General features: G+C 39.9%; 1 protein-coding gene across 1 annotated transcript; it reads left to right on the top strand.

Annotated features, from left to right (window-relative positions):
• On the top strand, nucleotides 18,164–54,563 carry TMEM64 (transmembrane protein 64). Its single transcript, XM_013969329.2, has 3 exons — nucleotides 18,164–19,214; nucleotides 34,930–35,085; nucleotides 50,588–54,563. The coding sequence occupies exons 1-3, from the start codon at nucleotides 18,408–18,410 to the stop codon at nucleotides 50,774–50,776; spliced, it is 1,152 nt and encodes a 383-aa protein (XP_013824783.2). The 5' UTR covers nucleotides 18,164–18,407; the 3' UTR covers nucleotides 50,777–54,563.

The raw sequence follows: 72,089 nt of genomic DNA, 5'->3' as shown, positions 1-72,089 counted from the left end.
TTTCTTGATGAGTCTGGCTAATGGTTTGTCAATTTTATTTATCCTTTCAAAGAATTAGTTTTGGGCTTTGCTGATTTTTCCCATGGTCTCTTTTGTTTCTTTTGCATTTATTTCTGCCCTAATTTTTAAGATTTCTTTTCTTCTACTAACCCTGGGGTTCTTCATTTCTTCCTTTTCTAGTTGCTTTAGGTATAGAGTTAGGTTATTTATTTGACTTTTTTCTTGTTTCTTGAGGTATGCCTGTATTGCTATGACAGTGTCCCACAGGATTGGGGTTGTTGTGTTTTCATTTTCATTCGTTTCTATGCATATTTTGATTTCTTTTTTGATTTTTTCTGTGATTTGTTGGTTATGCAGCAGCGTGTTATTTAGCCTCCATATGTTGGAATTTTTAATAGTTTTTCTCCTGTAATTGAGATCTAATCTTACTGTATTGTGGTCAGAAAAGATGCTTGGAATGATTTCAATTTTTTGTAATTTACCAAGGCTAGATTTATGGCCCAGGATGTGATCTATGCTAGAGAAGGTTCCATGTGTACTTGAGCAAAAGGTGAAATTCATTGTTAGCAGGTGAAATGTCCTGTAGATATCAGTTAGGTCTATCTGGTCTATTATATCATTTAAAGTTCGTGTTTCCTTGTTAATTTTCTGTTTAGTTGACCTATCCACAGGTGTGAATGAGGTATTAAAGTCTCCCGCCATCATTGTGTTATTGTTAGTTTCCCCTTTCATACTTGTTAGCATTTGTCTTACATATTGTGGTGGTCCTATGTTAGGTACATATATATTTATAATTGTTATATCTTCTTGTATTGATCCTTTGATCATTATGTAGTGGCCTTCTTTGTCTCTTTTCACAGCCTTTGTTTTAAATTCTATTTTATCTGATATGAGTATTACTACTCCTGCTTTCTTTTGGTCTCTATTTGCATGAAATATCTTTTTCCAGCCCTTCACTTTCAGTCTGTATGTGTCCTCTGTTTTGAGGTTGGTCTATTGTAGACAACATATATTTTTGCATATGTACAAAACATATGTTTTTTTATCCATTCAGCCAGACTGTCTTTTGGTTGGGGCATTCAACCCATTTATATTTAAGGTAATTATTGATAAGTATGATCCCATTGCCATTTACTTTATTGTTTTGGGTTCGAGTTTATACACCCTTTTTGTGTTTCCTGTCTAGAGAATATCCTTTAGGATTTGTTGGAGAGCTGGTTTGGTGGTGCTGAATTCTCTCAGCTTTTGCTCGTCTGTAAAGCTTTTGATTTCTCCTTCATATTTGAATGAGATCCTTGCTGGGTACAGGAATCTGGGCTGTAGGTTATTTTCTTTCATCACCTTAAGTATGTCCTGCCATTCCCTCCTGGCCTGAAGAGTTTCTATTGAAAGATCAGCTTTTATCCTTATGGGAATTCCCTTGTGTGTTATTTGTTGTTTTTCCCTTGCTGATTTTAATATATGTTCTTTGTGTTTGACCTTTGTTAATTTGATTAATATGTGTCTTGGGGTGTTGTGCCTTGGGTTTATCCTGTTTGGGACTCTCCGGGTTTCTTGGACTTGGGTGATTATTTCCTTCCCCATTTTAGGGAAGTTTTCAACTATTATCTCCTCAAGTATTTTCTCATGGTCTTTCTTTTTCTCTTCTTCTTCTGAGATTCCTATGGTTCGAATGTTGGGGCATTTAACGCTGTCTTGGAGGTCTCTGAACTTGTCCTCATTTCTTTTAATTCGTTTTTCTTTTTTCCTCTCTGATTCATTTATTTCTACCAGTCTATCTACTTCACTAATCCTATCTTCAGCCTTCATTATTCTACTATTTGTTCCCTCCAGAGTGTTTTTTATCTCATTTATTGCATTATTCATTATATACTGACTCTTTTTTATTCCTTCTAGGTCCTTGTTAAACCTTTCTTGCACCTTCTCAATCCTTGTCTCCAGGCTATTTATCTGTGATTCCATTTTGATTTCAAGATTTTGGATCATTTTCACTATCAATATTCAGAATTCTTTATCCAGTAGATTCCCTATCTCTTCCTCTTTTGTTTGGTTTGGTGGGGATTTATCCTGTTCCTTTACCTGCTGGGTATTCCTCTGTCTCTTCATCCTGTTTATATTGCTGTGTTTGGGGTGGCCTTTCTGTATCCTGGCAGTTTGTGGAGTTCTCTTTATTGTAGAGTTTCCTTGCTGTGGGTGGGGTCATACGGGTGGCTTGTCAAGGTTTCCTGGTTAGGGAAGCTTGTGTCGGTGTTCTGGTGGGTGGAGTTGGATTTCTTCTCTCTGGAGTGCAATGAAGTGTCCAGTAATGAGTTATAAGATGTCAGTGCGTTTGGAGTGACTTAGGGCAGCCTGTATATTGAAGCTCAGGGCTGTGTTCCTGTGTTGCTGGAGAATTTGCATGGTATGTCTTGCTCTGGAACTTGGCCCTTGGGTGGTGCTTGGTTTCAGTGTAGGTATGGAGGCATTTGACGAGCTCCTGTTGATTAATGTTCCCTGGAGTCAGGAGTTCTCTGGTGTTCTCAGGATTTGAACTTAAGCCTCCTGCTTCTGGTTTTCAGTTTTATTTTTACAGTAGCCTCAAGACTTCTACATCTATACAGCACTGTTGATAAAACATCTAGGTTAAAGATGAAAAGTTTCTGCACAGTGAGGGACGCCCAGAGAGGTTCACAGAGTTACATGGAGAAGAGAAGAGGGAGGAGGGAGTTAGAGGTGACCCGAATGAGATGATGTGGAATCAAAAGAGGAGATAGCAAGCTAGCCAGTAATCACTTCCTTATGTGTGCTCCACAGTCTGGACTGCTCAGAGATGTTCACGGAGTTACACAGAGAAGAGAAGAGGGAGGAAGGAGACAGAGGTGGCCAGGAGGATAAAGGGGGGAATCAAAAGAAGAGAGACAGATCCAGCCAGTAATCATTTCCATAAGTGTTCTCTACCGTCCAGAACACACAGAGAGATTCACAGAGTTGGGTAGAGAAGAGAAGGGGGAGGGAGGAGATAGAGGTGACCTGATGGAGAAAAAGGAGAGTCCAAAGGGGGAGAGAGCAGTCAAGCCAGTAATCTCGCTCCCAAGTAAAAATGGATACTGAAGATTGGGTCCTTAAAGGTACAAAATGGATAACAAATGCCAAAAAGCAAAGATTAAAAATCTAGAGTACAGGTTGGATTTTCAAAAATACAATATTAAAGAAAAGAAAAAAAGTCACAAAAATTATAAAAAATATATATATATGAAGTTTGCTTTAAAAAATAGGGTCTCTTTTTTTGCAAAGTAATAGTAGGTTATAAAAATGAAAATTAAAGGAGTAATAGAGAACTTAAAAATTTTTTTTATTAAAAAAATGACAGTAAAAATAGTAAAAATATATCTAGGACTTTCTCTGGTGATATTGTGGGCAGTGTGGGGTCAGTTCATTTTCGGATAGTTCCTTGGTCTGGCTTATATTTCTCAAGATCTATAGGCCCCTTGAAGAAGGCAATGGCACCCAACTCCAGTAATCTTGCCTGGAAAATCCCATGGACAGAGGACCCTGGTGGGCTGCAGACCATGGGGTCGCTGGGAGTCGGACATGACTGAGCGACTTCACTTTCACTTTTCACTTTCATGCATTGGAGAAGGAAATGGCAACCCACTCCAGTGTTCTTGCCTGGAGAATCCCAGGGACGGGGGAGCCTGGTGGGCTGCCATCTATGGGGTCACACAGAGTCAGACACTACTGAAGCAACTTAGCAGCAGCAGCATAAGCCCCTTACTATGTAGTCGATACAAACTACAGGGTTTTAATGTATTACACCTGTCACTTCCAAGGCAGTTCCCTCTGTTTTAGCTTCTTCTGTTTGCTGGTCTCTTCAGTGTCTGATTTCCGCCCTGACAAAAGGGGGCGGTGGTGGACACTTTTTTAGGCTCACTTGTTCAGTTGTGCTGTGGGGAGAGAGGGACGCTGCAAACAAATACCGCTGGCGTGTGCTCGCAGTGTCTCAGCCACACTGGGCCTGCCCCCCGCTCACAGCACGTGTGCCCTCTCTGCACACACTGCTCAGGCTCTACTTTGCTCTTCCAGGAACCGTCCGAAGCCGGCCCTGGGCTGCATGCACCTCCCAGGTCTAAGACGCTCAGGTTCAGGCACTCGGGTAGTCCTCAGAGGCGCAGACTCAGTTGGGCCTGCGTTTTGTGCCCTTCCCAGGTCCAAGCAGCTCAGGTGATGAGGTGTTTGGTGAGCGTGGTCACTGGGACTTATTGCCTCCCCCGTCCCTGCCGCTCGATTTTATAAGTGTACAACTGACGCACCTTCTCTGGCAGATGTTGACCATCCAGAACTCCAAGAAGTGTTAGCAAAGAAGCCTGCTTGCAGTTTGGTAGATAATGCCTCTCTGGGGCTGTGATTGCCCACTTCCGGCTCTGGCTGCCTTTCACCAGACGGGGTTGGTCTGCAGCCAGCTGGCTCTGTTCAGCCCTTCATTCTGTAAGCGGGCCTGACAGTGTCTTAGGTTAGGGCATTTCACGTAGTTCTAGTCAGTCCTTTGTCTGTGAGCAGGTTTGGTGATGTCTTAGGTTAGGGCTTTTTGCATGGTAGCTATCCCACAGTCTGGTTTACTAGCCGAAGTTATTTCCCTCAGATTGCCCTCAGGGCATTCAGGCCCAGTCCTTACTCTAAGCAATGCAGCCCACGTCTCCCTGCCCAGCCCTCACTTGCTAGTGGTGCAGGCGTCTGCACTGCTTCTCTGCTGGTGGAGTTACTGTTAGGCACATAATCTGTGGGTTTGAATTATTTATTTATTTTTCCTCCTGGTTATGTTGCCCTCTGTGGTTCCAAGGCTCACCACAGACTCAACAGTGAGAGTGTTTCCTGGTGTTTGGAAACTTCTTTTTAAGACTTCCTTCCCCAGATAAAGATGCCACACAAAAAAGAAAACTACAGGCCAATATCACTGATGAACATAGATGCAAAAATCCTCAACAAAATTCTAGCAATCAGAATCCAACAACACATTAAAAAGATCATACACCATGACCAAGTGGGCTTTATCCCAGGGATACAAGGATCCTTTAATATCTGCAATTCAATCAATGTAATACACCACATTAACAAATGGAAAAATAAAAGCCATATGATTATCCCACTAGATGCAGAGAAAGCCTTTGACAAAATTCAACATCCATTTATGATAAAAACTCTCCAGAAAGCAGGTATAGAAGGAACATACCTCAACATAATAAAAGCTATATACGACAAACCCACAGCAAACATTATCCTCAATGGTGAAAAACTGAAAGCATTTCCCCTTAAGTCAGGAACAAGACAAGGGTGCCCACTTTCACCATTACTATTCAAGATAGTTTTGGAAGTTTTGGCCACAGCAATCCGAGCAGAAAAAGAAATAAAAGGAATCCAAATTGGAAAAGAAGAAGTAAAACTCTCACTGTTTGCAGATGACATGATCCTCTACATAGAAAACCCTAAAGATGCCACCAGAAAATTACTAGACCTAATCAATGAATATAGTAAAGTTGCAGGATATAATTCAACACACAGAAATCCCTTGCATTCCTATACACTAATAGTGAGAAAATAGAAAGAGAAATTAAGGAAACAATTCCATTCACCATTGCAACGAAAAGAATAAAATACTTAGGAATATATCTACCTAAAGAAACTAAAGACCTATATATAGGAAACTATAAAACACTGGTGAAAGAAATCAGAGAGGACACTAATAGATGAAGAAATATACCATGTTCATGGATCGGAAGAATCAATATAGTGAAAATGAGTACACTACCCAAAGCAATTTATAGATTCAATGCAATCCTTATCAAGCTACCAATGGTATTTTTCACAGAAGTAGAACAAAAAATTTCACAATTTGTATGGAAATACAAAAAAACCTCGAATAGCCAAAGCAATCTTGAGAAAGAAGAATGGAACTGGAGGAATCAACCTGCCTGACTTCAGGCTCTGCTACAAAGCCACAGTCATCAAGACAGTATGGTACTGGCACAAAGACAGAAATATAGATCAATGGAACAAAATAGAAAGCCCAGAGATAAATCCACGCACCTATGGACACCTTATCTTTGACAAAGGAGGCAAGAATACACAATGGATTAAAGACAATCTCTTTAAGAAGTGTTGCTGGGAAAACTGGTCAACCACTTGTAAAAGAATGAAACTAGAACACTTTCTAACACCATGCACAAAAATAAACTCAAAATGGGTTAAAGGTCTAAACATAAGACCAGAAACTATAGAACTCCTAGAGGAGAACATAGGCAAAACACTCTCCGACATACATCACAGCAGGATCCTCTATGACCCACCTCCCAGAACACTAGAAATAAAAGCAAAAATAAACAAATGGGACCTAATTAAACTTAAAAGCTTCTGCACAACAAAAGAAACTATAAGCAAGGTGAAAAGACAGCCTTCAGAATGGGAGAAAATAATAGCAAGTGAAGCAACTGACAAAGAATCTCAAAAATATACAAGTAACTCCTGAAGCTCAATTCCAGAAAAATAAATGACCCAATCAAAAATGGGGCAAAGAACTAAATAGATATTTCTCCAAAAAAGACATACAGATGGCTAACAAACACGTGAGAAGATGCTCAACATCACTCATTATCAGAGAAATGCAAATCAAAACCACAATGAGGTACCATTTCACGCCACTTAGAATGGCTGCAATCCAAAAGTCTAGAAGCAATAAATGCTTGGAGAGGGTGTGGAGAAAAGGGTACCCTCTTATACTGTTGGTGGGAATGAAAACTAGTACAGCCACTTTGGAGACCAGTGTGGAGATTCTTTAAAAAACTGGAAATAGAACTGCCTTATGACCCAGCAATCCCTCTGCTGGATGTACACACAGAGGAAAACAGAATTGAAAGAGACACGTGCATCCCAATGTTCATTGCAGCACGGTTTACAATAGGCAGGACATGGAAGCAACCTAGATGTCCATCAGCAGATGAATGGAAAAGAAAACTGTGGTACATATACACAATGGAGTATTACTCAGCCATTAAAAAAATACATTTGAATCAGTTCTAATGAGGTGGGTGAAACTGCAACCTGTTATACAGAGTGAAGTAAGCCAGAAAGAAAAACACCAATACAGTATACTAATGCATATATATGGAATTTAGAAAGATGGTAACGATAACCCTGTATGTGAGACAGCAAAAGAGACACAGATGTATGGAACAGTCTTTTGGGACTCTGTGGGAGAGGGAGAGGGTGGGATGATTTAGAAGAATGGCACTGAAACATGTATAATATCATATATGAAACGAGTTACCAGTCCAGGTTCAATGCATGATACTGGATGCTTGGGGCTTGTGCACTGAGACGACCCAGAGGGATGGTACGGGGAGGGAGGAGGGAGGGGGGTTCAGGATGGGGAACACGTGTATACCTGTGGCGGATACATGTTGATGTATGGCCAAACCAATACAATATTGTAAAGTAATTAGCCTCCAGTTAAAATAAATAAATTTGTTTGAAAAAAAAAAAGACTCCCTTCCCGGGACAGAGCTCCATCCCTACCTCTTTTGTCTCTCTTTTTGTCTTCTATATTTTTTTTGCTACCCTCTTTCAAAGACAATGGGCTGCTTTTCTGGGTGCCTGATGTCCAAATAGGAAAAGGAGTACGTCAAGGTTATATATTGTAACCCTGCTTATTTAACTTATATGCAGAGTACATCATGAGAAACGCTGGACTGGAAGAAAAACAAGCTGGAATCAAGATTGCCGGGAGAAATCTCAATAACCTCAGATATGCAGATGACACCACCCTATGGCAGAAAGTGAAGAAGAACTAAAATGCCTCTTGACGAAAGTGAAAGAGGAGAGTGAAAATGTTGGCTTAAAGCTCAACATTCAGAAAACGAAGATCATGGCATCTTGTCCCATCACTTCATGGGAAATAGATGGGGACACAGTGGAAACAGTGTCAGACTTTATTTTGGGGGGTTCCAAAATCACTGCAGATGGCGATTGTAGCCATGAGATTAAAAGACGCTTACTCCTTGGAAGGAAAGTTATGACCAACTTAGACAGCATATTCAAAAGCAGAGACGTTACTTTGCCAACAAAGGTCCACATATTTCAAAGCTATAGGTATAATGCTCAAAGCATTCTTCCAGTTGAGACCACAGGACAAATTGTTGCATTGTTTTAACATGAAGAATGGCTCGAGTAAATGTTAGTGTTAGTCGCTTAGTAATGTCCAACTCTGCCACCCCATGGACTGTAGTTCACCAGGCTCCTCTGTACATGGGATTTTCCAGGCAAGAATACTGGAGTGGGTTGCCACTTCCTTCTCCAGGGGATCTTCCTAACCCAGGGATCAAACCCAGCTCTCCTTCATTGCAGGCAGATTCTTTACCATCTGAGGCATGAGGAGAGGCCCAAATATTAAAAGGTGGATTTTATAAACTGGGATGTGAGGAGGAATTATGAGCAATAATTCCTTCACTTAAGAAAAATTCTCTTTGTTAAACAGTTTCAAACCTTAAATTGGAGATTTTCACTGGTTAGAAGGGAATGTTATTTCACCAACTTGTAAGAACAAATATACAAAAACAGGAGTCCAGATCCACAATAATCCTAACTTCTAATCATTTGTATTCCATTTTAAAGGAGATAGGTCAGATTATTTTGTGCAAACCAACAAAAATTTAACCATAGTATTTAAACATCAGTTTTCTTATACATGACAGTATTAGTTCCTGTACTTATTGATAGTGATTAACTAAATTCAAGACCTATTCACCTTTGACCAATTATTGAAGAAATGTTTTCCAAAGAACAGAGGAATTAACAAACATATTTAAAGTGTTCATATGATTTCTTGGTACTTAATATAATAGTTATTGCTAAAACATATAAAATGTTTGACCTTCAAGTTGTTTTCCTCTTGTTATAATTTTTTAAATTGAAGTGTAGTGGATTTACAATGTTGTGCCAATTTCTGTTGTACACCAAAGTTAATGTTAAACACATATATGGATTCTTTTTATGTATATATTTTCCATTATGATCTATCACAGGATATTGAATATAGGTTCCTGTGCTATACAGTAGGACCTTGCTGTTTATCCATCCTATATATAATCGTTTAATCTGCTAATCCCACACTCCCAAGTCCTTTCTTCTCCTACCCCTCTCTCCTTTGGCAACCAAAAGTTTATTCGCTATGAGTCTGTTTGTTTTGTAGATAGGTTCATTTGTGCCAAATTTTAGATTCCATATATAAGTAACATCATACCATATTTGTCCTTCTCTTTGACTTACTTCACTAGTATGATAATCTCTAGTCATCTCTATGTTGCTGCAAATGGCATTATTTCATTCTTCCTGATGGCTGAGTAGTAATTCCCTTGTGTATGTTCATCAAAGATATTGACCTGTAATTTTCCTTTTTGGTGGTGTCTTTTTCTAGTTTTGGTGTCAGAGTGATGATGGCTTCATAGAATGTCATTGGGGGTGTTCCCTCCTCTTCAATTTTTTGGAAGAGTTTGAAAAGTATTGGTATGACTTCCATGTTTGGTAGAATTTGCCTTTGAAGCCATCTGGAACTGGACTTTTGTTTGTAGGTTTTTTTTGTATCATTATTATTGCTACAGATTCTATTTCACTTATAGTGATCAGTCTGCTCAAATCATCTGTTTATTCTTGATTCAGTTTTGATGGGCTTTATCTTTCTAGAAAGTTGTCCATTTTTTCTAGATTGTCAATTTTGTTGGCATATAATTGATCATGGTAATCTCTTAGGGTTTTTTGTTTTTCTGTGGTATCAGTTGAGAGTTCTCCTTTTTAATTTCTTATTTCATTTGGGTTCCCTCTTTTCTTGTTGGTGAGCCTGGTCTGAGGTTTGCCAAATTTATTTACCATTTCAAAGAACCAGGTCTTGGTTTTATTGATTTTTTCTATATTTTTAAATCTGTATTTCATTTATTTCCTCCCTGATCTTTATTACTTCCTTCCTTCTACTGTCTTTAAGTTTTGTTTGTTCTTTTTCTGAATCTTTTAGATGGTAGGTTTGGTTGTTAACTTGAGACTTTTTTTTTTTTTTCATGAAGGCCTGTAGTGTTATGCAAATCCTTCTAAGAATTTTTTTTGCTGCATGCCATAGATTTTTTTGGTTGTGTTTACATTGTAATTTCTCTGAAGGTATTTTTTAATTTCCTTTTTGATTTCTTTGTTGACTCATTGGAATTTTAGTAACATGTTGTTTAGTCTCCAAAATAGGCATTTTTTTTCTCATTTCCTGTGGTTAATTTCTAATTTCATACCATTATGTTCAGAGGGGAGAAGGAAATAGCAACCCACTCCAGTATTCTTACCTGGAGAATCCTGTGGACAGAGGAGCCTGGTGGGCTGCTGTCCATTGGGTCGCACAGTTAGACACGACTGAAGTGACTTAGCATGCATGCATGCATTGGAGAAACAAATGGCAACCCACTCCAATATTCTTGCCTGGACAATCCTGTGGACAGAGGAGCCTGGTGGGCTGCTGTCCATGGGGTCACACAGAGTCAGACATGACTGAAGCGACTTAGCATGCGTGCATGGTCAGAGGAGAGGCTTGAGATTTCTTAAATCTGTTGAGGTTAGTTCTGTATCCAAGTATGTGGTCAATCCCAGAGAATGTTCCATATTTCCTTGAAAAGTATTTGTATTCTGGTTTTTTTTTAATGTAATATCCTGAAAATATCAATTAAATCTAACTATTCTATTGTATCAGTTAATATCTCTGTTACCATATTAATTCTCTGTCTGGAAGATCTGTCCATTAATGTGTTTAGTTCAGTCGCTCCGTCGTATCCGACTCTCTGTGACCCCATGAACCGCAGCACGCCAGGCCTCCCTGTCCATCACCATCTCCAAAGTTCACTCGAACTCACGTCCATCGAGTTGGTGATGCCATCCAGCCATCTCATTCTCTGTCATCCCCTTTTCCTCCTGCCCCCAATCCCTCCCATCATCAGAGTCTTTTCTAATGAGTCAACTCTTCACATCAGGTGGCCAAAATGTTGGAGTTTCAGTTTCAACATCAGCCCTTCTATGAACACCCAGGACTGATCTCCTTTAGGATAGACTGGTTGGATCTCCTTGCAGTCCAAGGGACTCTCAAAGAGTCTTCTCCAACACCACAGTTCAAAAGCAGGAATTCTTCAGCGCTCAGCTTTCTTTATAGTCCAACTCTCACATCCATACATAACTATTGGAAAAAACCACAGCCTTGACTAGACAGAACTTTGTTGACAAAGTAATGTCTCTGCTTTTTAATATGATATCTAGGTTGGTCATAACTTTCATTCCAAGGAGTAAGTGTCTTTTAATTTCATGGATGCAATCACCATCTGCAGTGATTTTGGAGCCCCCAAAAATGAAGTCTGACACTGTTTCCCCATCTATTTCCCATGAAGTGATAGGACAAGATGCCATGATCTTTGTTTTCTAAATGTTGAGTTTTAAGTCAACTTTTTAACTCTCCTCTTTCACTTTCATCAAGAGGCTCTTTAGTTCCTCTTCACTTTCTGCCATAAGGGTGGTGTCATCTGCATATCTGAGGTTACTGATATTTCTCCCAGCAATTTTGATTCCAGCTTGTGCTTCTTCCAGCCCAGCATTTCTCATGATGTACTCTGCATATAAGTTAAATAAGCAGGGTGACAATATACAGCCTTGATGAACTCCTTTTCCTATTTGGAACCAGTCCGTTTTTCCATGTCCAGTTCTAACTGTTGCTTCCTGACCTGCATATAGGTTTCTCAAGAGGCAGATCAGGTGATCTGACATTCCCATCTCCTTCAGAATTTTCCACAGTTTATTGTGATCCACACAGTCAAAGGCTTTGGCATAGTCAATACAGCAGAAATAGATGTTTTCTGGAACTCTCTTGCTTTTTCGATGATCCAGCAAATGTTGGCAATTTGATCTCTGGTTCCTCTGCCTTTTCTAAAGCCAGGTTGAACATCAGGAATTTCACATTTCACGCATTGCTGAAGCCTGGCTTGGAGAATTTTGAGCATTACTTTACTAGTGTGTGAGATGAGTGCAACTGTAGGGGAGTTTGAACATTCTTCAACACTGCCCTTTTTGGGGATTGGAATGAAAACTGACCTTTTCCAGTCCTGTGGCCACTGCTGAGTTTTCTAAATTTGCTGACATATAGTAAAGCACGTTCACAGCGTTATCTTTTAGGATTTAAAATAACTCAATTGGAATTCCATCACCTCCAATAGCTTTGTTCATAGTGATGCTTTCTAAGGCCCACTTGACTTCACATTCCAGGATGTCTGGCTCTAGGTGAGTGATCATACCATCGTGATTATCTTGGTCATGAAGATCTTTTTTGTACAGTTCTTCTGTGTATTCTTGCCACCTCTTCTTAATATCTTCTGCTTCTGTTAGGTCCATACCATTTCTGTTCTTTATTGAGCCCATCTTTGCATTAAATGTTCCCTTGGTATCTCTAGTTTTCTTGAAGAGATCTCTAGTCTTTCCCATTCTGTTGTTTTCCTCTGTTTCTTTGTATTGATCGCTGAAGAAGGCTTTCTTATCTCTCTTTGCTATTCTTTGGAACTCTGCATTCAAACGAGTATATCTTTCCTTTTCTCCTTTGCTTTTCACTTCTCTTCTTTTCACAGCTATTTGTAAGACCTCCTCAGACAGCCATTTTGCTTTTTTGCATTTCTTTTCCATGGGGATGGTCTTGATTCCTGTCTCCTGTACAATGTCACAAACCTCTGTCCATAGTTCATGAGGCACTCTATCAGATCTAGTCCTTTAAATCTATTCCTTACTTCCACTGTATAATTGTAAGGGGTTTGATCTAGGTCATACCTGAATGGTCTAGTGGTTTTCCCCACTTTCTTCAATTTAAGTCTGAATTTGGCAATAAGGAGTTCATGATCTGAGCCACAGTCAGCTCCAAGTCTTGTTTTTCTGACTGTATAGAGCTTCTTCATCTTTGGCTGCAAAGAATATAATCAATCTGATTTTGGTGTTGACCATCTGGTGTTGTCTGTGTGTGGAGTCTTCTCTTGTGTTGTTGGAAGAAGATGTTTGCTATGACCAGTGTGTTCTCTTGGCAGAACTCTATTAGCCTTTTCCCTGTTTCATTCTATACTCCAAGGCCAAATATGTTGTTACTCCAGGTGTTTCTTGACTTCCTACTTTTGCATTCCAGTTCTCTATAATGAAAAGGACATCTCTTTGGGGTGTTAGTTCTAGGAAGTCTTGTAAGTCTTCATAGAACCGTTTATCTTCAGCTTCTTCAGCATTACTGGTCAGGGCATAGAGTTGAATTACTGTGATATTAAATGGTTTGCCTTGGAAACGAACGAGATCATTCTGTCGCTTTTGAGATTGCATCCACATACTGCATTTCAGATTCTTTTGTTGACTATGATCGCTACTCCATTTCTTCTAAGGAATTCTTGCCTGCAGTAGATATAATGGTCACCTGAGTTAAATTCACTGATTTCAGTCCATTTTAGTTCGCTGATTCCTAAAATGTCAGTGTTCACTTTCCTGTCTCGTTTGACCACTTGCAATTTGCCTTCATTCCTGGACCTATGAATCAATATTGGAAGTTCCTATGCAATATTGCTCTTTACAGCATTGGACATTACTTCCATCACCAGTCACATCCACAACTGGGTGTTGTTTTTGCTTTGGCTCTGTCTCTTCATTCTTTCTGGAGTTAGTTCTCCACTGATCTAGCAGCCATAATGAAGTGTCTAATCAAAGGAGTATTACAAGGGATGATGAAGCATCAGGAAACCATTACCAGAGTTGGGAAAGAGCTATAATCTTAAAGGCCACTCAACAAGACCTTTGGACATGGAAGAATTCAGTTACTAAGAAAACACAGTGAAGCTGGGTTGGGCAGAGATAAATACCTTGACCACCTCTCATTCTACTATCTTCCAGTCTTCTGGTGCCTCTCATTGGTCAAACCTAACTGGAAACCCAGAGCACAGTGAAGATTGAATGATGGCAAACTACAGAAGTCAACCCCTGAAATGCACATCAAGGCAGGAAAGAGTAGAGAATGAATCCAGATGGAGGACCAGAGACAAATAACCAGCAGACAAGCACAGTGCCTACCATCTCCTTCATTCACTTAAACAGTATTTTGTATGCCAGGGACTATTCTCAGGATATAGGGGATCATAAGACAGGAAAAGATGCTCATTTTCATGGTGTTTTCATTCTCCTTGGGAAGACAGATGGTAACACAATATCCACACAAGACTATTTCAAATGGTAGATGCAATGAAGGAAAGGAACATTATGACTCTAACATATATGAGGTGACGGCAGAAGAACTTAAAGCGAGTAAGAAGAAAGGAATAACAAGAAAGCTTTTCAAGAGGAAAGGGAAGAATACTGAAACAAGAGAGATCAGCCAAGAAAGACTGTAAGCTTCTGAGGTTGAAACCAGTTTGTTTTATTCAAGAGAGAGATAGGAGGCCATTGTGACTGAAGGAAGGGTCATAGGAGAATAAGTAGGAATGTAGGCAAAGGCTAGATCATAATGGTCTTTGTAGGCCAGGCAAGGAGTTGGGTGTTTTTGCGAAAGCAGCAGAAAGGTTTTAGGCAGAGGGTGGGAAGTTAGGGTGTTTGCAGGTTAAGACATATCTAGTTTCCATTTGTAAACTATAACTTTCATAATTTCACAATTTATTGAAAAATAAATTGTAGTAAGACAAGAATGGAAATGTCCCATTATAGTTTACACTTCCCTGACCAGAGTTCCCATCTTCAGAAGTGGTATTTCCAAAGTGGTGGCACTGTCTGGATTACGATGGGCCCCTGATACAAGAGTGGCTCAACCACAGGCTTGTTGGCAGCCCATGGCATGGCTTACAGCTATGAGCTCTTGCAACTGAATTGTGCTCCTCTGAAATGCAGATTATAGGATAAGAAAAGGGTTAACTAGCACTCAGTAGTGTGAGAAGTGATCAAAGAGGCACAGAAAAACAGAGATACAATGGGAGGACGCTACTGATACTGCTAAGTCACTTCAGTCGTGTCCGACTCTGTGCGACCCCATAGATGGCAGCCCACCAGGCTCCCCCGTCCCTGAGATTCTCCAGGCAAGAACACTGGAGTGGGTTACCATTTCCTTCCCCAATGTATGAAAGGGAAAAGTGAAAGGGAAGTCGCTCAGTCATGTCCGACTCTTGGCGACCCCATGGACTGCAGCCTACCAGGCTCTGCCGTCCATGGGATTTTCCAGGCAAGAGTACTAGAGTGGGGTGCCATTGCCTTCTCCACAATGGGAAGAAAAGAACTGCTTTTCTTTAGAGGTGCCTCAGTTCCTAATAGCTGCTCATGCTGCTGCTGCTGCTGCTGCTAAGTCGCTTCAGTCATGCCCGACTCTGAGCAACCCCATAGATGGCAGCCCACCAGGCTCCCCCGTCCCTGGGATTCTCCAGGCAAGAACACTGGAGTGGGTTGCCATTTCCTTCTCCAATGCATGAAAGTGAAAAGTGAAAATGAAGTTGCTCAGTCAGGTCCGACTCTCAGCGACCCCATGGACTGCAGCTCACCAAGGCTCCTCTGTCCATGGGATTTTCCAGGCAAGAGTACTGGAGTGGGGTGTCATTGCCTTCTCCGAATAGCTGCTCATATATGTATATAAATACTCCTGCTTCCAACCCTTTTAATTAAAGTGGCTTTTTGGTCTCACTTTCTTGCATGCAAAATAATTTAATGAGTACAGTAGTGTCCCCAAGGTTTCACTGTTCTCATTCACTAAGAAGTGACAAAGATTTACTCTGAGACAAACAACAAAACCCCTCAAATCTCAGTTACTTAAAACAACCAAAGTTGCCTTCTCACTCACTCTAAATAGCCCATCACAAGGTGGATGCAACACTATTCTGCATTATCCTTCCAAGACCAAGATTAATACAGCAAATACTCTGGAACATTGTTGATTGCCATGGCAAAGAGAAAAAGAGTTCTGGAAGGTCTTGCATCAACAATTAAATGCTGTGTTCATAATTCATGGGCATAATGAGACATGTATCTCATCCCAATTGCAAGGAGACCGGGAAATGCAATTTTACCATGAACCTGAAAGACAACAGAAGATATTTGGCACATCCACCACCATTCACTCATCCAAACCATGGCTTAACTGCTTTCTACATACCAGTGTCAAAATTTCTAGGAGTGGTGCCCCATTTTCTCTCTTTATCCACATTGTCAACCATCTACCAACATGCCACAACTGGATGATATCCTAGACATTTCCAGTTTCACCTTTCTCACAACTTTCTGTACTTTCACCTTTCTCAGAAACTTTCTGTACTTTTTCTCTTGGTCATTGGCTCCATTATCTATCCACTACCTCAAATAGAAAACCCAGGTATTAGTTTTGACTCTTTCTCTCTCCTAACACCCAATCGGTGGCCAAGCCTATAGCTTCTAATTTATCCCCATCCTACTAATTCCATAACCATTACCTTACTTTAGTCCCTCCTGGATTCTTCCCCAAACAATTGTTAGCCTCCTGTCTGGCTTTCTTATCCTCCCCTGTAAACTGTAACTTATTCAGAAAAACATATAGAGTGCTGTTTCTTTACTTATTAAGATTAAATAAGTAACGGGCCCACGTTAAGGAAATTCAGTCTAAAGAGGGAAACGGTGATGCAAACAAAAAATCTCAACATAATGGACAAATATAATAACTAAGTAGAAGGAAGCGTGAGAATGGGAAAGAAACAACAAACTGGGTGTGACTGGGTGATGGAAAGGTAGTGTTGGAAGTTTCTAGAAAGGAAGTAAAACTTTAGCTAAACAAGGGAGCTGCTCCTCCACGTGAACTACAGGAATTAAAAAAGGTGAGGGAGCTTGTGCCTAATACCTTTGAAAAACTTTAACTGACTCTGGCCAAACCCAATGGCTTGAGAGGAATGAAATGAAAGAGAAAGTAGGTACCTAATCAGTAGGTCTCAAAGTGTCCTGGTGGCTATTTGGCGGGTAAATGGGTGAAAGATCGTCCACTGAGACAAGAAACTCAAAGAGCAAATCTATGGGGAACAACACTTTAGACTATGAGATATCTTCTCACGGCTGAATACTGATTCCAGGCATAGTGCCAAGTATCTTTTTTATTTTATTTAATCCTCACAACAGTTTCATGAGGTAAAATTGTACTATCATCTTCATTTTGCAGTTTAAAAACAAATACTGAGATTCAGGGGTTAATGACTTGACCAGTTACTAAGTCCTTTTTGCACCAGAGTATGCTGCGTTTGAGGTACCTACAGAAATTCCATCTGGGTGTGTCCACAGGCTGGAGTGCAAGGGAAGGACAGGAAGAGATAGACTTGGGGGTTACACCAAGTGGGATCAAGTTTATGAGCTCAGATGAGAGGGCTCGGCGAGCTCTAAACAGAGAGAAGGAAAGAGCGCCTGAGGAACACTAACCTTAGAGTCTAGGCAAAAAGAAGAAAGGAAAGCAGCATGAGGAGTCATCTGTTACGGCTAATCCTTAAGAATGTTCTTCGGTGTATCTTTTTGAGAAGTCTATAGCCTAGGTGTCTGGCGCTCAATTAAAGACTTCTGGGGTCAGAAGTGGTATTCTGTCGAGGTTGGGTTTTAATACCTAATTCCTTAAGTTCCTTAAGTACCAAATGATGACCTGAAACCTGCACGGAGATTTCACTACCTGGGGAGGTAAAAATGAGCAAATCCTCCTTAAAGCAGATGAAGAACTCCTTTTCCTCTAATACCACCACAGTAGCTGTGGATATAAACGATCAGAGGTTACTGCAGAAACAGTCAACAGGTATTGGGCGAGAATCCAAGCGGCTGGCTGACTGGGACGGGGCCTGTCACTGCCCTGACAGGCAGGCACGCATGCGCCTCCTAGGAAGGCCGGGAAGGCCCCTGCAGGGTTCCTCGCGCGCCACCCAACTCTCCACCTCACTGCAGCCCCTCTCCTTCCCTGGCGCCCCCATAGTCTCTGCTGTTTCTCCTCCCAGCGGCTCCCTCAGCGCCTCAGCCCTCCAGACGCCGCCGCCGCTACCCAGCCTCCTCATTACCCTGGCGGGGGCGGGGCCAAATATAGCTCGCGCCAGGCCCCGCCCCCGCGCGCTGACGCCCCGCCCCGCGCTCCCGACGCCCCGCCCCCTCGGCCCCCGGAGAGGCGGCCTCCGCCTGTGTGGCGTCGGGAGTTTTCTCCGTCTTCACGGCGTCATCCTTCCGTCAGCGAGCCCTCAGCCTTTTCTCCCTGAGGCCCTCTCCTGCCCCTCGAGAGAACGCGGCGAGTCGGGCACGCGCGCGGGGCACCATGAAGGCCCGCCGCCTGACGAGCGCGGCCGCCGCGGCGGCGGAGGCGCAAGCCGGTTGAGGAGGGCCCGGCGCTGGGCCGAGGCATGTGGAGCGCCGGCGGCAGCCTGCTCCAGTCGCTGCCCCGGCTCCTGCAGTACGCCGCCGCCTTCCCGGGCCACGCCGAGCCGCCGCCGCCGCCGGCCGGCTGGGCCCTACCGCGGGCGGCCGGCGGGGACGGCCCGGCGGAGCGCCTGCCCCCGCGCGGGGGCGGGGCGAGCGCGGCGGCGGCGGCGGCGGCGGCCGCCCCGGGGACGCTACTCGGCGCCTGTCTGGAGCGCCACGCTCCGCCCGACGCCTCAGAGCTGCCGGGGCCGGGCGGGGCGTTAGCGGGCGGCCCCGGGGGCGGCGGCGTGGTGGTCGACGTGGCCGAGGTGAGAAGCTGGCGCTGCTGCTGCCTCGGCAGCACCTGTTGGTGCCGGAGCCTGGTGCTGGTCTGCGTGCTGGCCGCCGTGTGCTTCGCTTCCCTGGCCCTGGTCCGCCGCTACCTGCAGCACCTCTTGCTCTGGGCTGAGAGCCTCGACTCGCTGCTGGGGGTCCTGCTGTTCGTCGTGGGCTTCATCGTGGTCTCGTTCCCTTGCGGCTGGGGCTACATCGTGCTCAACGTGGCGGCCGGCTACCTGTACGGCTTCGTACTGGGCATGGGGTTGATGGTGGTGGGCGTCCTCATTGGCACCTTCATCGCCCACGTGGTCTGCAAGCGGCTGCTCACCGCCTGGGTAGCCGCCAGGATCCAGAGCAGCGAGAAGCTCAGCGCCGTCATCCGCGTCGTGGAGGGGGGCAGCGGCCTCAAAGTAGTGGCGCTGGCCAGGCTCACCCCCATACCTTTCGGGCTGCAGAACGCAGTGTTCTCGGTAAGTGGCGTGCCGCTGGGCTGTTCTCCCAAGTATTTTTGTTTGTTTGTTTTGAGCGATCTTGGGGCGGCCCTGGGAGGGCGCTCCGTCCTGTGGAATGCTGGCAGAGGAGTGAGATTAACAGAAGTGGAAATTACTTTCTGACGTACCCTGAGAAATTTCAAACAGATAAAGCCAGTCTGTGTCGGGCTCCCTCAGTAGGAGATTTGGTAGAGAAAGAACTACTCCTTTTTTGACGTATGAGTTTGGTTAAAAATGACCCCTCTTAACTATGAAAGGAGAGGAGTAGAAATATCTTTTTTTTTTTTTAAGAAATATCTATTTTAAACATTTGTTATCTTATTCTGTAGCAGCTGTCGCACCCGTCAGGGAATAAATAAAGGCTGGCTTTCCCTCTAACTTGCCAAAATGCATCCAGTATTTTAGCTCAAGTTTTTAACAGTGTGTGACTAAAGGAAGAGTTTGGGTAAATAGAGGAGAAAGGAGACTCTATTTTGGAGTTTCCTAAAATTTTTAATACGATTTTTTTTCCATCAAGTAATTTGCTTTTTTAATACAGTGTAATAAGGAGGGAAGCCTCCTTTTTACCTTTCTTTGGAGGAACTTCATTTTAAAATCACTTGGTAGTAGATAAAACAAAATTGGACAGATAACCTTTTTCCCAATTGTGAATATATTTATCTTTTTATACACCTTGTACACTTTTTTTGGGTCTTGTATTCATATCCTTTGCTTATTCAGTTAAGGTGTTTCTAACTAATGTACATCGCGTTGTAAATGATTGAGTAATGGAAACACTGCTAGTAAATGATTGAAGAATGGAACTCTGCTACGGAGGAAAAAAAGGGGAAAAAAAGATCCAGTATTTACAAACTTAGTGTCTTCAGCGCATGCTGTATGCTAAGTCACCTCAGTCGTGTCCATGGACTGTAGCCTACCAGGTTCCTCTGTCCATGGGATTCTCCAGGCAAAAATGCTAGAGTAGGTTGCCGTTCCCTTCTCCAGGGTATCTTCCTGACCCAGGGATCGAACCTGTGTCTCTCATGTCTCCTGCGTTGACAGGCAGGTTCTTTACCACTGGCTATGTGCCCTTGCTTTCCTCTTTTTTGAGGTGAAGGGGTTAAACTAGTTACTGTGTTCTTCAAATTCAGCGATTCTGAAGTTCAAAGAATTTTCATATAGATGCCCAGAAACTCAACCCTTCAACTAGACCTAAAAAAAACTGAAGAATTTTAGCATTCAAATCCACAGGAATCAATATATATTAGTGAACCTGATAACTTTGTTTCAAAAATATATTGTTATCTCTAGAAACTTTCTCATTTTGTTTTATGTTAAGAATATTTCTAACCAACCTACCCTTTTCTTTTTAAATGCCTTTTGCAAATGTCATGTTGATTCTAGCCAACTGCAGCAATGACTAGAATGAGGCTTGTGGCAACATGGAAATAGATAAGTTTTCTGTACACGGAAAGTTTGATGTTTACAGGTGGTTTAGTATGTTCTCTTCCTTAAATTTTTACCTTTTCACAGCTTCCTATAAGCTTGAATTTTGACCCAGCCTTGGCTAATAATTGATCAAATATCCTTAAACTTTGAAAGAGGGTTGGGACTAAGGAACCTGAATAGTTTCATTCTGTTAGTTTGCATCTTCTCCAGTATATTTCCTTGTGCATTTTCGTGTCTACCAACTGTGTGCCGACTGTCCTGGACTGCTTCCACATATTATTTCTAATCTTTAAACTAGCTCTACAGATAGTGATTATATGTATATTATAGATTATTATCTAATAGTCCAGAACACAGGGCTGATGATCTGAAATTCTGCTGTCCCCACAGAATTCACCATAGAATCTGAATCTGTTGACTCTCGATCAAGTTGCTTATCCTCTTTATGGTTCGCTGTCTTATATGTAAAATGGGAAAGTAATGTTACCTACTTCATAGGATTGTTGAGACGATTGCATAAATAAGTGCTACTAAGCCTAGAATAACAGTCTGGCTTTTGTCATCATTCAGTTCAGTTCAGTCGCGTCCAACTCTTTGTAACCCCATGAACCGCAGCACTCCAGGCCTCCCTGTCCATCACCAACTCCCAGAGTTTACCCAGACTCATGTCCATTGAGTCGGTGATGCCATCCAACCATCTCATCCTCTGTCGTCTCCTCCTCCTCCTGCCTTCAATCTTTCCCAGCATCAGGATCTTTTCAAATGAATCAGCTCTTCGCATCAGATGGCCAAAGATTGGAATTTCAGCTTTAACATTAGTCCTCCCCATGAACACCCAGGACTGATCTCCTTTAGGATGGACTGGGTGGATTTCCTTGCAGTCCAAGGGACTCTCAAGAGTCTTCTCCAACACCACAGTTCAAAAGCAGGAATTCTTCAGCGCTCAGCTTTCTTTATAGTCCAACTCTCACATCCATACATGACTACTGGAAAAACCATAGCCTTGACTAGACGGACCTTTGTTGACAAAGTAATGTCTCTGCTTTTTAATATGCTATCTAGGTTGGTCATAACTTTCCTTCCAAGGAGTAAGTGTCTTTTAATTTCATGGCGTCATTACTGTTGTTATTATCCAGGATCACCTAGGTACTAAATAATGGTTTGCAGATAGAGTTTAACCCATGACTCCATTTCTTCATTTTATATTTTGTCCTGGATATATAATGTGGGCTCATTATAATTTGTTAATTAAAATTAAGTTTTTAAAAATAATCAAATATGTTAAACATATAATTTATACTTTGTACTTGGAAATAATTTAAGGTAATTAATTGAAAACGAACTTGACAAGAGGCAGTTTTCAGTTTGGCCTTGTGGGGGTCAAGAGAAAAGAAGGAAAAAAGAATACTGGCCTCTTGAAATAGGTATTATTGGCATAGTTTAACTGAGGAAGACATGGAGGCATCCAGGAGCTTGTTCAGGATCACCCAGCTACCAAGTAGTGGTGGTGGTGGTTCAGTAGCTAGGTCATATCTGACTCTTTGTGACCCCACGTACTGCAGCATGCCAGGCTCCTCTGTCCTTCACTGTCTCCTGGAGTTTGCTCAAATTCCTGTCCATTGAGTCAGTGATGCTGTCTAACCATATCATTTTCTCCCATCCCCTTCTCCTTTTGCCTTGAATCTTTCCCAGCATCAAGGTCTTTTCCAATGAGTTGGCTTTTCATATCAGGTGGCCAAAGTATAGAAGTTTTCATCTTCAGCATCAGTCCTTCCAATGGATGTTCAAGATTGGTTTCCTTTAGGACTGACTGGTTGATCTCCTTGTAGTCAGAGGATTCTCAAGAGTCTTCTCCAGCACCACAATCCAGGTTCCTATGTAATGCTGTTCTTTACAGCATTGGACTTTACTTTTACCACCAGACACATCCACAGCTGAGTGTCGTTTCCACTTCAACACCTTATTCTTTCTGGAATTACGAGTTATTGCCCTCCTCTCTTCCCAGTAGCTTACTGGACTCCTTAAATGGCAACCCACTCCAGTACTCTTGCCTGGAAAATCCCATGGACAGAAGGAGCTGGTAGGCTACAGTCGGTGGGGTGGCAAAGAGTTGGATACAACTGAGCGACTTCACTTTCTTTCTTCTCTCTCTAACCTGGGGCGCTCATCTTCCATTATCCTGTCTTTCTGCCTTTTCATCCTGTTTATGGGGTTCTCGCAGTAAAAATACGGGAGTGGTTTGCTGTTTCCTCCTTCAGTGAGCCACGTTTTGTCGGAAGTCTTCACTGTGACCCGTCCATCTTGGGTGGCCCTGCACAGCAGGCTCACAGCTTCACTGAGTTACATAGGCCCCTTTGCCTTGACAAGAGTGTGATCCATGAAGAGTGTCGAAGGACCAAGTGGTGGAGCTGAGCTATAAACCCCAGATTATCTAAAAAGGTTCACGATACTGTGTCAAACTGTCACTCTTGGCCTTAAGCAAGGTGGCTTGTGGACCCATTGGATATAGTCTATTACATCTTATTCATTTCTCTTTTTAGCTATCTACATAATAAATAGCTCCTGCAACTGGAACTATTTACTGAATTCACCCGGGGTATGTGAGTGAAAAGAAAGCTTAGTTAATGCTGATTTTTGTTTTAGCTTGGCTTTCACTTCTGCCTTCTAGAACGTCTTTCTGATTCTATCCTTTCTGTCCTCATACCCCTCTGGCTACCCAAAGGTGCCCCCTTTCCAGGCGTATTTCTTTTTCTTCTTCCCTACCTATCTTTTAAAATTATCCTCCCTCCTCTCCATTCCAGTTAAAATTCATCTTCAGTGTCCACGATTGGCCTTTAATCAATGCTCATGAGGAAAGGTAGTGGTCATGAGAGGCACAGGGTTTGGAAATAGACAGTCTTTGACGGTCTATGCTGAGTTATGAGGCTCAAATAAGCTAATGCAGTGAAGGCATTGCGTATTTGCCTGGCATGTACTCATTTCTCAAAAATTAATAGCAGTTATTATGGTGGAGGTAGTTTTTATATTTAAGAGGCAGGAGCTGATTGTAAAAGATGAATATATAGAAGAAGAAAAAAGGCTCTGCCTTGCTTGCTATCTGTTCTTAACTTTCTTTCCTTCTCCCATGTGTGCTAAAAAGGGATGAACAAATTGACACTTCACTTTTGAAATGGAAATTAAGTACATAACACTTTATAGTATGAATTCTTAGATCGTAAGAAATATAATTTCTGAAGTACATTGTAGAATCATTTCTACCTTTTAAAATGTACTCATTTTTCCTGTGGGAAATAAAGGCCCCCACCTACCAACATTTTTGATGTAGTCTTGCATCTGTAGGTATTGTACATTAATCTGGGCGTGTATCTGGAATGACTGTTTCTTACTGCTTCACTCAGGATAGGGTAAATGACACAACAACCCCAAACCTCACTGGGTTGAAAAGCAAAGATTTGTAAAAAGTGCAGCTTATATTATTATTTATAGTGAAGGGAGATAAATTTAATTTTTATTTTGAGTTCCACTTTTATGATTTGGGGGACTATAATATATGCTCCTAGCATTTATGATATATCCTCTTAAAAATGTTTTAATTAAATAAGTAGACTCTATATTGCATATGATGCCATATTTTTCCTCATGATTTCTCATAAATACATGTTCCTTAAGTATTAAAATAAAAAGCAAAGGTTTGTTTCCTTACTTGGCGCTGATCCAGGTTCAGCTTTGTTTGGGGAAGGAGTCGAGAGTCTCTGCTTTATGTTATTTTTACTTTGGGATCCAGGTTGATGGAGCCACCATCTTTCACTTGGTTTATATGACATAGTGAATTCTGTACTGATTTTTAATGCTTTCACCTGGAAGTAATCTCACTCTTTACTAGCCTGAACAAGTGACATGGCCGCAGCTGACTTCACAGGGGCAATATGTGTGCCGGGAAGGAGCAAGAACTTGAGTGCTTGGCAGTAGTCTTTGACTCTGGCCCTTGACTTCTGGATCCTGCCTCCCAGGCCCTTCAGTCCAGTCCACCGCCACTACCCTGGCAGCATTTCAGCCTCCTATCTAGTCTCCTTGCCTCTTAGGCAAGGATTTCCAGTGTTTTCTCCCTCCAGAATGATCTTTGTAGAATGCAAGTCTAATCTTGGTACTCCCTGTAGGGAAACCCTCAAGTGTGTTTTCTTTTCCCCTCAGGACATTTTCCCAACCCTCAGCTTACTCCTAGCCTCTCTCTTATCATTCCACAATTACTAAATACCCCTTAATATGTTAACATATTTCATCCTCAACATTCTAAGAGGTAAACATAATTATTTCTGACTTAAACATAGCAGATCTTTTCTGTAGCCTCAAAACTTGAGGATTTCCTTTTTGTTAATAAAGTTGAAAACTGTTCATAAAAATAACTATTTAGAAAGCATTAATGCATTATTGTAAGGTCTCTTGTAAGATACTCCCGTGGAGATATCTGGACTTCAATAGTTTAAAGCTACCACCTATGAAATATCAACTTTAATCCAAATATGGTGGTTTGGTGGCAGTTTAGTCGCTAAGTTGTGTCTGACTCTTGATCATATGTTGTATACCACTTTACAGTATTCAGAGAAAATTTACATATATACTATGCCTTAATCATTACAAGTCCTTTGAGGAGTTACCAGTGACTTATAGGCAGTTACATAGAGAACAAAAGATCACATACTTGAAGTCAGACTTAATTCTAACCTTTACTCTGACTTCTTGAGCTACTCTTCGAGCCATGCTTTCTGTTGTGAAATGTGTTTGCCATTATCTACTGCATAGCTGTGATAAAATGTATAGCTTGCTCATTACTATTTCCTTCTCTCCATCCTCTGCATTTCAAGATAAGGACATTGAAACTCAGAGAATTTATTTTTCTTTTTAACCATTTTTTTATGTTGTACTTAGTAATTGCCAGGCACTGTTGTTCTAACATGTACACATTACTTAATATTCATATGAACCCTAATTCTCATATTAAGCTAAGGCAGTTGAGGCAGAGTGGTGAAATAACTAGCCTAGGAACATGCAGTTGGTAAATGGTAGAGCCATGAACTTACCTGAGGCTCTATTGTTGATCTGAGATCAGCAGAGAAATTCCTGGTTTCTCAGAGATCTCCTGGTTCTAATTGCAGAGCACCAGCCCTGGGACCTCCCGTGTGTCAGACTCTGGGCCACGTTCTCCACAGTTGAATCAGGCATCATCCTAGGGAGGTAACTGGAAAAAATACCCAAAGAATAATGTTTTGTGTGTGTGAGAGAATTGCATGATATTCAGATTTCAGCATCTGTAAATAATGTTATTGGAATACAGCCATGCTTATTCATGGATGTATAGTTTGTAGCTCTTTTTAAGCTAAAACATCAAGGTCGAGTAGTTGTGACAAAAACCCTATGGCCTGCAAAGCTGAAAATATTTCCTACCTTGGACTTTACAGAAGTTTGCATTAGAGCTGTAACAGTCACTGTAGTAAAATAACCACCAAGTCCAAGCCCCTGAAACTGTAACAAGAGGCCCATAAGCTCCCGTATGTATCTTTTTACCTTTGTATTTAACAAAAGCCTTCAAATATATATATATATAGATATATAAATATATATATCTATATATATATATATATAGAGAGAGAGAGAGAGGTATTGTGGGTAAAAGGGAAAAAAAAAAAAAGAAGAAATGAATAAATTTAAAAGTGGAAGGCCTGACCCATCAGCCTGACTCACTTCTCAGTAGAACTATTTTAAAGAACTTTATGTTATCAAACTGTTACTTACTTTGGCTATTTTTATTAGCCCCGAGTAGGTTAGAAGCAGCAACAGAGAGTGTTTTGCTTGTTTTGGGGGAAGGGCAGGTAGCTGTTAAACTGGTGTACTGACTAAAATAATGATGGCAAAATAAGATAAAAAACAAAGTTGAGGCAAATATAACTAAACTGTATTGTATTTTCCTAGAATTTGCCTTGAGTAATCAAGAAAAAGATAAATTGCTTCTAATAATTTAGTTCACAATTGAACTGAAATTTACTGCAGTTAAATAAAAATATTTTATTGGCTAGTGACTATGAGAACAGAAAAATGGTAAAGTCTTAGTCTCATGGACTGTTTGGGGACATTCAGTTCTGTCTCAGCTCCTGTGTGACTTTGGTGAAGTCATTTAATGATCTGGCCTCCAGTTGTCATTATTTGTAAAATTAAAGAGGTTAGACAGGGCCTCAGAGTTTACTCTTAAAAAGACAAATGTTCTGAGTAACTATTTAACATTACTTTGTATGTAACAGTTTGGTGATGGTGTGTTTTATAAAAATGTTTTTTCATCTTCTTAAATTCTTATTCTGTGTTATAGATAACTCATTCATATACCAAGTATGAGTCATAATACACACTGTGCCCGCTTAACTAATGATTAGTTCTTCTTGCTATTAAAGCATACCGATTCTTCTTACTATTAAAGTATCCTGATTCATTGCCGTTGGTACAGTTCAGATGGAATAGATGACAGAGACACAGCCTGTTTTGAAGGAGCTTGGAGTCATTAAGTCTGAAGGTTGAGATGTAATGACCAAGTTGAAAAATGCCTTGCCACCTCATCCATAGACCTCACAGAACCACGGAGAATGGCTGACTGTTACTTCCTTAAAACTGTGTTCTCTTTGTGCCTCTTCAGTCATCTCACCGGCTCCTGTGGTTTTCATGGTTATGTATGGGGTTAGAATTCACAAACCTGTATATCTAGCCTGTTGTATCATAGTAACAAATAGATTATGTCTTTTTACCCCTTCCTAGATTAAAATGTCTTTAGAGGCAGAGAGTCTTATTAAAACTTACTTTAAAAGTGTTTTTTCTGCCTATGAATAAGTATTCATTGTAAAAACTTTGAAAAGTATAGTAAGTATATGGAGGAAAACATTCAGCATTTTAGTGTTTATTTTCCTAGTCTTTTCACTTATTAGTGCATGTGTTTTCTTTGTATAACATTGTGAATGAATGTTGTAAATGATTTCTGAGACTTTGCTGACTGTAATGAACATTTTGGTCATTAAGTACAGGACAGAATGACTTTCATGACCACACAGTCATTTTGTACTTTGCATGTTGATGAATCTGAACCTCATTCTGATGGCAGTAGGAAAAACTATAAGCGGGATTGGATTTGCCATTTTTAAAAGATTTCTGCAAAATTTAACTTAGGTTGTGAGTGTTGGGTAGATCTAACGGATCAAGACCAGAGAGGAGGAGACTGAACAGGAACAGAAACAGGTGACGGGTAGATTTCTTACGGACGCAGAAGGTAGAATCTATAAGAAAGAGCAGATGATTGGTTGTGGCGGTGAGGGAAGAGTGCTGTCTGTCTAGTTAGGGCAACTGAGATTGGAAACATGAAAAGAAGTATTTTGAGGAGGGAAGAGAATGGTAGTGTTTTTCCTTAAAGCAGTTTTAAAAATTTCATGTTTCTGGAAGTGAAAGCTGGTTGCCATTTGTTAACTCTTTCTCCCTCCTTTCTGTTTCTGAACTACTGATAGTATTTTGAGTATATACATTATAAAATAGAATTTATCAGTAATAAGTAGATGCAAAGATCAAACTGCAGTCACTTTAACTTCTTTTGACCATTCCTTAAAATTATAATGGGGATTCATGATTTTTTCTGTGTAATACTAAATATATGTTTTAATTGAAATTTATACTAATATAACTTTGTCAATAGACAACATTGCTTTTACATAAACTAGGAAACACACCTCTACAGGAAGGTGTGATTTGCCAAAACTAATATCATTTCACAAAACAATGGATAAAATTTGAGGTCTTCCATACACAGATCACCTTTATATTCTTCATTCAATCTGTGTCAAGATATTCTGTGTAAAAATGATAAAGTTTTTTAGTTTGTTAAGCGCTGTAAAGCCATTGTGTAAACAGTTGTAAATGGAGAAGGTAGAGGAGCTATAGGCAGTGTTGCCGGAGGAGCTGTGCTTTGTACTGTGTCTGAGGTTCAGCGCGCATTCAAGTGACAGTCTGTACACAGAGTTCTCTTATTATCAGCTTCAAAAATGTGTGTTCAGTGAAGAATCAGTTCTTACTCTTTAAGATTGAGGCGGTTTTTTTTTTTTTCCCCTCTTTTTTCTTCCCTTCAGATGGGCACTTTGTTTTCAAGATCTATCTGGTATATGGTAATATTCTACAGTAACCCTTACCCACTGCGGCAAGTGAATTACATCTGCAAGTAAATCACAGTACTTCTGGGAATAAGAATGTGTGTACTTTCACGGTGCTTCTGGAGTTCTGAAAGCACTGGAGGGTGGCATTTACCCTCCCTGAAACCCACACTGAAGTATTTCTGATCATAGACGCTAACCAGCAGGGTGACACTGACATCCTAGATTGTGGTTTCTGAGTGTTTGGAGTAGGAAAACTGTCCTGAGACAAGTCCCCAGGGTATAATAGGCAGGCCTTCCCAGTAAGATTATTCTGGGTTCACATTTAATATCTTTTGGGAAAGTAGGATAAGGAGACACTTTTTTTTAAGTCAGTGGGTAGAACTTCCCTGCTGGACCAGTGGTTAAGAGTCTGCTGCCAGTGCAGGACACACAGGTTCGATCCTTGGTCCTGGAAGATCCCACGTGCTGTGGGGAGCTAAGCCCATGTGCCACCACTGCTGAGCCTGTGCTCAGAGCCTACGGGCAGCGGCTGCCGCAGCCCCCACACCCTAGAGCCCATGCTCCCCAACAAGAGACGCCCCCACCGCACAGCAAGGACCACCCCACTCACCACAGCTGGAGAGAGCCAGTGCCAACGACAGACAACAAACAAATGACTTTACAGAACGTCCACGGATAAAGGCTTTCTAGGGAAAGAAGGTTGGATGGATCTCTTTGTGAGATCAAGTGCTGTGTATTAACTATGTTTGTCCAAGATTGGATGCAGATTCTGAGTAGGATCTTGGCTTATAGGAAATGCCATATTAGGATAATTTAGAGTCTGTTTATCTTTAATACACTTAGTTGAAAAACTGTGTGTGCCTGTGTACATTATTATTTTGATATACTGGCTAAATTATTTGACATACTAGCAAAACAATTTTACTGTGCTTAGCTGAAATTAGTTTCTTTGCTTTATTTAGCCACGCAGCTTTTCAAAAGAGAACTATATGTAAATCATAACAATTCCTTTTTCTGTAGGGTGAGATTTGGTAATGAAAGGTTTGGTAAACTTTCATGTATGCTTTGGAAAAAGGTCTTGTTAAAAGAGTTAAGTGGCAGAGTTGTTTCAGATTTATGATATCTGTTCTTAAAATAGTCATTTAGATATTATTGCTGTCATCCATAAATGTCAAATATATATTCTCTTTAGGGAAACTTTAATTACATTTAAAGATTATGAACTGAAGCTTTGCATTCTGACATTTTAAATACTTACTTAGAAAATAACTTGCATAACACATAATATTACTATAACTGTAGTATAATTTTATGACAGTCATTTTTGTCATATTTACTTTATACATTTGACATGTTTAATTCTAAAGAAAGTTTTTCCATTACTGTTAAGTGCCCCAAACTGGTAGAGGAACCTTCGTAAAACTTAGCCCTGTTCATGTCATTCTTGGATGAGGTTCCTCAGAGCTTTTCTGCTGAGTACAAACTCATTCCCCTTTCACCCAGACCCCTCACAAGTGTCCTCTCAAACACTTGCCCTGTCTTTGTTTTGCAGGAGTGCCTTGCACTTTAAACACTCCAGACTGCACTGCTGACTTTACTGATAACCCTGCATTGCCCTCGCCCTGTGTACCACGTGGACCCCATTCATTCCCTTCCTGGAAGTCCTTCCCTTCTCCATCCCACCATCTTTCCCTGTGAAGCCCATGTTCAGCTTGTGGAGTTCATTTCAAATTCCTCTTATCCCACAGTGTTGCCCTTTGGCCCCCACTCCTACAGAGATTTTAGTCCCTGTTTACTCTTTAATACTTTCCATGTAGTTCTCAAGGCTCCCGTCTGCTTGTGTATACTTGTCAGTGTGCGAATTCTTCAAGGTAAAAGTTGAGTCATTATGTCTATCTCTGGCAGATACCTTCCAGACCATCTTGCAGTCACTGAGTCAGTATCGTTTAGCGGAATCGTAACAGCCAGTCACACTGCAGTATTCTTTCTAAATCAGCAGTGGTGCGTCTCCTAATCACCTATGAGTGATGAATGTAGCTTTACATAATTTTAGGTTAGACTGTAGTTGTAGAATAACCTATAACTCACTAAAACACCAGATTTTAATATTAATAAAAATAAAATTTAATAAAGTAGCCACTAGCTTTCTTATATAACAGCAATACCCAGATAAGGATATGGAAGTTATTCTCAAAATTAATGGCTGTAGTAACAACTACGGGCTTCTCAGTTGGTGCTAGTGGTAAAGAACCCACCTGCCAATGCAGGAGGCATAAGAGATGCTGGTTCGATCCCTGGGTCAGGAAGATCCCCTGGAGGAGGGCATGGCAACCCACTCCAGTGTTCTTTCTTGCCTGGAGAATCCCATGTTCAGAGGAGCCTGGCGGGCTGCCGTTCATAGGGTCGCAAAGAGTCAGACATGACTGAAGTGACTGAGTACACACACACAATATCTGTAACATAAAATGTTTAGAAATAAACTAATAAAAAATGCTTGATTATATAAATAAAACAACAAAATTTTAGTAATAAATATGGAAGATTTAAAGTAGTTATAAAAACATTTCTTGATAAAAATACTGAATATTCTGGAGGTTACATCTCTATCCAGATTAATTTATAATTTTATCTTAATCCTAGTATAATCTTTAGTAGTTTTTTGAATGACAGAGTGATCCTAAAAAGTAGTCACAAAAATGAATAGATAAGAATGGTTATGGAAGTTTTAAAAAGAAGAGTAAGAAAAGGAATTTGAAGGTTAGAAATTCCTTGTGAGATATTAAACTGATAGTCTACAATAATTTGGTTTCAACACAAGATTTAAGATATCAGTAGACATGTTGATATATGGCAGAACCATCACAATATTGTAATTATCCTCTAATTAAAAAAATATATATATATATAAAAGATTATCAGTGGACAGTATTAGAACCCCAAATAGGCTCCTTTATATACAGTAACTTCATTTATAATAAACATCACAAGTTGCTAAAGAAGTTACTGATTATTCAATAAATGATACTAGGAAAATTGGCTACTGGGGAACGGGAAGAGTAAGGATATATCATCAACCTTTAATTCTAATAAATTGCAGAAGGAATTGGTAAATATTAAAGAGGAAAATATATTGAGAAAAGAAATATAGGGAGAAATTTAATAATGAGATCTGAAAAGACTTTCTGAAGCTAAAAGCAATGGAAGATCAGAGGAAACAATTAATAATATTTAGTTATATATAAATTTAGAAACATTTGTATGTCTAAACAAAAAATAAGAGACAGTTCAGAGGGAAATATCTGCTACATATTATGGACAAAAGTTGGTGACAATAGTGGTAAAGAACCTGCCTGCCCATGCAGGAGACATAAGAGATGCGGGTTTGATCTGTGGGTCAGGGAGATCCCCTGGAGAAAAAAATGGCAGCCCACTCCAGTGTTCTTACCTGCAGAATCCTGTGGACAGAGGGGCCTGGCAGGTTGTGGTCCATAGGGTTGCAAAGAGTCTAACACGACAGAAGCGACTTAGCACAAAGCATGGACAAAGGTTGCCCTTACTATACAAAGAATAAATGTCATGAATAAATAAGAAAACACTTTAACATTTCAATAAAAATGAATAAATGTGAACAAATAAAGCCATGAAAGAAATGTAAATAGAAAAGTGTATATTTAAAACTAATGTAAATTAAAATTACAGTAAGTAAGTGTTAGTCGCTCAGTCGCGCCCAACTTTGTGACCCCGTGGACTGCAGCCCACCAGGCTCCTCTGTCCATGAGATTTTCCAGGCAAGAATACTGGGGTGGGTTGCCATTTCCTTCTCCAGGGGATCTTCCCAACTCAGGGATCAAACCCGGGTCCCCTGCACTGCAGGCAGATACTTTACCGACTGAGCTACAAGGAAAGCCAGATTAAACAATAATTGAAACCATTTTTACCCCTCTCAAACTGAATGCATGTGTGTGTGCTCAGCCATGTCTGACTCTTCGCAACCCCATGGAACTAAGGAGGATTGAAATTTAAAACTTAAAATTGGCAAGAGTATGATGAAACGGTCACACATACATTACTCACTGATAAGAATGTAAATCAGTGTGAACTTTTGGGGAAAGCAGTTTTTAGTGTTTGATCTAGTTATTCCGTTCCTAGTGATCTATCCTAAAATACGGAGTTGCATATTTTATTATTTCTTGCTGTGTAACAGATGACTCCAAAATTGAATAGCTTAATAAACATTTTTATCTCACAGCTTCTGTCAGTCGACAATTCCTGTACAGAATAGCTGTGCTGTGCTTAGTCGCTCAGTCATGTCCAGCTCTTTGCAACCCCATGGGCTATAGCCCACCAGGCTCCTCTGTCCAGGCAGGAATACTATAGTGGGTTGCCATGCCTCCTCCAGAAGATCTTCCCAACCCAGGGATTGAACCCAGGTCTCCCACATTGCAGTCAGATTCTTTACCAGCTGAGCCACAAGGGAAGCCCAGGAGTACTGGAGTGGGTAGCCTATCCGTTGTCTAGGGGATCTTCCCAATCCAGGAATCGAACTTGGATCTCCTGCATTGCAGGTAGATTCTTTACTAACTGAGCTACCAGGGAAGCCCACAGAATAGGTAGGTGCCTCTAATTCAGGTTGTCTCATAGTACTCAAGATGCTGACCAGAGCTGCAGCCACCTTATGACGCAACTGAGGAAGACTCTGCTTCCAGGCGCTATCAGGTGGCCGTTGGCAGCTCTTAGGTATTTACTAGCTTTTGGCTGAAGACATCAACTCCTTGCTATAGCAGGGACCTCTCTGTAGAGCTGCTTACAGCATGGTAACTTACCTTCCTGAGGGAGAGATGGAAGTCTTGTTATTTTTGTAACCTAATCTTGGAACTAACATCTCATCACTTATGCGATTGTCTATTTGCCAGAAGAAAGTGCTAGGTCTAACCCACACTCTTTGGGAAAGGATCACACAAGGGCATGAATACCATGAGATAGATTTACTGGAAATAGTTTACTGACTCCCATACAGGTTATACACAAAGGTTTTCATACAGGTTTTAAAAACTTCATAATAGCCAAAAAATACGTAGTCACATGTACACAAAGAAACAATTAAGGAAGCAGTTTAAATGTTCCACAGCAAAAGAATGGTTAAATTGTGCTATGTAGTATAAATGTATAATAATAATTTGTACCTTTTTGAGTGCTGATCATGTGTTAGGCATTTGTTAAGATATTTACACATATATCTGTAAAATATTTCAGGTAAGGTAGTGGTTATTATCCTCATTTTACAGATGAAAAATCTGATATTCGAAGACTTTGTACTTAAATGTCATTTTAGAGTTAGAGTTACCTGGCTTCAAAACCCAGTGACCACATTGCTATTTAGGTATGCTTATGAAGAATAATTAGAGGCTTCCCTGGTAACTCAGCTCGTAAAGAATCTGCCTGCAGTACAGGAGACCCCGGTTTGATTCCTGTGTCAGTAACATCCCCTGGAGAAGGGTTAGGGTACCCACTTCAGTGTTCTTGGGCTTCCCTGGTGGCTCAGATGGTAAAGAATCTACCTGCAACATGGGAGACCTGGGTTCGATCCCTGGGTTGGGGAGATCCCCTGGAGGAGGGCATGGCAATCCACTCCAGTATTCTGGCCTGGAGAAATCCTCGTGGACAGAGGAGCCTGGCTGGCTACAGTCCATGGGGTCTCAAAGAGTCTGAAACGACTGAGCGACTAAGCACAAAACCAAGCCTGAAGAATATTTAATGACATGAGGAAGACTTTAAAAACTGTTTTTACAAAGTGATGTGTATGTCTGCACCTTTTATTTATGTGTAAGAAAAAAAACAATAGTCACAAATGCCAGCTTTCAATGACAGAGCAATAGAATGTTAAAATTTTCCTTTAAACTTTTATTTCATTGTAGATCTTTTACATTCTGTATATATTCCATGTATAATCATGTTTAAAAATCAGAATGTTTTGAAAAGTAGTTCAGCTCTCTCTACTTCCAAGGGAAAACTGCTAGCAAGACTTGCATATGCAGTTTTATGTGACACTGAAGTTTTACTTGGTAATGAATCATCCTGTTTAATACTCCTAGATCACTGACCTCTCCTTACCCAACTATCTGGTGGCGTCTTCAGCTGGCCTGCTTCCTACCCAGCTCCTGAATTCTTACCTGGGCACCACCCTGAGGACCATGGAGGATGTCATTGCAGAGCAGAGCGCTAGTGGATATTTTGTTTTTTGTTTACAGGTAAGTTTAAGGCCAAGGCTTGCCTTTTTTTGTTGTTTCTTGATTTAAATCTAAGAAATTTCACTGAAAATAATTTGATTTTTTTTCCTTTTCACATCTTTTCTTATTCTTTCAATACTATTTCATATTTTGACATTTACATTTTTAATCTTGTGAATATGTGGAAATACATAGAACTGAATTGACACTTAGTGAAAATTTTCTAAGCACAAAAAAGCGAATGACAGAAATAGGGTTCTTTTTGCAGTGATTATTTTTAAAATCATGACTTAAGTCAAATATTCTGAATTTATATGAACTATTGTTAATACTGTGTTTCTAAAGGTAATTTTAATGAGATTTGATGAAGTTGGGTTTTTAATCTTAGTTACTTTATATCTTTAAATTTTGAAGATACTGAACTTTTCTAATGATATTTTTTAGAGTAATATACTGGCAATGTAAATTTCTTTCTAGTACAATTTGATGTGAACAAATTTTTTTAGAAACTATTGCTTTATATAAAGTATAAAAGTATTATTCTATTGCAAGTTCAAATAATATTAGATATAATAGATTAGTATTACTATGCAAATTATAATATAGTTTGAGGTACATATAATTTCATATAAGAGATTGATAACAGGAAAATCTTGCTAGGTAGGCAGATTTATTCAGTGCCTTAAATTACATGCTAGAAGAGTTAAAACTTCATTTGCTTGTAACACATTTCATTCCTAGGATTTACCAAAATATAAAATTATTATTTTTGATAGTTTAGTAAGATGATGATGATAGCTAATATTTATTGAATGCTTTATATGCCACATATTTAAGCTCATTTAATGCCTACCAAAACCTTAGTAGGTATAAACTTTTATTATCTATTATCACGAGCCAATTGTGTATTCAGTAATGTTACATCAGTAGCTTGAAATTGGTCATGACAATGGAAATTGGCAAGTGTTCTAAATCAAGCCTGCCATCTCTGATCCCTAAGATCAGAGGTGTTTGTTTACTAGAACACCATTAGATAGTAATTTGTGCAAGGGGTAGAATCAGGATTTGAACAAAGGCAGTTGGTTCCAGGGACCATGCTCATAAGTCTACTGAGCAGATATTACCAGTTAGATAGCTGACTTAGTGATCTCCTGAACTGTAAGTTTTAATTTATACTGTTTTTGAATATATGGTATCATGTTGCAAATTTACTCTTAATGCTATTATTCTCAAGTTTTTGAGGCACTATATTGTTTCAAAAATACTATGACAGAGTTAATTTTCTTTGTGCTTACGCAGTACAAATTTGGTAAACAAAATGAGCCCAGGAATATTTACCTTAAACTATAAATAAGCTTGTCAGAGAAGACTTGCTTTAACATAAATTTTGTAATATTTATGATATTCAGGAAAATCAATTTTTATTTTCCTTTACTGTTTTTTTCTTCACAGCTATATTTTCTAAAAGATAACCTGCTCTAGGTTTAGAGTTTTTGTTATAGTCGGTTTGTTTTTATTAATGTAACATGCTAATCACATATTAAACTTTCTATGTATTATGTCAGTCAGTCAGTCAGTTCATTTGCTCAGTCATGTCTGACTCTTCTGCTACCCCATGGACTGCAGCACACCAGGTCTCCCTGTCCATCGCCGACTCCCAGAGCTTGCTCAAACTCATATCCATCGAGTCGGTGATGCCATCCAACCATCTCATTCTCTATCGTCTCCTTCTCCTCCTGCCTTCAATCTTTCCCAGCATCAGGGTCTTTTCCAGTGAGTCAGTTCTTTGATTCAGGTGGCCCAAGTACTGGAGTTTCAGCTTCAGCAGCAGTCCTTCCAATGAATATTCAGAACTAATTTCCTTTAGGATTGACTGATTGGATCTCCTTGCAGTCCAAGGGACTCTGAAGAATCTTCTCCAACACCATGGTTCAAAAGCATCAATTCTTTGGCGCTCACATCCATACATGACTACTGAAAAAACTGTAACTTTGACTAGATGGACATTTGTCAGCAAAGTAATGTCTCTGCTTTTTAATATGCTATCTAGGTTGGTCAGAACTTTTCTTCCAAGGAGCAAGAATCATTTAATTTCATGGCTACCGTCACCATCTGCAATGCTTTTGGAGCCCCACAAAATAAAGTCTGCCACTGTTTCCACTGTTTCCCCATCTATTTGCCATAAAGTGATGGGACCGGATGCTATGATCTTAGTTTTTTGAATGTTGAGTTTTAAGCCAAACTTTTCACTCTCCTCTTTCTCTTTCATCAAGAGGCTCTTTACTTCTTCACTTTCTGCCATAAGGGTGGTGTCATCTGCATAACTGAGATTATTAATGTTTCTCTTGGCAATCTTGATTCTAGCTTGTGGTTCATCCAGCCCAGCATTTCACATGATGTACTCTGCATGTAAGTTAAATAAGCAGGGTGACAATATACAGCCTTGATGTATTCCTTTCCCAATTTGGAACCAGTCCATTGTTCCATGTCCAGTTCTAACTGTTGTTTCTTGACCTGCATAGAGATTTCTCAGGAGGCAGGTAAAGTGGTCCGATATTCCTATCTCTTAAAGAATTTCTCACGGTTTATTGTGATCTACACAGTGAAAGACTTTGGTGTAATCAATAAAGCAGAAGTAGATGTTTTTCTGGAATTCTCTTGCTTTTTTGATGATCCAGCAGATGTTGGCAATTTGATCTCTGGTTCCTCTGCTTGAACATCTTAAAGTTCACATCTCATGTACTGTTGAAGCCTTGCCTGGAGAATTTTGAGCATTACTTTGCTAGCATGTGAGGTGAGTGCAGTTGTGCAGTAGTTTGAACATTCTTTGACATTGCCCTTCTTTGGGATTGGAATGAAAACTGACTTTTCCAGTCCTGTGGCCACTGCTAAGTTTTCCAGGTTTGTTGGCACATTGAGTGCAGCACTTTCACAGCATCATCTTTTAGGATTTGAAATAGCTCAACTGGAATTCCATCACCTCCACTAGCTTTGTTCCTAGTGATGCATCCTAAGGCCCACTTGACTTCACATTCTAGGATGTCTGGCTCTAGTGAGTGATCACACCATTGTGGTTATCTGGGTCCTGAAGGTCTTTTTTGTACAGTTCTGTGTTTTCTTGCAACTTCTTAATATCTTGTGCTTCTGTTAGGTCCATACCATTTCTGTCCTTTATTGTGCCCATCTTGGCATGAAATGTTCCCTTGATATCTCTGATTTTCTTGAAGAGATTTCTAATCTTTCCCATTCTGTTGTTTTCTTCTATTTCCTTGCACTGATTACTGAGGAAGGCTTTCTTATCTCTCCTTGCTATTCTTTGGAACTCTTCATTCAAATGCGTATATCTTTCCTTTCTCCTTTGCATTTAGTTTCTGTTCTTTTCTCAACTATAAGGCCTCCTCAGACAGCCATTTTGCATTTTTGCATTTCTTTTTCATGAGGATGGTCTTGATCACTACGTTCTGTACAGTGTCACAAACCTCCATCCATAGTTCTTCAGGCACTGTATTTATCAGATCTAATTCCTTGAATCTGTTTGTCACTTCCACTGTGTAATTGTAAGCGATTTGATTTAGGCCATACATGAATGGTCTAGTGGTTTTCCCTAGTTTCTTCAACTGGGAGCTGACTATGGCTCAGATCATGAATTCCTTATTGCCAAGTGTTATGTAGTATCTATGTTAATAATTTATGTTTATAATCATCCCAAGGTACTCTAAGATTCTGATGTATGCTACATTCTCAGATATTTTTTTTTAGTATATTTAAGTAATTTTATGTTTTTCTAGTTTCCTGAAAACAGTTTAAAACATTTTTTATGACATTGCAATTAGAATTCCTCATATTAGTAGCTTTCAGAAGATTTTCACTATTTGATACTTTATATTTCTATGCATCTTAGTAGATTACTCATATAATCAGTAAAATTATAATAGAACAAAATAGTTGATGCATTTGTCAGTGGTACTTCTTAAAATATAGGATCTTCTTTTATCTAAGGGATTTCTTACCCTTTAGCTTGAGTTGGCAAGCTTAAGCTTAGGATACAAAACAAAAGGGAAAAAAATAAATGTTTCTTAGCCCAGACATTTACAAAAAGCAACCAACACAAAGAAAATGTGGTGGCATATTTATGTCTTGATTTGATACATTGATGTTATTTATAGTTTAATTTATTTCAGAGAGTATTAAATTTAGCTTAAAGAAGAGCCCTACTGTATAGGAACTTTGAACAAGGAGCTCTGCTCAAGATTTTGTGGCAGCCTGGATCAGAGGGGAGTTTGGGGGAGAATGGATACATGGATATTTATGGCAGAGTCCCTTTGCTGTCCTGAAACTACCACAACATTGTCAATCAGCCATACTTCAATATAAAATAAAAAGTTTAAAAGAAAATGGAGAGGAGACAGATGTCATCGTGAAGGGAAACTTAGCATGGCGGGGCGGGGATGAAGCACATGTTAAGGTTGAAAGAGTAAAGTATCATGTTGTTCTTGTTGTTCAGTAGCTAAGTCATGTCCAGCTCTTTGCGACCCCATGGACTGCAGCGTGCCAGAGTCTTGTCTCATTTCTGGATTTTCTGTCTTGTTCCACTGATCTATATTTCTAGTTTTGCGCCAGTACCATACTGTTTTGATGATTGTAGCTTTGTAATATAGTCTGTAGTCAGGGAGCTTGATTCCTCTAGCTCTTTTTCTTTCTTAAGATTGCTTTGACTATTTGGGGTCAAACTTCTTTTCCAATTTGGATTCCCTTTACTTCTTTTTCCTCTTTGATTGCTGTGGGTTAGACTTCCAAAACTGTGTTGAATGAGTGTGGCAGTAGTGGACATCCTCCTGTTGTTCCTGATCTGGAGGGAATGCTCTCAGCTTTCCACCATTGAATATGATGCTAGCTATCAGTTTCTCATATATGACCTTTATTATATTGAGGTATGTACCCTCTGTGCCCACTTTCTGGAGATTTTTTACATAAATGAGTGCTGAATTTTGTCGAAAGCTTTTTCTGCATCTATTGAGATGATCATATGTTTTTCACTTTTCAGTTTGTTGATATGGTGAATCACATTGATTGATTTGCAGATGTTGAAAAATCCTTGCATCCCTGGGATGAATCCCATTTGATCATGTATTTTAATGTATTGTTTAATATGGATTGCTGTTATCTTGTTGAGGATTTTTGCATCTATATTCAGCAGTGATATAAGCTTGTAAATTTCTTTTTTTGAAGGTATCTTTGTCTGCTTTTGGTATCAGGGTGATGGTGGCCTCACAAAATGAGTTTGGAAGTTTTCCTTTCTCTGCAGTTTTTTGGAACAGTTTCAGAAGGGTAGGTGTCAACTCTTCTCTAAATGTTTGGTAAAATTCGCCTATGAAGCTGTCAGGTCCTGGACTTTTGTGTTTTTTTGGGAGGTTTTTAATTACAGTTTCAATTTTAGCGCTTGTGAGTAGACTGTTCATATTTTCTGTTTCTCCCAGGTTCAGTCTAGGGAGATTGTGCCTTTCTGAGAATTTGTCTGTTTCTTCCAGATTGTCCAATTTATTGGCCCATAGTAGTTTCTTGTGACACTTGCTTTTCTATGGAATCAGTTGTAACTTCTTCTTTTTCATTTCTTATTGATTTGAGTCCACTCTCTTATTTTTTGTGATGAATCTGACTAAAAATTTATCAAATGTTTATTTTTTCAAAGAACCAGCTTTTAGTTTCATTGATCTTTGCAGTTTTCTTTTTCTCTATTTCATTTATTTCTGTTCTAATCTTTATGATTTTTTTACTTCTAGTAACTTTAGATTTTGCTTGTTCTTTTCTCTGATTGTTTTAGGTGTAATGTTACATTGTTTACTTGAGGTTTTCCTTGTTTCTTGAGGTAAGATTGTATTGCTATAAACTTCTCTCTTAGAATGGCTTTTGCTGCTTCCCATAAGTATTGAAATGTTGTGCTTTTGTTTTCATTTGTCTCTAAGTATTTTTATTTCCACTTTGATTTCTTTAGTGATCCTTTGGTTGTTTTGTAGCAGATTGTTTAGCTGCCATGTGTTTTGTTTTTTAGATTTTTTTTATATAGTTTATTTCTAGTCTCAGCATTTTGATCAGACAAGATGCTTCATTTTGATTTTCTTAAATTTACTAACGCTTGCCCTGTGGCCCAGCTTGTGATCAGTCCTGGAGAATATGACTGTGCACTTGAGAAAAATGTGTAGTCTGCTGCTTTGGGATGGAATGCTCTATAAAGATCAAAAAAGCCCAGCTCAGCTGAAGTGTCATTTAAGCCCTTTGATTCCTTGTTAGTTTTCTGTCCAGATGATCAGTCCATTAATGAAAGTGGGTTATTAAAGTCCTGCGCTATGATTGTGTTACTGTTAGTGTCTCCACTTATGGTTGTTAATATTTGCCTTACATATTGAGGTGATCCTACGTTGGGTACATATATAGGTATTTATAAGTGTTAAATCCTCTTGGATTGAATATTTATAATTGTTAAATCCTCTTGGATTGAACCTTTGATCATTATGTAATGTCCTTTGTCTCTTATAACCATCTTTTTTATAAAGTCTGTTTTGTCTGATATGAGTATTGCTACACCAGCTTTCTTATGATTTCCATTCAGTTCAGTCAGTTCAGTTCAGTTCAGTCGCTCAGTCGTGTCCGACTCTTTGTGACCCCATGAATCGCAGCATGCCAGGCCTCCCTGTCCATCACCATCTCCTGGAGTTCACTCAGACTCACGTCCAGATTTCCATTAGTGTGGAATACTTTCTTCTCATCTCCTTACTTCCAGTCTGTAAGCATTCCTAGATCTGAGGTGGGTCTCTTGTAGACAGCTGTATATATTGGGTCTTGTTTTTTCATCTACCCAGCAGTCTATGTCTTTTGGTTGGTGCATTTAGTCTATTTACATTAAGGTAATTATTGATATGTGTGACCCTATTACCGTTTTCTTAATTGATTTTGGGTTTATTTTTTGTAAGTCTTTTCATTCTCTTGTGTTTCCTGACTAAAGAAGTTCTTTAGCATTTGTTGTAAAGCTGGTTTAGTGTTGCTGAATTCTCTTAACGTTCGTCTGTAAAGCTTTTGATTTCTGTATTAAATCTGGATGAGAGTCTTTCTGGGTAGAATATTCTGGGTTGTAGGTTCTTCCCTTTCATCACTTTGAATATATTGTATCATTCCCTTCTGGCTTGTAGAATTTCTTTTGAGAAATCAACTGATAACCTTACAGGAGTTCCCTTCTGTATTATTTATTATTTTTCCCTTATAGCTTTTAATATTTTATCTTTATCTTTAATCTTTGTTTACTATGTGTCTTTGTGTGTTCCTCCTTGGCTTTATCCTGCCTGGGACTCTCTGTGCTTCCTGGATTTTGTTGACTATTTCCTTTCCCATGTTAGGGAAGTTTTCCACTGTTATCTCTTCAGATATTTTCTCTGGTCCTTTATCTTTCTCTTCTTGTGGAACACCTATAATGTGAATGTTGGTATGTTTAATGCTGTCCCAGAGGTCTCTTAGGCTAGCCTGTCACCATTTTTTTTTTTCTATATTCTTTTTTGCAGCAAGATTTCCACCATTCTATCCTCAACATCACTTATCTGTTCTGCGTCAGTTATTCTGCTATTGAATCCTTCTAGTGTATTATTCATCTCTGTGTTTGTTCTTGAGTTCTTCTAGGTCTTTGGTAAACATTTCTTGCATTTTCTCTATTCTTTTCCAAGATCCTGGATCATCCTCATTATCACTATCCTGAATTCTTTTTCTGTAAGGTTGCCTATCTCCACTTCATTCAGCTATTTTCTGGGAATTTATCTTGTTCCTTCATCTGGGATCTAATCCTAATTCTTTTCATTTTTATTAGCTTTCTATGATTGTGTTTCTCATTCTGTACCTGCAGGACTGTAATTCTTGCTTCCTCAGTCTGCCCTTTGGTGGATGAGGCTAAGAGGATTCTGCAAACTTCTGATGGGAGGGACTGGCTGTAGAAATATCTGGGACTTGCTCTGGTGGGCAGAGCCTGCTCAGTAAACCTTTAATACAGTTGTCTGCTCGTGGGTGAGGCTGTACTCCCTCCCTGTTAGTTGTTTGGCCCAAGGTGACCCAGCCCTGGAGTCTGCAGGGTCTGTGGTAGGGCTGATGGTGACTTCCAAGAGGACTTAGACTACCAAGGAGCACCTCTGATGTCTGCCACCGCCAGTGCCCTCGTCCCCGCAGTGAGCCCCTGCCAACCCACACCTCAGGGGACCCTCAGATACTCCCGGGGAGGTCTGGCTCAATGTCTTGTGGGGTCACTGCTCCTTTGTCCTCGGTCCTGGTGAACACAGGTTTTGTTTGTGCCCTCCAAGAGCCGAGTCTCTGTTTCCCCAGTCCTGTGGAAGTCCTGCAGTCAGATCCCTCAGGCCTTCAATGTCAGATTCCCTGGGATCTCCTAGTCCATTTCCTAGATCCCCAGGCTGGGAATCCTGATCTGGGCCTAGAACTTTCACGGCTGTGTGGGAACTTCTTTGGTATTATTGTTCTCCAGTTTGAGGGTCATCTGCCTGGTGGTTGTGGGAGTTTGATTTTATTGTGATTGTGCCCCTCCTGTCATCTCATTACAGCTTCTCTGTTGGACATGGAGTACCTTTCTTTGGGGGATTCCAGCATCCTTTTGTCAATGATTGTTCAAAACATAGTTGTGATTTTTTATCCTCACCCAGGAGATCTCACTGTTGCTTCTTGACCCGCATGCAGGTTTCACAGGAGATGAGTAAGGTAGTCTGGTACTCCCATCTCTTTAAGAATTTTCCATGGTTTGTTCTGAGCCACACAATCAAAGGCTTTAGCATAGTCAGTGAAGCAAAAATAAACCTATCTCTGGAGCTCCTCCCTTGCTTTCTCCATTATTCAAATGCATGTTGGCAATTTGATCTCTGGTTCCTCTGCCTCTTCAAAACCCAGCTTATACATCTGGAATTTTTCAGTTCATGTACTGCTTTAGCCTAAGGTGAAGGATTTTCAGCATAACCTTGCTGTCCTGTGACATAAACACAATTGTACAGTAGTTAGAACACTTTCTGGCATTGCCCTTCCTCGGGATTGGAATGAAAACCGACCTTTTCCAGTCCTGAGAGTAGCCACTGCTGAGTTTTCAAAATATGCTGACATATTGAGTGCAACACTTGAACAGAACTCAGTCTAAAACCTTTCAGGATTTTAAATCACTCAGCTAGAATTCCGTCACCTCCAGTAGATTGTTCATAGTGGCGCTTCCTAAGGCTTAGTGAAAGTCTCTCAGTCGTGTCCGACTCTTGGCAACCCCACAGACTGTACAGTCCATGGGATTCTCCAGGCCAGATTACTGGAGTGGGTAGCCTTTTCCTTCTCCAGGGGATCTTCCCGACTCAGGAATCGAACCGGTATTTCCTGCATTGCAGGCAGATTCTTTACCAACTGAGCTATCAGGGAAGTCCCTCCTAAGGCTTACTTGACTTCATATTCCAGGATGTCTGGCTCTAGGTAAGTGATCACACCATCATGGTTATCCAAGTCATTAAGACCTTTTTTGTCTAATTCTGTGTATTCTTGCCACCTCTTCTTAATTTCTTCTGCTTTTGTTAGGCCCTTTCCATTTCTGTCCTTTATTGTGTCCATCTTTGCATGAAATGTTCCCTGGATATCTCCAGTTTTCTTGAAGAGATCTCTAGTCTTCCTGATGCTATTATTTTCCTCTGTTTCTTTGCACTCTTCATTTAAGGGGGTCTTATCTCTCCCTGCTGGCTTCCCTGGTAGCTCAGAGGGTAGAATGTCTGCCTGCAAGGTGGGAGACTTGGGTTTGATCCCTGGGTTGGGAAGATCCCCTGGAGAAGGAAATGGCACCCCACTCCAGTACTCTCGCCTGGAGAATCCAATGGACAGAGGAACCTGGTGCATGGGATTGACAAAGAATCAGACACGACTGAGCGATTTCACTCTCTCTCCCTGCTATTATCTGGAACTCTGCATTCAGATGGATATATCTTTCCCTTTCTCCTTTTGCTTTTGCTTTTCTTCTTTCCTCAGCAATTTGTAAAGCCTCCCCATACAACCACTTTGCCTTCTTGTATTTCTTTTTCTTTGGGATGGTTTTGGATACTGCCTCCTATACAGTGTCACCAACCTCTGTCCATAGTTCTTCAAGCACTCTGTCTGCCAGATCTGATGCCTTGAATCTACTCACTACCGCTACTATATAATCATGAGGGATTTGATTTAGGTTATACTTGAATGGCCTAGTGGTTTTCTCTACTTTTCAATTCAGCCCTGAGTTTTGCAATAAGGAACTCATGATCTGAGCCACAGTGAGCTCCAGGTCCTGTTTTTGCTGACTGTATAGAGCTTCTGCATCTTTGGGTACAAAAAATATATTTAGCCTGATTCTGGTATTGACTGTCTCATGATGTCCAAATGTAGAATTGTCTCTCGGGTTGTGGAAAGTGTGTGTGCTGTGACCAGAGAGTTCTCTTCACAAAACTCTGTTCACCTTCGTCCTATTTCATTTTGTACTCCAAGGCCAACCTTGCCTGTTTCTCCAAATATGTCTTGACTTCCTGCTTTTGCATTCTAATCCGTTGTGATGAAAAGGACATCTTTTTTAGTGTTAATTCTAGAAGGTATTGTAGGTGTTCATAGAACTGGTCAACTTCAGCTTCTTCAGCCTCAGTGATTGGGGCATAGACTTTGATTGCTGTGGTGTTGAATGGTTTGCCTTGGAAACAAACCAAGATCATTCTGTTGTTTTTGAAACTGCACCACAGTACTGCATTTTGGACTATTTTGTTGACTATGAGGGCTACTTCATGTCTTCAGGGGATTCTTGCCCACAGTAGTAGCTCTAATGGTCACCTGAATTAAATTTGCCCATCCCCCTCCATTTTAGTCACTGATTCCGACGCTGTAATGTTCACTCTTGCCATCTCCTACTTGACCATGTCCGATTTACCTTGATTCGTTGACCTAATGGGCTTCCCTGGTGGCTCAGATGGTAAAAAAAAAAAACTGCCTGCAGTGCATGCAACCCAGGCTTAATCCTTGGGTGAAGTAGGTCCCCTGGAGAAGGGAATGGCTGCCCACTCCAGGATTCTTGCCTGAAAACTTCCATGCACAGAGGAGCTTGATGGGCTACAGTTCATAGGGTCAAAAAACCTTCAAAGTTCCTGTGCAATATTCTTTATTGTGTTGGACTTTACTTTCACCACCAGACACATCCACAGCTAAGCACCGTTTCTGCTTTGGCCAGCCTCTTAAGTCTTTCTGGAGCTATTTCATTGCCCTTTACTCTTCCCCAGAAGCATACTGGACACCTTCAAACCCGGGGAGCTCATCTTTCATTTCATATCTTTTTGTCTTTTCATACTGTTTATGGGGTTCTCCTGGCAAGAATACTGGAGTGGTTTGCTATTTCCTGCTCCAGTGGACCATCAGGTAGTACTCTTCACTGTCATCCGTCATCTTGAGAGGCCCTGCATGGCATGGCTCATAGCTTTATTGAGTTACACAAGCCCCTTTGCCATGACAGAGCTATGATCCATGAAGAAGTTAGTATCATAAGGTTCCTTATACTTGGTAGAAGTAAGCCACAAATTTGCCTCCCAATATAGCCACCTAAGCCACCCAGAGAGAATCCAGAATGTCCATAACATTAGAGCAGTACCACATAGATATTCAGAGGAAGGCACAACTCTTCATTGTACTGAAATCCAACATAGATTCCATGGTTTGTCAACTTAGTCTTTTCGTTATATTTTTGTATGTATTCATCAACCAAAACCCAGTCCTGGATAAATCCAAGTTTTGATCTGCTTTTACACCTGCTCTTTTGGGGAAGTAATGCATCCAAGCAGACTGGTGATATTTAATTCACGGTTGCAAACCTTCAGCTGGTTTCTCAACACGCTGTATATTCTGTTACTTCATCTTCCCATTTCCGCATTTTTCTTGATGACTTTCAAACTTCTCCTCATTCCCCTCACAAATTTTTTCTCCTGCCCCAACTTCCTTCTTCATTCGCAACAGATTGCCTTTCTTGCTTAACAGAAAAATCAAAAGCCTTCAAATGAGAAACCCCTCAATTTACAGCTATGAAATCTCCTAACCTTCTTATGTTCTGCTTATACTCTCGGCCTGCTTTTCAGTTAACAGTGGAAGAAATCACTTTCTGTGTGCCTTCTTGTATAAGGGTGTCTTTCTACTTGTTTGATTCTTTTGTTTTAGTAGGGAAACTTTGTAGAAAGGTTTTGTTTTGTATTATTTTAACACTTCACTGGGCTGTTAGGAAGAGTCAGTATAAATTTCCAAGCCCTGGGCTCCAGAAAGGCATCTGGAGAAAATCCCATGTAAAGATGTAGGCAATTCACCCTTGAGGGGAACCTGAAAAACTTTTTCACTAATTCTAAACTTAATTTCTATGGCTTTGCCAAATCCTTCCCTCAAGCTTTCATCTCTAAGCTTCTCTAAATCAGATAGACTTTCCAGTTCTCATCTTAGCAAGCTAAGACTCATGACTGTGCTTTTTAAAAACATTTTCTTCTCTTAGCTTCTTTGACACCACTATCTTGAGCTTTTTCACTGTTTTCCTGGCTCATTTATCAACACCTCCTCCTTTTACTCCTAACTTGGTCCTCCTCAAGACTCTAGCCAAAGCTTTTTAGTCTCACTCTGAAAACTTTTCTTCTTGGCAAATGCAGTTACTATGGTGGCTACTATTATTAAGGACATTGTGAGGGCTCCTTAATATGCATCTTCAGCTTAGTCTTCTTTCCATACCTTTAGACCCATTCACCAAATTGCTTCGGATATCTAATTGGCACCTCAAATTCAGCATATCCAGAGCAGAACTTAGCATCTCATTCACACCCTCTCCCAACTAGGTAACTAACTAACATTTTTCCATCTCTTTTTATGGTATTACCATCCACATAGTATCAGACTTAGGGTGTTCAATAAGTATAACTACATTTTTCAGAGAGATAACATATTAGAGAACAATGACAAGATTTAAAGGCCTACGTTTAAAATAACTGATTTGAAGGGAACCCTTCTGCAGTGTTGCTGGGAATGTAAATTGGTACAGCCACTATGGAGAACAACATGCATGCCAAGTTGCTTCCATCACGTCTGACTCTTTGCGACCCCATGAACCGTGCCCCACCAGGCTCCTCTGTCCATGGGATTCTCCAGGCAAGAATACTGGAGTGGGTTGCCATGCCCTCCTCCAGGGGATCTTCCTGACCCAGAGGTTGAACTCAAATCTCTTAACATCTCCTGCATTGGCAGGCGAGTTCTTTACCACTAGCGCCATCTGGGAAGCCCAGAAAACAGTATAGAGGTTTCTTAAAAACCTTAAAACTACCATATGCTCTAGCAATCCCATTCCTGGGCATATATACAGAGAAAACCATAATCCAAAAGTATACATGCACCCCGTTCATTGCAGCACTCTTTACAATAGCCAAGACATGGAAGCAACCCAGATGTCCATTGACAGGGGGATGGTTAAAGAAAATGTGGTACATATATATCCTGAAATACTATTCAGCCATACAAAGAATGAAACAATGCTGTTTGCAGCAACATAAATGGACCTAGAGATGATCATACTAAGTGAAGTAAGTCAGACAGAGAAAGACAAATATGTATTCCTCATGCTGCTGCCACTGCTGCTAAGTCGCTTCAGTCATGTCCAACTCTGTGCGACCCCATAGACGGCAGCCCACCAGGCTCCGCCGTCCGTGGGATTCTTCAGGCAAGAACACTGGAGTGGGTTGCCATTTCCTTCTCCAATGCATGAAAGTGAAAAGTGAAAGTGAAGTCACTCAGTCGTGTCCGACCCTCAGCGACCACATGGACTGCAGCCCACCAGGCTCCTCCGTCCATGGTATTTTCCAGGCAAGAGTACTGGAGTGGAGTGCTATTGCCTTCTCTAATATTCCTCATATGTGGAATTTAATTTTAAAAAAAGATGCAATAAACTTATTTACAAAACGGAAACAGACTTACAGACATTGAAAACAAACTTAGAGTTACAAAAGAGGAGATGAGTAGAGGATAAATCAGGAGCTTGGGATGAACACACAAACACTGCTGTATATAAGGTAGATAACCTACTGTACAGCACAGGAAACTATTCAGCATTCTTTGGTAACCTATGTGAGGAAAGAATCTGAAAAAGAATGAATAGACACCTGAAACGAACACAATACTGTTAATCAACTATAATAAAATTTTAAAAAGAAAAAAATTTAAATATGGGTGAAAATTAATTATCTTTGTCTCCTGTAGCATAAAAAATAAGATTAAATAACTACTTTGCTTAGAACTGTATTGAGAAATGAGTACTCACTTAATGTACATCTCTTGTACAAGTTCCAGGTTCCCTCATCACCTTCCCCCTCCACCCTCAACATTTGTACCTGGAGTATTTCTCCCATAAAAGTATAGGTAGGCTTAATTGAAACAGTATTGTATTTCAGGATCACTATGCTTAGAGCAGCTTTTGAAAGCGTGCTGAAACATTAAACAACATCTACTGAGAATATTTTGCTCCAAACCCTGAAGAACTGCTTTACAAATGAACTTTGGAATAAATATCATTTAGAAGATGTAGACTGCTTAGACAGTCATTGTGCTGAATTGTTTGTAGAATGTTTAAGTACAGAGGAAGCACAGCCTCTGGACAGCGGGAGAAGCCCACGTGGTTTAAAAGCGCTTGAAATCAGATCACTAAGTGAGCGGCTGAACTGAGACTACAGCCTGGGGTGCTTTTTCTATTCCTTTTACTGGAATTTTTCCCCTTACCTTGTTCCTGTGTTTTTAGTTTGAAAAGTGTAGATGATTTCATGTTCACAGTCTCTTGTTAATTTCTTTTAAAGCTTATTGGCATTTCATTTTTCAAATGTTTTAATATTTTTAATTTCAGCTGCACCAGGTAGGTCATTTGCAAATGGTAGTGTTTCTAAGTTAACTTAAAAATACCTACAGACATTTATAGTTTTGCACAGAAGTAATACTACATTAATTACATTAACAAAGTTTAGCCAACTTTATCTCTATTGTAGAAATATATTTCTTTTTATTCCTTGAAGGAAACTTTTTGATACAAAGAAAGAAACTTGACATGTATCAAACACACATCATTTAGTATGGACTAAAAGGTATATATGCTTGCTTTGTGTTAACCTGACACTGTATTATGAACACCCCGTAGATTTTGGCCCTCCACACCCAGCAGACAAAAGAATAAATAAATAACACCTTTGTGTAAACTATTTAAAAATCTTACCTTACTGTATTTGAAAACTGTCCTGTTTGAAACATTTCTGACAATATTTATTGGCTTAGAAATGTTCTGCCTTTTTACTATGTAAAACGTTGTTAACTGTAATGTTTTATTTTTATTCACAGATTATTATAAATATCCTGTTTGAAACATTTCTAAGACAATATTTATTGGCTTAGAAAGTTCTCCCTTTTTACTGTATAAAATATTATTAACTGTAATTTTTATTTTTATTCACAGATTATTATAAGTATAGGCCTCATGTTTTATGTAGTTCATCGAGCTCAAGTGGAATTGAATGCAGCTATTGTAGCTTGCGAAATGGAACTGAAAACCTCTCTGGTTAAAGGCAATCAACCAAATATCAGTGGCTCTTCATTCTACAAGAGGACCCTAACATTTTCTGGAGATGGAATCAATATTGTATGATTCTAATGAAATGTGTAATTATCAAGAGCCTAGTGTGCTGTCTGAGATCTAGCAATTCCCTTACTACTGGGCAGGGATGCAAGTTTTAATTGTATTATGGCACACACACACACACACACACACAGACACTCACACACACAAATGACTAGTTTTTAAATTGCACATTTTTTAAAAACAGGAATCATTTTCCGGATACGTAAGTGTAAATGTAGATGCAATTTTGGCTGCAGCTCTTTATCATTTATTATGCCCATAGTGGCCTATAAGTCTGCACTTTAGGTTTTGGGGTGTTTTTTTTCATTATTTTCTTTATGAGTACTTATGAACAGAAAAATAATCCAAATATTTTTCTGCTTAGTGTCTTCATTTATAAAGACTATGAATAATTGTATGTGTCTTTCCTGCTAATAAAAATGAGTAAAAGTATGCAATTTTAAATGTATAATATTATTGGATGTTCTTTGCTTTCATAGTGTTTCCAGAAAGGGTAAATGATGTCTTGTTTTGTTTTTTTAAATGTTTTAGTTGGAACCACTTTGCTTTCCTTTTCCTTGCTAGTTAGAAAATAGACATGAACTTTTGTTTAAATGTATTTTTGCAAGTATCAAATTGTTACACCTATACACACAAGTTTAAATCCTACATTGTGGGACTGAAGTGCTCTTAAGATACCTTTTTTAATTTTTGCTGTGTAATATACAAAGCGAAAGGGAAATTATTTAATGAGTAGTGTCTCAAATTAGAACTTGTGTTCTAATTTCACGCCATTGGTTTTAGCCTCCTTAGGTCTTCCATCAAAGGGCTGTCCTATTACAGTCTTACTGAAAATCTTATTAAACTTCTTTTCTTTTTGTATTCATTATTAGGCTTTGAAATAAAGATGTTATTCCTTTAAAGTGGTGGGTTTGCAATCACTGAAGATGTCACTCTGGTGGCCTTGTTTGATCAAAATGCCTAGCTAAAAAATTGAGCTTTAAAATCAGGTTTATAATTCTGTTGAAGTACATATATATTTGTCCCCATAGTCTTCAGCTTTAAAACTGTACGTAATGTTATCTTGATGCCCAGATTTGTATTATTATATTTGCCCTACTATAGAGTAGGCTTATTTTGTTTGCTTTTTGGTACTTGTTTTCCTCTGATAAGACTCAGGAATTCTGAAATGTGAAATTAAGTCTCAATTCTTTTTCCTGTAGAATGAATTGAGTATATTTATTAATAGTACTTATGTGTATAGAATATAATAATTTGGTATACGATTCATATGATATTCATTTATCACCTTATATTTTTAAAGTAGCTTAATTGTGATCTAAATGATTAGTTTATTTTACAGTAGAGATTATCGATATAAATGCAGATTTTCTGGTAAGTATCTGTTTTTTAGCTATGAAGGTGCCACCTTATCAGACACCTCCCATTTGCCTTTTCATTAGGGTAAAATCTTTGCCCTGATTTACTAAAGTGCAAAAGATTTATTTGGAAGCAATTATTTTAATTTTATGCTACGGATGCATTTAATCATTTTAGTATATAAATTTTTGCCCTGTTGCAGGTATAATTATTTCCCTTTCCTTCATAATGAATAAGTTTTCTCACCTTTGAATAACACTGAAGTTTGTTTTTATGTCTGTACCAAGTTCTTCTTGGTATAGTCCAGATGATTTTATAGGGACCTGGGTCTATAGCAGTCAACTGACCTACAAATCTTTCCTTCTTTTATTCATAGAAAAATACCATTGAAATGTTGTTATTCTTTTTAAAATCCTAATTAATTGTTTAGTTTCTTTAATAATTATTTTAGTTTAATTATCCGAATAAACAGTGATTTGATTTATTCTTGTCTAACTTGAAAATATTTATCTTGTGCTTTCTGTTTGTTAAGTTTTTTTATAAAGAAATTAATAATTTAAGATCACTACTTTCATACACTTGTATTACACTTCATGTATTTTGAAGTGCATTTATTTACTTTGGCATTTTGTAACTTGAATAATTTTGCCAAATGAAAAACTTTTGGTAGTTTGTCATGAGTTTTTCCAACTGTTGCATTTTGCTTAGTACTTAAATATGTAAAGGTAAAAGAGAAGTAATTTTTCTATATTCTGCCAACATGATTTTATATAATAAAATCATCCATTTTTACTTAAAATAGTATGGATGTACTATTTTTAAAACATTAATCTAAAACTGCAGTTTTCCTTTTGTTCATCATTTCCAGCCTCCACATAAACTGTTATCCCTTATAATCATGCTATTTGATAGCTACATTTGGTTGCTGGTTTTTTATTAATATATGTGCTGTCTATAAATTGTACAAAACATGCTGTATTGTACAAAACATGTACAATGTTATATTCTTTCCATCTTTAACCCCACATGCCATATTTCTGGCAGCAACAAATTTCTATAGGTTCCTTTTTATGTTGCCCTAATATTGCCTCCAGTCATAGAGTATATATTAATACATATATATTGGATTTCGTAAATATATATATTTATATATATAAAATTATATATTGGATTTTTTATTTCTCAAATCATTTAAAGTACAGTTAAAGTTGCTTTGTGCTTATTTTTAAAAGCACGCAATACACTTGTTTCAAACCTTTTGAAAGATAAGTGCTGTTTTTAATTCTTTGGACCTTTTCCTTAGTTTTCCACATTTTCTGGTTTATTATTAATGATTTTGTTTACTCTTTGCCAAGTTTTGTCTCGTGAATTATTTTTAAACAGCAACATCCCCTTTTAAAAACATGTACATAATAATTTACTAAATGTTTTCATGTCCATTTTCATTTGATCATGTGATTTGTGAAATAACTTGAAATCTATACTTTGGTTTGTGAAAATAATAGAACCAAATCTCTGTCGTTAGAATGTATATTTTGAGTTTATGTTCAGAAGTGAGTTGTGGATTTATTCAGAGCCAGCCATACTCCCTTTGTATGTACTTTGTAACCAGTTGCAAACCTTTCAAAGAAGACTTTCCCATGATCGGATCAAGCTTATGACTATAAAGCATTTCCTTCCTTGAGAAGCTATATAATTCAGTATCTACTCTTATTTACCATTGCTGTGACTGAGCTAAGTGGTGGAGGCTATTAACATATACCAGTATGCGTCTGTTAATGTGCAATGCTGATTGGAACTATTCTTAGGAAAGGTGCTGTGGCTTATATACATCTACATTTGTAGGACTGTCTTGTAGAATGCTGAAAGTTGCTAAGTTTATGCTAGGTTGATACAGGTAAATTCTGAGGTACATGGTGAATCCATGGCTGTTCAAAACCAGTCACCATGTGCAGAGAAAAAGAGAGGTTTAATGAGGACCTCAGGAATAATGATACTAAGTTGTTGACTTCAGTGATGGAATTTTGTTTCAAACACAAGCCACTTAGTGTACCAGAATGGTGGTCAGAATAACGGTAGTTGGTTTTTAAATTTTACATTGCTGATTCTGTTAATAATAAACTACTTAGGATATACTTTTTAATGGTCATGTCTTTAACCTGAAAAACTTAAAAGAAGTGGAATACTTGTTCCACAGGATATTTAAAACTAAGGAATTCCAATAACCTCGCATATGTTGAACATAAACTGTTAACTGATTAAGCAACTGAATTATAACTTGGTACTTCTGAATGGCAAAGTGATCACTGTAAACTATTTTCTAAGGTAGCTGAAGGTTTAAAATAGATAATTCTAAAGGTAAATCAGTAAAATCTCTTGATAATTGGTATCCTAAATCACTTGTGTGCCTGAGAAAATAAAAGGTTATGTTTTATTTTCCTTTTCTCTTCTCTTACTTCCCCTCTGTAATTTAATGAATTTAGGGTCATTTGCAAGGGGAGGGAGCAATTCAGGAGTCATGGTGTACATGTTTCTAAAAGTGATTATGCTCATATTGACCCTAGATGAGGATGGTTATGGTTATGGCAGAGGCCCTGTTGGAGAAATCATTTTGGTATCTTACACTGGCACTCAACCTTCAGTGTGCTTTTTCTTCTAACATCCCCAAATCATGAAATGCTACCTGCCAGTCAAATAACAGTTATTTGCCCAGGCTATAGAAATGTTTATGATGCCTTTCATAATGTTAAACGACTTTTACCAATCTTAATTTCCTATTGATGTCTACCCTGTTTCTGTGACTATTTCCTAAGGGCCTGTTCCAGCTACCATAAAACTTTCTTCTTAGTACTTGGAATGACATTGTCCTTGTTGGTGTGTTTAGTTCAGTTGCTCAGTTGTGTCTGACTCTTTGTGACCCCATGAACCACAGCACACCAGGCCTCCCTGTCCATCACCAACTCCCAGAGTTCACCCAAACCCATGTCCATCGAGTCAGTGATGCCATCCAACCATCTCATCCTCTGTCGTCCCCTTCTCCTCCTGCCCTCAGTCTTTCCCAGCATCAGGGTCTTTTCGAATGAGTCAGCTTTTCACATCAGGTGGCCAAAGTATTGGAGTTTCAACTTCAACATCAGTCCTACCAATGAACACCCAGGACTGATCTCCTTTAGGATGGACTGGTTGGATTTCCTTGCAGTCCAAGGGACTCTCAAGAGTCTTTTCCAACACCACAGTTCAAAAGCATCAATTCTTCGGCTTTCAGCTTTATAGTCTTTCTTTATAGTCCAACTCTCACATCCATACATGACTACTGGAAAAACCATAGCCTTGACTAGATGGACCTTTGTTGGCAAAGTAATATCTCTGCTTGTTAATATACTGTCTAGGTTGGTCATAACTGTCCTTCCAAGGAGTAAGCATCCTTTAATTTCATGACTGCAATCACCTCCTGTAGTGATTTTGGAGCCCAAAAAGATAAAGTCTGACACTGTTTCCCCAACTATTTGTCATGAAGTGATGGGACCGGATGCCATGATCTTAGTTTTCTGAATGTTGAGCTTTAAGCCAACTTTTTCACTATTCTCTTTAACTCTCATCAAGAACTGATCCCATACTGTTGCATGTACACTTTTCCTAGACATTTTAGATCAGAATTGCTTGCTAGAGCACAAATAGGCTACCACACATTGCAGGCTGCCTTCAGCTGGGGTGGTGCAGTGGAGCACTCATTGAATAAATATGTTGGCTGTGTGTGTATTCGTTACACAAGGCTGTACAGTACTTTCTGCCATGGTCACCTTCCTTGGTTGAGGGTGCCTATCCGTACTCAGAGTGTGGGGAAAACATATCTTAATACCAACTGTATTATGAGTTAAATATTGAACGTTTTTAGGGAAAGCATTATAGGTGTGATAGTGTTAAAACGGTGTATATATGGTAAATTTGTATTTAGTAATTCTGTCATGTTTCAGTGAAGTTGATTATCCAAATTAAGTGATATTACTGCCTTAAAAGTGACTACTATTCTGTGGGTTAACCCACTATTTGAAAGGCTTAAAAATTACAAAATATGCATGAAATGGGATAGAGAAGAGTGAGTAGAATACATATTGAACCAAAAAAAAAGAGCAATTTGAGAATTACATAGTTCTAAAAGTAGGTATACATTTAGACTGGTATATTTTAATAAAAGTATTTTTATCCTAGGATGGCATAAAACTCATAACCACCATAAAGTAGAAACCTTGAGTGGATTCATTTATTCTGCCTTTCATAGTTTAAAGCCATTTTCAGTAGAAATGTTTTGAGACATGGTCTGTTTCATACTCATTATTTCTTAAAATCCAGTTCCCAAGTTGACCAAAGCTGGAAGGACAGGGAACCTGAGTAGTTTTCCGCTAAGTTTTTTCAGTTCATTTGTTCAGTCACTAAGCTGTGTCCAGCTCTTTGCAATTGCATGAGCTGCAACACACCAGGCTTCCCTGTCCTTCACTGTCTCCCAGAGTTTGCTCAAACTGATGTCCATTGACTCGGTGGTGCCATCCAACCATCTCATCTGCTGTCTCCCTCTACTCCTCCCCCCTACAATCTTTCCCAGCATCAGGGTCTTTGCCAGTGAGTCAGCTGTTCACATCAAGTGGCCAAATTATTGGAGCTTCAGTTTCAGCATCAGTCCTTCCAATGAATATTCAGGGTTGATTTCCTTTAGGATTAACTCATTTGATCTCCTTGCTGTCCAAGGGACTCTGAGAGTCTTCTCAAGTACCACAGTTCGAAAGCATCAGTTCTTCAGTGCTCAACATTTGTTATGGTCTAACTCTCTCATCCATACATGGCTACTGGAAAAACCATAGCTTGGACTAGAGAGACCTTTGTTGGCCAAATGATGTCTCTATTTTTAATATGCTGTCTAGGTTTGTCATAGCTTTTCTTCCAAGGAGCAAGCATCTTTTAATTTCATGGCTGCAGTCACCATCCACGGTGATTTTGGAGCCCAAGAAAAAAGAAATCCGTCACTGTTTCCACTTTCTTCCCGTCTGTTTGCATGAAGTAATGGCACCATATGCCATGATGTTAGTTGTTTGAATGTTGAGTTTTAAGCCAGCTTTTTCAGTCTCCTCTTTTAGCCTCATCAAGAAGCTCTCTAGTTCCTCTTCACTTTCTGCCATTAGAGTGGTATCATCTGCATATCTGAGGTTGTTGATACTTCTCCTAGTAGTCTTGATTCCAGCTTATCATTCATCCAGCCCAGCATTTTGCATGATGTAATCTGTATATAATCTGCATATAATCAGCCATGAAATTAAAAGATGGTTCCTCATTGGAAGAAAAGCTATGACCAACCTAGACAGCATATTAAAAAGCAGAGACATTACTTTGCCAACAAAGGTCTGTCTAGTCAAAGCTATGGTTTTTCCAGTAGTCATGTATGGATGTGAGAGTTGGACTATAAAGAAAGATGAGCACCAAAGAACTGATGCTTTTGAACTGTGGTGTTGGAGAAGACTCTTGAGAATCCCTTGGACTGCAAGGAAATCCGACCAGTCCATCCTAAAGGAGATCAGTCCTGGGTGTTCATTTGTAAGACTGATGTTGAAGCTGAAACTCCAATATTTTGACCACCTGATGAGAAGAACTGACTCATCAGGAAGAGACCCTGATGCTGGGAAAGATTGAAGGCAGGAGGAGAAGGGGACTACAGAGGATGAAATGTTTGGATGGCATCACCTACTCAATAGACATGAGTTTGAGTAAGCTCTGGGAGTTGGCAAAGGACAGGGAAGCCTGGTGTGCTGCAGTCCATGGGGTCACAGAGAGTTGGACACGACTGAGTGAATGAACTGAATCTGCATATAATTTAAATAAACAAGGTGACGGTAAACAGCCTTGATATACTCCTTTCCCAGTTTTGAACTTTCCATTGTTTCATGTCCATTTCTAACTATTGCTTCTTGTCCTGCATACAGGTTTCTCAGGAGGCAGATATAGTGGTTTGGTATTCCCACCTATTTAAGAATTTTCCTCAGTTTGTTTGCTCCACACAGTCAAAGGCTTTAGCATAGTCAGTGAAGCAGAAGTCCAGTGTTTTTCCGGAATTCCCTTGCTTTCTCTATAATCCAATGGATGTTGGCAATTTGATCTCTGGTTCTTCTGCCTTTTCTAAATTCAGCTTGTACATCTGGAAGTTCTCAGTTCACATACTGTTGAAGCCTAGCTTGAAGGATTTGGGGCATTACCTTGCTAGAATGTGAAATGAGTGTAATTGTGTGGTACTTTGAACATTCTTTGGCATTGACTCTTTCAGATTGGAATGAAAACTGGTTTCATTGGAATGAAAAAGAATAGACATGTATTAGTCGCTCAGTCATGTCCAACTCTTTGTGACCCCCCTGCCAGGCTCCTCTGTCCATGGGGATTCTTAAGGCAGAAATACTGGAGTGGGTTGCCATGCCTTCCTCCAGGAGATCTTCCCAACACAAGGATTGAATCTGGGTCTCCCACATTTTGGGAGGATTTTTTTACTATCTGAGCCACCGAGGATGCCCAGGTACATGTATATGTATAGTTAAACCACTTTGCTGTTCAATTGAAACTATCACCACATCAACTATGCTCCAATATAAAATAAAAAGGTGAAAAATACGGAGAGAATAGGAATGCTGTCTTAATAAGGAAAAACGGGCTGTTCAGAAGCCCTTGCACAGAACTGAAGTGAATTTGGGGACTTCACATCATTTCAATGCCAGGATGAAATATTCTAAACTGAATAGAATCCCTGGGTCCCTTAGAGACAGCACAGAGGAACACAACTGGCAATCCTAGCTGGTTTAAATCAAAGTGTAGTGATGCATAAACACTTCCCCTCAAGTGTTTTCACTATGTTTAAAATGATTTGCTCACAATGCATTAAGCATGGAAGCTCATCTGAAAGTGTGCTTTGTGGTTTTCCTGATTTTACCTCAATACAACTTTTCAGGTAAAGGTAAATGTTGCAGGTGAGTCAAAAAGGAAAATAAAATTTCCCCTTGGTTGCAATGGCCAGAGAATGATTGCCTAATTACACATTACTCTGGTTTAGAAACTTGGTGGGTGCCATCCTTGGAACTTTATAACTTTGTTGCTGCAGGAACTGAGAATTCAGTGCTGAGGGTATTGTATTCTTTGTTGGGCTTCCCCAGTGGCTCAGCACTTAAAGAATCCACCTGTGATGTAGGATACACAGGTTCAATCCCTGGGTCTGGAAAATCCCCTGGAGAAGAAAATGGCAACCCATTCCCGTTATCTTGCCCAGAAAATCCCATGGACAGAGGAACCTGGCGGGCTATAGTCCATGGGGTCACAAAAGAGCTGGACACAGCTGAGTGACCAAACAACTGGGTATGTGGTTCACATGAGATGCCAGGGAAAGCAATTGAAAATGCGTGCCCGGGATTGCATGGAAAGATTCAGATGGAAGATTTGTGTTAAGGGCCATCTACTTTTAGCCTTAGGCATGAAAGAGACCTCTCCAAGGAATAAAGTGAAAAGGTAAACTAAAGGACGCATTGCCTGCATAACCAGCCTTCACAGGAGAAAGGCAGGCAAAAAAAGAGAGAGTCCACACTGGTCTCCATGATATCCTTGAACCCACCCAGCATAACCCCCTGAGGGCTTGTACCTTCCATCCTTACATGGAATTCTCTTCCCACAGAGGCAGAGTTGCTTCCTTTATGGCCTGTAATATACTGTGAATGTTTCTGATGCTATGTTCACCATAGACTATGACATGTGATCAAGTAGTCTCACCTGCTACATAATAAATATTTAGTGATTGAATGAATGGGAGAAGTGGGTTAAAAAGATTGTGTTCAGTGCCATATTTTAGAAATCAAGATCTTGGAGTTCTCATATGTTGGTCAGAAAATGTTACTTCACGGAAAATACAACCCAGTACTCATTGTGTTCCAGGCATTCCTGAAACAAAAGCCAGACATTTTAAAGACAGTGTCAAGAAAACTCGGAGTCTCCATTTCTTGGTTCTGGTTTTCTGAGTATTGGCCTCATCTTCAAGCAGGTTTTTATTAAGTAGTAGCAAAGTCAGCACTCCTTCAAAATGATTCTGTCTCTGCTGCAGTCATTTACCCACCTCTAGGTGGAGGTTGCGCCCCTGTTGGATTATCCAGGTAGAGATGGGAACGGTTTTGAGAGCAGAGTATGATATGAGAGCAACATCAAAAAGTAAGAAGTCCATTCTTGAAATCATAACAGAGGCCATCAGTTGGCACTATAATTAGAAACAATAGTAGGAAACAGGGAAAGAAGAAATGCATTCTGCCCCTCCTCCATCTTACTGTCAAATTCCACGCTATACTGTCAGAAAGATGGATGCTGGCCTCTGAGTTTGCTTTTGTTGTGTGTATTCAGTTCAGTTCAGTTGCTCAGTTGCGTCCAACTCTTTGCGATCCCATGAATCACAGCACGCCAGGCCTCCCTGTCCATCACCATCTCCCGGAGTTCACTCAGATTCACGTCCGTCGAGTCAGTGATGCCATCCAGCCATCTCATCCTCTGTTGTCCCCTTCTCCTCCTGCCCCCATCCCTCCCAGCATCAGAGTCTTTTCCAATGAGTCAACTCTTCGCATGAGGTGGCCAAAGTACTGGAGTTTCAGCTTCAGCATCATTCCCTCCAAAGAAATCCCAGGGTTGATCTCCTTCAGAATGGACTGGTTGGATCTCCTTGCAGTCCAAGGGACTCTCAAGAGTCTTCTCCAACACCACAGTTCAAAAGCATCAATTCTTTGGCGCTCAGCTTTCTTCACAGTCCAACTCTAACATCCATACATGACCACAGGGAAAACCATAGCCTTGACTAGACGGACCTTAGTCGGCAAAGTAATGTCTCTGCTTTTGAATATGCTATCTAGGTTGGTCATAACTTTTCTTCCAAGGAGTAAGCGTCTTAATTTCATGGCTGCAGTCACCATGTGCAGTGACTTTGGAGCCCAAAATAATAAAGTCTGACACTGTTGCCACTGTTCCCCCATCTATTTCCCATGAAGTGATGGGACTGGATGCCATGATCTTCATTTTCTGAATGTTGAGCTATAAGCCAACTTTTTCACTCCCCTCTTTCACTCTCATCAAGAGGCTTTTTAGCTCCTCTTCACTTTCTGCCATAAGGGTGGTGTCATCTGCATATCTGAGGTTATTGATATTTCTCCCGGCAATCTTGATTCCAGCTTGTGTTTCTTCCAGTCCAGCGTTTCTCATGATGTACTCTGCATAGAAGTTAAATAAGCAGGGTGACAATATACAGCCTTGACGGACTCCTTTCCCTATTTGGAACCAGTCTGTTGTTCCGTGTACAGTTCTAACTGTTGCTTCCTGACCTGCATACAGATTTCTCAAGAGGCAGGTCAGGTGGTCTGGTATTCCTATCTCTCAGAATTTTCCACAGTTTGTTGTGAGTGTAAGATTCTGTAAATGAAGGAGAGTTGAAAAAGCATCACCTGAGAATAAAGCCACTTGTCAGAACACTGAGCTTCAGTGTTTTTATTTATTTAAACCTTGCCTTTGGTTTGATATGGAAATATACATCTAATATAAACGTTTTATAAAATTTTTTAAAAGTTCTCTAAAGTCTTATATATATAATGCTGTAGGTATAGCATGAGCTTTGTAAACAGGCCCAGGTTCAAAGCCCCCTATACCATTTACTATCTGTGTGAAGTCCAGATAGATGACTTGGGTTTTTATGTTTCATTCTCTGGTACTTAATTTGAAGAGTTATCTACAAGAATGGGTGAAAAGCATTTAGCACATTGTCCAGTGCAATTGTCAACACCATACATTTTTATGTCAACTTAAAAAAGTGGTCACAGTCTAAAAGTTGAGAGGTTTTATTCAGTGGGGAATTTTAGGACGTCAAGCCCAAGAGCCAGCATCTCAAGTAACCTTGAGAGAACTGCTCCAAGGATGTGAGGAGAGGAGCCAGGTTATATAGAAGTTTTGCAACAAAAGGCAGGTAGTCTGAACATAAAAATTATTGTTAATTAAAATCAGACATCTCCAGAAGTTGAGTGCTTTTTTATCTGCGGGAAGATGTAAGAGTCCTGGCTCACTGAAGCCATTCCTATTATATGCACTTCAGCTATCCTGGGCCAGTATCCTGTGGGTTTTTTTTCACATCTTGGCCCCATTAGAGCTCACTGTGGGAAGTGGCTGCAGTCCTGATGGCTGCTAGATCACAGGTACTTCTTCCTGAGCGCCCTTAGGACTCACCAGCTCACATTGGAGGACTGCAACCACTGATGAGTGTGACATCCTTGTTTACTGATATGGCAGGAAGTATTTCATTTCTCAGGTATTATTGCATTACTGTTGTGGCTTAAGAATTTTTTATTGTGGTAAATAAAATATACACGAAACTTACCATTTTGGCCATTTGTAAGTATGCAACGAAGAAGCAAAAATGTACATTCACATTGTTATACTACCATTACCAATATCCATCTTCAGATTTTTTTTCATCTTTCCAACTGGAACTCTGTATTCATTTATTTGAATACATTTGAATTCTTTATTTCTGAATTCAATAATTCCCCATCTCCTCTCCCCACACCCCCCAGACTCTGATAGCTGCCATACTTTCTGTCTCCCTGAGTTTTCGTATTCTGGGTTCCTCATGTAAGTAGAATCAGACATTTCTCCTATTGTGTCTGGGTTAATTAAGATCTTTTTTTTTTTTTAATAAAGCTAAATCCTGACTTTTTAGTCACTGATTCTTGAAGTTCCTTCACTACATAGGCCCCAATGTGCTTGTGCTTGCTCAGTTGCTAAGTCATGTCTGACTCTGCAAACGCATGAACTGTAGCCCAACAAGATCCTCTGTCCATAGGATTTCCCAGGCAAGAATAGTGAAGTGGGTTGTCATTTCCTTCTCCAGGGGATCTTCCTGACCCAGAGACCACACTCATGTCTCTGGCATTGCAGGTGCATTCTTTACCATTGAGCCACCGGGTAAATCCAAAGGCCCCAGTGTGGAAGTGAAAGTCACTCGGTTGTATCCCACTCCTTGTGACCCCATGGGACAGTACAGTCCATGGAATTCTCCAGACCAGAATACTAGAGTGGGTAGCCATTCCCTTCTCCAGGGGATCTTCCCAATCCAGGGACTGAGCCCAGGTCTTCCACATTGCAGGTGGATTCTTTACTGTCTGAGACATCAGGGAAACCCAAGAAAACTGGAGTGGGTAGCCTATCCCTACCCCAGCTGATCCATCTTCCCGACCCAGGATCAGACCAGGGTCTCCTTAGCTGGATTCCTTACCAGCTAAGCTACCAGGGAACCCCAAGGGGCCTAAATTCCACCATCTTCTTGATAGTATCTACTAATTATAGGCACAATCTTAGTAGATAAGAAACAGTTTCAGTTACGGGCTTTAGATGCCCAATCTAGTTCCATAGCATCACAGAAGCAGGTTACTTTGGTGACTATAGAATCCGAAAATGGTTCTGAAAGGTAGCTCAAATGCTTGAGTGCTCTAACTATGGCTGAGATAAAAGATTTCATAACATTTTAGTAGTCAGCCTCAGGGTGCCAGTAAGCAAAATAGATGACAACAAGGTATAAACATTTATCATTAAACCAGGATGTAGGCCTAAAGAAGATTGCTCAGGAAAAAGAAAAAAAAAAGACTCTTAAAAACTTTCTCACAGTTGATTTCATTTTTTCATTTTATGAGCTTACTGTGTTGTTCCCTGCCTGGCAAATTTTCACTCCTTCAATTTTGCATTTCCTGGACAAAAAGCAAGATCTGTCCAGCCTGTAACCATCAAGTATCAAGCAAATTGTTTCTGTAGCAATAAATCATCTACATGAAATCGCTTGGGTTTTTACTTCCTTACTTCAATGATTTTTCAATGCAAATTTGGCTATTATCAGTCAAATGGAACATGCTAAAATTGCTGCTTAAAAATCTGGGGGCAAAAAATAAAACGTGGGGTCAAACTCTTTCTCCATAGCTTTGATCCTTTGAGCCTGGTCTTTCTACTATGGATAATCATCACTACAAACTACAGGAGACATCTCTGATTGTAATTTCTATTTCCATTTAATAATCTTGGGCAAGTAATTTATAATCGCTGAGGTTTAGTATTTCTTCTGTAAAATAGGCAGGTAAAGACTACTTGTGAATGGTCCGTGGCATGTAATACGACACACAGGCAAGTATTAGTTTTAGGAAAGAAGCATGTGGTTGTGTATGATTTATTTTCCAGCCCTCTTTCTCCATGAGGCTGTTTCTCATTTCTCTCCTTACAACCATCTCACAGCTGCTTGCTCTAGTTTTTAGGAACTGAAATTTTTCACTTGATTTGTCCCTCCACTAGCAAGGCTTGTCCTAACATAAGCTAAGACTGCAGGCTGAAATCATTGCCTTTCTGACTTAATTCTCTTTATCTCATCCACACCCTGGGCCCCCAGGACTCTACCTTCTGCTTTCCTGAGAGCAAGTTTGATAGTCTGCTATTTCTAGTTTTTAATATAAATGAAATGGCTGAGAAATGAAGTATTTTCTGCCATATCAGTAAACAAGAATGTCACAGTCATGAGCAATTTGCAGCCCTCCAGCATGCGTCCTAAGAGCCGTCAGCAAGTGGCTGCAGCCACTCCCTAAGGTGAGCCCGCCAAGGGAGCTCAGGATGTGAAAACACAGGACACTGGCCCAGGATAGCTGAGATGCGTAGAAAGAAATGATTTCAGTGAGCCCTGACTCTTGCAACTTTTCATAATAGAAAAGCACTAGACTCCTCAGCTTGAGACATCTAATTTTCTTTAATAATAATCTTTTGGTGTTCAGACTAGCTGGGTCCTCCCTTCCCTTCCTCCCTTCCCTTCTTCCCTTCCCTTCCTCAGAGCAGTTCTCTCAGGGCTACTTGAGATGTGGCCTCCCAGCCCTGAAATCCTAAAAATTCCCACCAAATAAGACCTACTCCAACTTTTAGGTTGTGAATATTTCTTCAGTCAACAGCCATGGTGACTGATGAAAGGACCAGGGCAGATTCCTCACCTCCACCTGAGCTCTCCGAGGACCCAGAGCCTTCATACTAACAGAAGCCGCTTGTGCCCGTCCACCTCCTCGGAAAGTCCAGGCAAATTTGAGTGAGTCTCTCCTGGTTCTAGGATTTCCCATTATTGGTTGATAATGCTAAGTTTTATTTGGTGGGGGAAGAGGTTATCCTTGAAAGGATACCTTTCCAGAAGAGAGAGCTGGGTTGCTCTGTTTAGACACAGGGTGGGACATCCTCAGTGGGGGGATTGGGAAGATTTTGCTCAGTTTAGGCACTGAGTGGCTTCTTCTCATTGTAAAAGGCACTGGGAAGACTCAGTTTAAGGATAACTCAGCTGTTGGTTATCCTCAGTTTAGAGACTAGGAAGACTTTGCTCAGGTAAACACTGATTAAGTTGGGACTGAGATGCTCAGGAGGGAAAACTGCCCTGTCGTTTTCCCTTGGATTGGCTACCTTAATCGAGTTTGTTAAAAAAAAAAAAAGAAAGCCAAAATCTTATGAGAGCTTCTGAGGTGCAAAGAAGGAACTCTCTCCTCCTGACCAGCAATGGCTTTCTCAGGCGACGGAAACCTGCAAGAGTGGTAGAGGCAAGTCCTCATGCCCTGCAGCTTGTCAGTACAGGGAAACGCACGTACGTAATTAACAAACTGCTCAACCAGGGACACACAAAAGAACTGGCCATTCTTCCGTCTGAGCACCCATGGAAGTCTTATACTCCACAGGCATTACCCAGTACACCTAAGGGGGGGGGGGCTGAAACAACTCTGGGGGAAAATCTGTGAAATGAAAATATCTCCTGCCATATTAATAAACAAGAAATGCCGCAGCCATCATCGATTTGTGGCCTCCAAATATGAATGAGCACTCCCCAAACTGCGATCCAGCAGAGGCTGCCACCCCTCATGGGGATTGCTGAGGAGCTGGGGAAATGCAAGAAGCAAGGTGAACAATGAAACAGGATTGGCCCCAGACACCTGAGGTGCATATGAAAGAAGTGAATTAAGGGAACCCAGAGGCTTGCATCCTCCTGCACACAGAATGCTAAATTCCTTAACTTGATACCTCATCTTTGATGTTCAGACTGCCTGTTCCCTTTGCTGGAAACTTGTATATAATCTGACTTTCCCTCCTGCCTCCTTGGAGCAGTTTTCTCAGAGCTTCTGAGATGGTGTTTCTCAGGCTCTCAGTCCTAAACATTCTCACCAAATTAACTCTCTACTTTCAAGTTGTGACTTTACATTTTAATTGAGAAATCAGGAAAGTTAAGCTCTCAAGTAGCACACATTGGCCCACTACATGATCATCACTAGCAATTTTATCTCAACAAATTGACTTCAAAATGAGAAATAAAGGTTTCAAAATAAAAGAAAAAGAAACAACAGATTGCCAATACTCCAGCTGTGAGTATGTATATACAAAACTTACAAGTATTTGCTTCATTGGAAATTAAAGGAAAACTTGCCCTAAAAATTGAGGGGGCTCTTTCAATGCATATGCAGTCAAGTTACCTTAAGGTTAAAAGTTGCCTTAATAAAGATGTCTTTTCAGACTTCAAACAAAGGCTTTAGGGAGAAACTAGCATTTCTGTCTGTCTTTCATTTATAAATGTTCCATCCGATCTTCCGAGGTGGTTCTGTATTTGTGTGTTTTGTTTGTTCATGTTTTTGAAAACTTGGCCTTTGCCATACTATTCCCCAGGGTAAACTCTCCGGATTTAGGTGACATCCTACCCCACCATCTTATGGGGAGGCCTCTTGAGTCCTAGTGAATCATTAATAGTACATATCTTTTATTAATGGCCAAATAATGGATCCTTTTTAAATTGGAGAAACTAACACACTGGTGAATCTAAACCACTCATTATAAACAACTGTTTTACTGGTACATATGAAATAAAAGTACGGAAACCTGCAAGAGTGGTAGAGGCAAGTCCTCATGCCCTGCAGCTTGTCAGTACAGGGAAACGCACGTACGTAATTAACAAACTGCTCAACCAGGGACACACAAAAGAACTGGCCATTCTTCCGTCTGAGCACCCATGGAAGTCTTATACTCCACAGGCATTACCCAGTACACCTAAGGGGGGGCTGAAACAACTCTGGGGGGAAATCTGTGAAATGAAAATATCTCCTGCCATATTAATAAACAAGAAATGCCGCAGCCATCATCGATTTGTGGCCTCCAGATATGAATGAGCACCTTCCCAGGTGGCGCAGTGGTGAAGAAACTGCCTGCCAGTGCAGCAGACACGGAGATGTGGGTTTGATCCCCGGGTCTGGAAGATCTCCCGGAGTAGGAAATGGTGACCCACTCCAGGATTCTTGCTTTGAAAATGCCATGAACAGAGGAGCCTCATGGGCTACCGTCCGTGGATTGCAAAAGAGTCAGACATGACTGAGCACACATATACACAGAAAATAAAAATCAAATTAAACATGAGAAAAATATATCTAATAATTAACTTAAGAACTTCTGTTGTTTAAAACAAGAAAAACTAGTTTGGGAAGCTCTATCTGGTTTTTGCTTCCCTCAGTGGGTCTTACAGATGCTAATAGCATTAGAATAATTAATGTTAACAGAAAAACTTGTAAGGGAAGTCTATCTCTGGTTTCCAACAGCTAGAAATGTAAAGAATTATCTCAAATGAATAAATAAATCTTTGATTATTTTAAATACGATAAATAAAAGATTTTATATGATTCAAACAAGATTTAAATTTCATATACTGTATTGTTATAGTTCAGTCGCTCAGTCGTATCTGACTCTTTGCAACCCCATGGACTATAGCACGCCAGGATTCCCTGTCTGTCATAATGTCCCAGAGTTTGCTCAGACTCACTTCCATTGAGTTGATGATGTGATCCAACCATTTCATTCTCTGTCCTTCCTTCATTCTTGACCAGCGTCAGAGTCTCTTCCAATGAGTCCATTTTTCTCATCAAGTGGCCAAAGTGTTGGACCTTCAGCTTCAAAATCAGTCCTCCCAATGAATGGGTTGGTTATCTTTAGGGCTGACTGGTTTGATCTCTACACAGTCCAAGGTACTCTCCAGAGTCTTCTCCAAAACCACAGTTTGAAAGCATCAATTCTTTCGCACTCAGCCTTCCTTATGGCCCAACTCTCGTATCCATACATGACTGTTACCGAGTCAAAGCTTGCTCTGCTCACCACACAACAGGCCAATGAATCTGAGAGACAAGGTGCTGAGGCAAGGAAGAGACTTTAACTGGGGAGTCAGCCAACCAAGAAGATGGTAGGCTAGCGCCTCAAAATAATCATCTTATCGGAGTCTGGATGCGAAATTCTTTTATAGATCAGAGAGAAACAAGCAATGAGGAACTAAGACAAAAGGCAGAATAGAGGGAGCTGCAGTGAGAAGTAAAGTGAAAGGGTCTTCATCCTGCAAAACATCTCCAAGGGAATGGCCAGCCTTCAGAAGGCAGGTGTTAATCTCCTATTCACACGTGGGCAGGGACAAACTATCTCTCCATCAGCTGGACAAAGGCACTTTATTTACACACAAGCAGAAGGGGCAGGGTCCTCTAGTCAGGCCATTGAGTATGATTATAATAATAAAAACAAGTCAAAGAAACAGTTTCCAACATGGGATCAGAATTGGCTTCCTCCCTGCAGTATGACTACTAGAAAAACCATAGCATTGGCTATACAGACTTTTGTCAGCGAAGTAACACCTTTGCTTCTTAATATGCTGTCTAGGTTTGTCATAGTTTTCCTTCCAAGGAGCAAAGGTCTTTTAATTTCGTAGCTGCAGTTACCATCTGCAGTGACTTTGGAGCCCAAGGAAATAAAGGCTGTCACTATTTCTGTTGTTTCCCCATCTATTTGCCATGAAGTGATGGGACCAGATGCCATGATCTTAGTTTTTTAAATGTTGAGTTTGAAGCCAGCTTTCATTCTCCTCTTTCACCTTCATCAAGAAGCTCTTCAGTTCCTCTTCACTCTGTGCCATTAGGGTGGTGTCATCTGCATATCTGAAGTTATTGATATTTCCTCCCTTCAATTCTGATTCCAGCTTAAGGTTCATTCAGCCTGGCATTTTGCATGATGTACTCTGCATAGAAGTTAAATTAGCAGGGTGACAATATACAGCCTTGATGTATTCCTTTTCCAATTTTGAACCAGTCCATTGTTACATGTCTTGGCCTGCATACAGATTTCTCAGGAGGCAGGTAAGATGGTCTGGTATTCCTAACTCTTTAAGGATTTTCCACAATTTTCCACAAATTTTGTTGTGATCCACAAAAGGCTTTCGCATAGTCAATGAAGCAGATGTTTTCCTGCAACTCTCTTGTTTTATCATTTTTTCATTAAAAATTTTTTTTTAGTATTTAGTTATTTTTAATTGATTGATGAATGCTTTACAACATTGGTTTGATTTCTGTCATATATTAACATGAATTAACCATACGTGTACATATATTCCCTCCGTCTCGAATCTCCCTGCAACCTCCTGCCCATTCCCACCCGTCTAGGTTATTACAAAGCCCCAGTTTGAGTTCCCCGAGTCATACAGCAAATTCCCATTGGCTCTCTACTTACATAGTCAGTGTATACTGTTCCATACTGCTGTGCATTCATCTCACCCTCTCCCTCTTCTCCTCCACACTTGTCCATAAGTCTGTTCTCCATGCCTGCATCTCCTTTGCTGCTTTGTGAACAAGTTCATCAGTACCATCCTTCTAGATTCCATAATGTGTTTAATATATGATATTTGTTTTTCATTTTCTGATCTACTTTTCTCTGTATAATAGGCTCTAGGTTCATCCACCTCATTAGAATTGACTCAAATGTGTTCCTTTTTTTGGCAGAGTAGTATTCCATTGTATATATGTACCATAACTTCTTTATCCATTCACTGGTCGATCGACATCTAGGTTGCTTCCACATCTTGGCTATTGTAAATAGTGCTGCAGTGAACACTGGGGTACAGTGCTTTTTCAGCTTTGGTTTATTCAGAGTATGTGCCTAGAAGTGGTATTGCTGAGTCATATCATGCTTTTATTCCTAGTTTTTTAAGGAATCTCCATACCGTCTTCCATAACGGCTGCAACAATTTACATTCCCACCAGCAGTGCAGGAGTGTTCCCTTTTCTCTGCATCCTCTCCAGCACTTGTTGTTTGTGAATTTTTTGATTATGGCCATTCTGTCTGATGTGAGGTGATATCTCATTGTAGTTTTCATTTGCATTTCTCTAATAATGAGTGATGTTGAGCATCTCTTCATATATGCATTAGCCATTTGTATGTCTTTGGAGAAATGTCTATTTAGGTCTATTGCCCACTTTTTTATTGGGTTGCTTGTTTTTCTGGTATTGAGTTGTATAAACTGCTTGCATATTTTGGAAATTAATCCTTTGTCAGTTGTTTTATCTGGTATTATTTTCTCACATTCTGAGGACTGTCTTTTCACCTTGTTTATAGCTTCCATTACTGTGCAAAAGCTTTTAAGTTCAATTAGGTCCCGCTGATTTATTTTTGTTTTTATTTCCATTGTTCTAGGAGGTGGGTCATAAAGGATCTTGCTATGGTTTATGTCATACAGTGTTCTGCCTATGTTTCCTTCTAAGATTTCTATAGTTTCTGGTCTTACACTCAGGTCTTTATCCATTTCGAGTTTCTCTTTGTGTTTTGTATTAGGAAGTGTTCTAATTTCATTCTTTTGCACATCATTGTCTGATTCTTCCAGCACCACTAATTGAAGACTGTCTTTTTCCCACTGTATAGTCTTGTCACTTTTGTCAAAAATAAGTTGCCCATATGTGCTTTGGTTTATCTATGGGCTTTCTCTCTTGTTCCATTGGTCTTTACATCTTTGTGCCAGTACCATACTGTCGTGATGACTGTAGCTTTGTAGTATAACCAGAAATCAGGTAAGTTGGTTCCTCCAGCTCCATTCTTCTATCTCAAGACTCCTTGGCTATTTTATGTTTCCATACAAATTGTGAATTTTTTTGTTCTAGTTCTGTGAAAAATGCCATTGGTAGTTTAATAGGGATTGCACTGATTCTGTAAATTGCTTTTTGTGTTAAAGTCATTTTCACAATATTGATTCTTCCAGCCCAGGAGCATGGAATATCTCTCTGTTTATGTTGTCTTTGATTTCTTTCATCAGTGTCTTATAGTTTTCTGTATTTGGCTCTTTTGTCTCTAGTTCAGTTCAGTTCAGTTCAGTTTAGTGCTCCATCCTGTCTGACTCTTTGCAACCCCATGAACTGCAACATGCCAGGCTTCCCTGTCCATCACTGACTCCTGGAGCTTGCTAGAACTCATGTCCATCAGGTTGATAATACCATCCAGCCATCTCATCCTCTGTTGTCCCCTTCTCCTCCTGCCTTCAATCTTTCCCAGCAGCAGGGTCTTTTCCAATAAATCAGTTCTTCATATCAGGTGGCCAAAGTATTGGAGCTTCAGCTTCAGCATCAGTCCTTCCAGTGAATATTCAGGACTGATTTCCTTTAAGATGGACTGGTTGGATCTCCTTGCAGTCCAAGGGACTCTCAAGAGTCTTCTCCAATACCACAGTTCAAAAGCATCAATTATTCAGCACTCAGTTTTCTTTATGGTCCAACTCTCACATCCATACATGACTACTGGAAAAACCAAAGCTTTGACTAGACAGATCTTTGTTGGCAAAGTAATTTCTCTGTTTTTAATATGCTGTCTAGCTTTTCTTCCAAGGAGCAAGCATCTTTTAATTTCATGGCTGAGATCGCCATCTACAGTGATTTTGGAGCCCAAAAAAATAAAGTCTGTCACTGTTTCCATTGTTTCCTGATCTATTTGCCATGAAGTGATGGGACCGGATGCAATGATCTTAGTTGTTTGAATGTTAAGTTTTAAGCCAGGTTTTTTCACTCTCCTCTTTCACTTCATCAAAAAGGCCCTT

Source organism: Capra hircus, chromosome 14, assembly GCF_001704415.2.
Source record: "Capra hircus breed San Clemente chromosome 14, ASM170441v1, whole genome shotgun sequence".
In the NCBI taxonomy this organism is placed as follows: Eukaryota; Metazoa; Chordata; class Mammalia; order Artiodactyla; family Bovidae; genus Capra; species Capra hircus.
This window is presented reverse-complemented; position numbering and strand designations above follow the sequence as displayed.

What these genes read in the sequence shown, in the direction of transcription:
- TMEM64 (XM_013969329.2), top strand. Translation starts at nt 18,408, where the DNA reads ATGTGGAGCGCCGGCGGCAGCCTGCTCCAGTCGCTGCCCCGGCTCCTG. An exon ending in TGCAGAACGCAGTGTTCTCG is followed by an intron (nt 19,215 to 34,929) that starts GTAAGTGGCGTG and finishes TAATACTCCTAG; the next exon opens with ATCACTGACCTCTCCTTACC. An exon ending in ATTTTGTTTTTTGTTTACAG is followed by an intron (nt 35,086 to 50,587) that starts GTAAGTTTAAGG and finishes TTTTATTCACAG; the next exon opens with ATTATTATAAGTATAGGCCT.